The 72,089-nt window shown below is 36.6% G+C and overlaps 4 protein-coding genes across 5 annotated transcripts in view; 3 read left to right on the forward strand and 1 right to left on the reverse strand.

The window, feature by feature from the left end:
* The window catches only part of LOC140170128 (serine dehydratase-like), a 16,016-nt gene extending 14,597 nt beyond the window's left edge, over positions 1 to 1,419 (forward strand). For both annotated transcript variants that reach the window (XM_072193454.1, XM_072193453.1), the window contains exon 8: positions 1 to 1,419. This exon is cut by the window's left edge and continues 554 nt beyond it. The gene's annotated coding sequence lies outside the window, so the exon portion shown is untranslated.
* A 7,163-nt stretch (positions 1,420 to 8,582) lies between these two features.
* LOC140169435 (L-serine dehydratase/L-threonine deaminase-like) lies at positions 8,583 to 19,505 on the forward strand. The gene is made up of 8 exons (XM_072192696.1): positions 8,583 to 8,601; positions 11,259 to 11,360; positions 13,503 to 13,583; positions 13,936 to 14,075; positions 14,945 to 15,035; positions 16,667 to 16,895; positions 17,943 to 18,067; positions 18,850 to 19,505. The coding sequence occupies exons 1-8, from the start codon at positions 8,583 to 8,585 to the stop codon at positions 19,041 to 19,043; spliced, it is 981 nt and encodes a 326-aa protein (XP_072048797.1). The 3' UTR covers positions 19,044 to 19,505.
* Positions 19,506 to 23,157: 3,652 nt separating this feature from the next.
* Positions 23,158 to 35,238, reverse strand: LOC140169436 (regucalcin-like). The gene is made up of 5 exons (XM_072192697.1): positions 35,076 to 35,238; positions 31,126 to 31,308; positions 29,458 to 29,685; positions 25,476 to 25,610; positions 23,158 to 23,351 (listed from the first exon to the last, which is right to left on the reverse strand). The coding sequence occupies exons 1-5, from the start codon at positions 35,236 to 35,238 to the stop codon at positions 23,158 to 23,160; spliced, it is 903 nt and encodes a 300-aa protein (XP_072048798.1).
* Positions 35,239 to 47,628: 12,390 nt separating this feature from the next.
* Positions 47,629 to 57,152, forward strand: LOC140169437 (serine dehydratase-like). Its single transcript, XM_072192698.1, has 7 exons — positions 47,629 to 47,740; positions 49,233 to 49,313; positions 50,794 to 50,933; positions 51,904 to 51,995; positions 53,442 to 53,669; positions 56,538 to 56,662; positions 56,959 to 57,152. The coding sequence occupies exons 1-7, from the start codon at positions 47,629 to 47,631 to the stop codon at positions 57,150 to 57,152; spliced, it is 972 nt and encodes a 323-aa protein (XP_072048799.1).
* The last annotated feature ends 14,937 nt before the right edge of the window (positions 57,153 to 72,089 follow it).

The following is a 72,089-nucleotide window of genomic DNA, read 5'->3' on the forward strand; positions in this document are numbered from 1 at the left end:
CAATTTTTGACACGAAGATATAGGGATGATGATGCTGTGCTTTGCCTCTGTTTATTAGGTTAGTAGTTTTTGTAGATCCTGTGGTTCTTGAGTTATGTTGCATTACGTTGTAAAGAAGTCTGAAACCACATCACCTTCGTAAAAATGTACATAACTCATTAACTACAATAAATCAAGCAAAATTTCAAACTATTTGATACTAGTCTGCAAAGCATGAAGGCGTTTATTTTCAATAATATATTGATTTAGACAATGAAAATCGATCTTTTTGGGTACCCCGACCAACAATACGTAGTCAACCTATAAATACTCGTAACCGATTTACAAAACACCTGCAAGAGCTGTCACGATATGAGTTTCGATTTCTCAAGTTGTATATTTAGAGAATAAAGGTATTGATTTTAGCCGCTGGAGTGCATCTATCGTCTCATATAACACGGACGACATCATTATTTTAAGTAAAACAACGAGGCGAAGCCGAGTTCTTTTACGCCAAAAATAATGATGTCGCGTGTTATATGAGACGATAGATGCACGACAGCGGCTAAAACAATGCCGTTATTCTCATTCTTAAACACTTCAATTCAAATAAATATATTAATCATAAGTATACCATATTTTGGACAAATTAATTCCTTCAATTTACAAGGAATTACCTAGGGCTTAGAATCGACCAGTCCCGTTGTTGCTATGCACCTCCGATTGGTTCGAATATCGCGTACGGAGTATCGCGCTGAGACGCATGCGCTAAAGTGTGTGATATCATATCACACGGGTAAGAACCAATAAGATTGCAAGAACATTCCCAAGTGTTTAAGAATATGTAATTGATATCAGTGTCTATGTGACGCGATCAAGCAAAATCAGTCGGAACTCGGAAATATTGATTTTGAGATATAGCCAAACAAAGGAATTTTCTTTTTTTCCTGTTCTTTTGGGAACTCTTTAATTGCTCATATCCGTGGAACTGGTTGTCCAATTGTAATGGGGTTTTCTGCAAAATGCAGCTTTGTAAATGCCTTTTACTATCCTGTAAAAAAACTGAAAATTTAAAATTTCCGAGTTCCGACTGATTTTGCTTGATCACATCACATATTAGTCTGCTCCCGTAATTCAAGAGTTACAGGTGGAAAACCAAAAGATTCAAGGAAAGCCCAGTTCCATACACGGCTGACCGCCTGAACCAGGCTTAGTGTCCTCCTGTCCATCTAGTAATTTGGTTGAAGCATAGGAGGGGCTGGTGTGATTTGGTAGTTCAAACCCTCAAGTGTAATTCCCTCTCATGTAATTCTGTCATATTATCATATCTTTTTTATTATGTTGTCACATTGATTTTTCTTCTTTTTTGCAATGTAAGTGTGGGAGTGAATCCGTGGATGATGGTGGGGTGTACGGGTATGGGAGGGGGTTTGGGGGTGTGTGGGGGCTGTGTGTGTTTGAGATGTGGCGTTGGGTTATATTAAATTTGACCTTTAATTCTTTGATTGTACTTTAAAAATTATTTCATTGAGTATGTAGCGTGCAATAATTCAATAATCTTTTTATGTATTTTATTATTATTTGTTTATCTTTATAAATTTGATTGTAATTCACCAAGCAATTCAGCAATTTTTGCTACTATTTGAGTGTTTAATAAATATACCTGAAATTAATTATATTCTTTTAAGAATACCACATTTATATTTTGTCTAACATTATTCTATAAAAGGAAAAGAAAAAAGAAATGACAAAGACGCAAAATAACGTAATAATGCTCATTTTATCGTTTCAGTTTTGGTTTCTTTTTTCGTTTTCGATTTCGATTGCAAATCTCATTGTTATTTGTAAGTATTTGATTGGTATGTATGAACAATCTTTTTTTTTTTTCCTTTCTCGTTTCTCGCTGGAAAGGAATTTTTAGTTTCAGCCAGATCGCCATTGAGCAGCGCATTTGTAAGACCGTACATTCAATTGAGGCTCAATAAGTAACCCGTTGCGCAATTATCGTGCGTTTTATATGCATAGTTTGGATATGAATAAATAATATCCTAAATCATAAAATATTGAGAAATTCATTGATGTTCATTATTGTAGCAAAATATATGCAACAAATATGTAACCAAGTTTTGGAATTCTTAATTTATTTGGTATTTCAAATCCATGAAAGTATTATTTTATTAATCAATAATAAACAATATTATTATTGAACTGTGATAATCCCTATTCAATCTTGTGTAAGTCAGAAAACTAATTGGCCTATTACTCAGAATAGCAATTTGGCACAAATATCAAGGTATCATTTACAAAATCATCCATATTTTGAAAAGTATTCCTGCTAGCCTATCTATATAATTTTTGTAGCATTTTAATGCTTATTGTTTAGTACTTATATTGTTATTCAAATCATGAAATGTCAAAAACGCGACTTGTTCCTGGTTTTGTCAGAGCGGGTCACATATAGAAAAATAGCAGCTCAGTAGTTGAACAAGTAAGAATTGTGGTGATTTTGTAAGAGCAAATAATCGTAATGTTAAAAGAAGCTAAAAGAAGCAATTTTCTCCTATTTTTCTTAAAAGGCATTGTCTCTTGCATCCACAAATGAATGACTGATATACTGTAGTAACATTTCACAACCACGTATATTTACAGAAAATAAATTATACAAGAGGATAGCTTGAATATACGAAAAATTGGAAAGAAAAGAGCAAGGTACACAAACTTGACGTGGGGAATCAAGTGAAATACAAACTAGACGGTACGTAGAGTGGGGACAAAACAACAGTAAAGGTGCACTAGAACATGTGATGAAAATCACTATGCACATAAGCAGACACAAAAAACCCAAACAACCAATGTAGGCACAAAAATAGGCAAATTTCGATGGCCGAAATTGCAAACACCTAGGACACCCCTCGTTTGTCTATCGTCTACATCCCCATATCCGCCATGTCTTCAACATGTTCAATCAGCAGCATCCTTTGATGGATTTCATGGTGTTTTGATTCTGAATCCTAATCTCTCCCAACAAAACTGCAGTAAATACGCCAGCTTTGTAAGTAACGGAATAAATCAAAATTATATGAATATGCATTTTATTCCGTTACAGGCAGTCCTATTTCATAATAGACAGCCCGTTATTCATTTAAGGGTAGACGAGGTATTGTTGGTCGAAGCAACCTAAAAATCGATTTTCATTATCTAGATCAATATATTATTGAAAAATAACACGTTGATGTTTTGCAAAAGTGCATTCTACAAATCGCATAATTTGCCAACTTGCTTAAATTATTGTTGGTAATGAGTTATGTACGTTTTACAAAAATGTTGTTGTTTCAGCCCTCTTTACAACGTAACTCAAGAACCGCAGCACCTATAAAAGTATATCTGTGATATTTTAATTCTTCGACACACTCGCTATGAATTGAGCAATGCAGTTTTTGCCAAAGCTCACTACCATTCGTAAGATGCTGTGAACTACCAAATCACAACAATTAATAACCTTAAGGCAGCTGTGTACTCTCAGACATGCATGTAGTAAAAGTGCAATAACTTTGTAATTATTCGCACAAGACATATAAAAGTATACATTTTTATGAAGGTAAGACATCAATAAATCTTAATAAAATACAGATTTGGGGTAAAAACAACAATTATGAAGAAAATCACAAAAAAGAGAGTTTTTGGCAATATTTGTTAGGTACATCATAACAAAAAAACATTCTTTCCAAAATATTTTATTTTGTTTTTAGCTCAATCTTGAGGCTCCATTCCAAAAACAGTTTTTTTATTTTTTTGATATTGGCCTTATTTTTTGAGATATTGACCATATAAGGCATCAAATTGAACTTTTTAAAATTCACAAACTCCTATTTGCACAAAATGATGCCTAAAATCGGAAATAGACCAAAATATAAAAAATGAGAAAACCGTTTCTTGAGTCGATCGTGCTTTTTACGATGATCATATTTGCTTTCCTATAGATGCTGTATTTAGCGAGTTATCGTGTACCTAAATCGTCATTTTACCGAGAAAATGAACATTGAAATAATGGCCGTTGAAGTTTAAAGTGGTCACATTTTGCACTTTCATCGAATCTCACAGGAGAATGCGCAGTTTTCGTTTTTCTACCTTATATTACGTGAACATCGGGTAAATCCACAGCCCCTTGAGAAGTTTGAGCGAAATCCATTCATAACTTGATATTTAAATCGGGGAAAGAACTTAAAAACCCACATTTTATCAGCTAAAACGGAGCCATTTGACCACTAGGTTTTTGTGAAATCAGTGCTTCCGTGGTGTTTCCATAAGATGCGCCGCGCATGCAGATAAGCGTTGCATATGGGTAGCGTATTTGTGCGTTAACAAATTGCGCGATACGCAACGCGGTGCGTTGTTGCGCGCGTGTATCCTGCTGGTCAACAAAGATTTTCTTTCCTTTTCAATTACAAACACGAGTGGAATAGTGAAATAAAATCCTTAAAATATTGCAGTTGGAGTTTACAAATCTGGATTTTCATTCCTTGTATTTATAAAAAACATAACAAAGTACAAACATATAAAAAAAACCTCAATTTTGCGAAAGAAACAATGTCTAGAGTACACAGCCGCGTTAATGTTTACCCACTATCTAGAGTTTCAGCTTGTTCGCTACTGTTTTTGAGCACTATTGCTTCTTTGTAGCCTGCGGGACAACATTGAACGATATCATTTATGAGCGCTCATAGAGTAATTTGATTCTCTATAAAAATATCTTCAAAACGTCAATACGCCTTCAAATTAATTAAAATGAACAGAGGGCGCTATCACTCTTTATGTTTCTGGAACTGCCGTATAATTTCAGTTTAAGATCATTTGACTATATACAGCATTAGGATTAGGTTTGGTTATATGTGTTCTGGGTAGGTCTTTAACTGAACCATTGCCATTCTAGTTAGTTAATGTTAGGTGTTAATGTTGCGTGAGCAAATCTTAGAACGCATGTTTAAAAGTGTTTTAACATGCCTGACGTGTGCTGAACAATTTTGGTTTTTGGGCTGCCCTATTCAAAGTTTCCGGCACTTGTGGTAGGGGAAATTGAGGTCAAGCATGGGTCAAAATATAAATTATCATAATTCTTAGCACTGTATTCTCAATCATCTGAGAAATGTTCAAATTGTGATTAATTAAATCATATGTCAACCAGAAAATCTCACAGATTGTGAAAGGGGGGGGCAAAGAATTTTTAACAGGTTGGGGGGGGCAATTTTCGGCCGATACGGGGGGGGGGTGTTGGCGTGCCGTTTGGAAATTTTACCACCCCCCACCCTTTTAGGACCACCTTAAAGAAGGAATTTCAAATATATATTAATATATATATTAGTTATTGCACAGCCCCGAATCCAGCAAAAACCTGTTATGGTGGAAACATAGGGCTAAAGCTCTTGTCACACGGTCAATCGTAACATCAAACCTTTCGATTTTCGGGTGACCTATTTGTGGCATGCGTCCCTACAGGAAGGGAGAATGAGGAAAAATGAAGAGAAAGAAATATGTGATGCGATCAAGCAAAGTCAATCGGAACTCGGAAATATTGATTTTGAGATATAGGCAAATAAAGGAAATATTTCCTTTTGTTTCTTATTGTTTTGGAAACTCTTTAATTGCTCATATCTTTGGAACTGGTTGTTCAATTTCAATGGGGTTTTCTGCAAAATCCAGCTTTGTAAATGCTTTTTACTATCCTGTAAGAAATTGAAAATTTATTATTGCCGAGTTCCGACTGATTTTTCTTGATCGCATCACATATTGAGAGGTTAACAAAATGATATAAAGATAAGGACATATTATTAATATGAGAGGGTAAGTGAGAGACGACAAAAAGAATGAAAGAAAGTAGAGTGAAAGAAAATAAATGAATGGTAAACAAATGTTATAATAATTCGTCGTTTTTGAAAATTGGCACATATGTTTTTAATGATGTTTTATAAGTCTCATTAGTCAAAATTAGCTAATTAATTAGTAATTAATGTGGCGTATAGTTACAAAGTGAAATTTTGTGTTTTCCATAGTGGCGTATCGACCATACGCCACTTTTTATACACATTTTATAATTATGAAATATCGGCAAAAATGAAAAACATTGTATGTCATAGTGGCGTACACCTATCTACATGTCATAGTGACGTATCGGACCTATACGCCACTATGGAATGCAAGTCGACGAAACGTAACGCCATAGGGATTACACGGCGACCGAGGTTGCGTAAGGTTAACGTTAGGTTAGGGTATTGCGTTTTGCGTTTTGCGTGTTTTCCATAGTGACGTATAGTATTGTGCTTTTTGTTTTCAGTTTGCCAGCAATATTATGCATTTATTTCTTTTGAAAAATATATAAAAAATAAAATCTATTTAGTTTACTACAGAAATTTCACATCATTTACAAAATATAATAAATGTCTGATTTACACAACTCGATTTGAAATTGATATTTCTTCAAACCCGATTTTCTCGAAAAGTTGTTTATTCGCGGCGCCCCACTATACGCCACTATGGAATACAGCCGACGAATTATTATAGAAATTGTACACATAACAGTACTAAGCAGTCATTCGATGACATCAATGCCGTTATGCGTTACGTAATTAAAACGCCAAGTCGGTGGTACATGTATTTCGCACCTTCTAAACACAAGTCACCCAATTTCGACAACTGGACGTTGAATATACACTCTCATGAATATTGATTGGCAACATTTTCCAATATGTCAGCGCTCAAATCGGAAACAATAGAACAATAGACCCTACACAGTGTTCCAGACAACGGCCAAGAAGATCTAACTCTATCAACACAAGCTGTATTGTCATGCTAGTAAAGATTCAAGACCTATCCTATTCAATTGCGATATTTTGCATGCGGCTAATTTGGACATCAACATTCATGTAAGACCCGCATTTATGTTGAACAATCAATTATACCAAAGGTGAAAAATGTAGTTTTAAATTAAAAACAAAAATAGGCGGCACGTTTTAGCAACCAAAAGTGGTAAAAATGCATACAAATAAATTAGTTTTTTTAAACTACCAGAATTGAAATACAAATTGATCTTATTACGTAACATATGAACCTATGCATCCAGATTGTCATCGTGTATATTAAGTAATTGAATAAATTTTTAAATAAAAGAAGTCTTTTTAAAGCATTAAAAGGCAAGTAAGATTAAATATCTCCTGATGAAGGAAAAAGTAAAGTTGTAAAATGTTTCGAAAATAAGCGTCTTATAACGAGCATGAGATACATTTGCAGTGTATTTTATCAGTAGTGACATTAGTATAGTGCTAAATGTTTTGGATGGTGGCCATCTTGGATTTCACAAATGGGATGGAAAATGATCAAAAACATTGGTCTTATCATGTTCCAAAGACATGTCATTTATAAATATTGATAATAGAAATAAAACTTTCTTATAACATGCGTATATATATTTACTATCTCAGGGCAGTATATCGCCGGCCATACAGGTCGCCATATTGAATATTATTCATATTACTAGAGTATAAATAATCTATATTTGAGTGTTTGATACAAAAAAATAGTTATATTGTTTAAAATGTTAGTTTTGGTCATATTTTTAGAGTGATATATGCTTTTTACATGTATCATGTAATTTTAAGGGCTTTTGGCGGCCGTCCTGGATTTGACCACCTATCCCTATCTTCAATTATTGATAACATAATTTCTGTCCATTATGCACCCACAAGTACCAAAATCAAGTAAAAGTTGCTTTTAACACAAAAATCGCACGAGAGCCCCTTCGTCAACGTAGTGCATTGCACTTACACGTGTGAGTGTATATGTGACGTGTCATGTCAAAAGGAGACACTTTTGGGCAGGTTATCAATTTTGAGGTTTTTACATATCTTAAATATATAGATATTTTGCTCCACAACGCCGCTTTCCCCAATGAAATCAGACATTCCTAAGCGAAGATATTCAGTTCGTAAGTTATAGTATTATAAAATTGGAAATTGAGATATCGGCCTTTAAAAATATTATTGACAATGTTGAGAGTAGGAATTGCCATGAAAAGTGTCTCAAACAATACAAGATGCCAGTTATATTCTGGTCTGAAACTATCAGACAATATTTTTAACATTAATAACATCACAAATTCGCAACAAACTCAAATTATGAAAAAAATCACCCAGGCAGATTTTTGGCTATATCTCCATTTACGATCCTGCCCAAAAGTGTCTCCTTTTGACATGACACGTCACATATGTTTCGGAATGGTACAGATCACCAGTTTTACTTTGACCTTGGTCCTGAACTTCAAACATAACAAAATCTTTTGTGCTCTGTTCATATCTGTGAGGTATTCTTTGGACCGGAAAATCCAATCAATTACATTTTGCTATATATTCCGTATGTGTATGATATTGGCAGCCATACGAGGAAAAAGTGGGGGAAAAAGGGAGTTGCCATTAGTCGTAAAGCAGGTAAGATTTTCATAAATTTATCTATCTTTGATCTCCAAAATGAGTGATATTTTAGCCATTGTATGAGGCCAATATGAATTGTTGAATTGTTTAGAAACAGTGATTCATTACACTATACCTATATACATCATGGCAATCAGCTGTATTGGTATCCACCATCGATACACCTTTAAATATTTTCTGATGCGCAAGAGGCGCAAGAAAATTTATGATATCCGTAGGCCAAAAATAGGGTTAATTCAGATCAAAAACAGACTAAATGATACATCGCAAATGTTTGTAAAGTTTATCTATACATTTCGAGGCAGGGAATGCCCACTGCCCCCAGTATGTATGCACAATAAGACCTATTACACTGGCGCTAATGTATGGTGTGATGGGAGGTGGTGGAGGGACAGCTTACACATAATTATTGCCAATCTTGAATATTCATTTCATGCACCCATCATTGCCATCCATAACATCCTTTAGCCCAGTATGTATCCAATAATTGGACACTATTACAAAATACTGGGGCCAAGGGTGTACTCCAATATGCCCAATTTATATCAATACCTAATAGGGTTCAATTGTACAGTTTTTACCCTGTCTCTCTCTCTCTTCCATTTTTGAAATTGCAATAGCCATTTTTTTTTTTTTTGGCAGGGGGGGGCTGGCGATCGGCTTGCGGTTCACAAATTATTTCTAAATGCATCAGACCCAATGAAAATTTAACGTTTTCAAGGAACAGGGCTATGAAGTATTGAAATTTTTACCTGAAAGGGACCATACAGAAGGCCATATTAAGCTGTCCCTATTGAATTTGTTGAATGTCATATAAATATTGCATGGAATTAAAATTTTCAATGCACGGATTTTAAATCTCACTACACGAACATGCCAGGAGGCACGTTAAAATAGCTCCTAGGTTAGCCGCTACTAACACCCCTGTCATCTTGCGCTCATAAGTTAAGTGACAATGGAACTTTATTATTTTTCAATGTAATGTATACTACCATACAGTAAGCCAAATAATTAAGGTACCAGTTATGTTTACACACTGTATATCATAAACAAAGCCAGATATATCATAATTAGAACCAGCAGACAATTGCTGCATCTTTTAGCGCTAATTTAAGACCTCGTTCGTTGAAATTGTTCAAGAAATAAAGACACGGCGATCCAAAAACCCAAGGAAGATGCCAACTTAAAAGTTGCAGTTTGATAAATTGCATGCCCTATTGATTTGTACATACAATTGTTGCGAACAAGAGAACTACCACCGTGCTAACATTGATTAGCACGTTAAAACTAGCGCTGTGCTTTCATTGATTAGAACCCAAAAGTGCAACTTTTGATTTCGTTTCTTCCTTAGGTTTTAGAGCACCGTTTCTTAAATTTTCAACCAATTTCAACAAATAAGGTCTTAAATCAGAGGTAAAAAGTACAGGTATTGGCTGCTTGTTTAAATTTTGACACATTTTTCTTGATTTTGCTTACTGTACTTACCGCTGTTTGAGGGCGGCAGACAGGTTACACGATACAGCAGTATCAGACGCTAATTTTGTCCCAGCCTCTCAGATAAGGACCGGTCGTACACTGTACATTCGAAAAACCCGTCAAATGTTATGTGCACAACATTGTAAAAGTGTTGTCTTATGTATCAAATTTAGAATATGTGTTGTACAGTAATTAAATGCAATAATTGTCATGATTACATGCATAATTAAAACTTATCATCCGTAGTATAAATAGGCCTATACATTCCTCGGTTCCGAAGCCAATGCAAACGTGAACACACCTGCAACAGACATCCAACAAAGACAGCGCAAATAACGTATACATTTACAACTCCATGTTGAGGGGGTTCAATACAAATCACAATTGCATTGTATTTTGTCGAGTGTTGGTGAGATAGGTCTACCGTGATTCAAGGTATCTTTATCAGTTTGTATCCCCATGTTGATATAGTAGGCATGTGCAAAACGGGGTCCTTGTGTGCAGATACTTTCAAACAGGGGTGTGTTTGCAATATACAAAAAATGCGTTTTAATCACACTTAACCTAAATACTACACTTCGGTGCTTGCTTGTTCATCCCAGTTCACTCATTCCTACTATTAATTCCAATACTTATGTCAAACATTTACAATACCCTATATCATGCGCACTTTTTTTGGTACGCCCATTTCCTTTTTAAAGGAATTTTTATTTATAGGAAATCTTATACAACAGTGTTTCAACTTGCTGTATTATAACCTAAGTTTTTAGCCTACATGTAATGTATTCATTATTCTTGATTGACATCTAAGTTTAAAATATCCGTCAAGTGGTTAAGCTTTAATGCCCTTCGCAAGAGAGCGGTACACAATTCAGTGATAGTCAGTAAAAGATGCATTCGATTTACACAGAAAATTTAGCAGGCCATGCCGTGCCCTTCCTTCCTAAAACACTAAGTGCGAATATTTTCAAACCCCTAAATTAGCTAAAAATTTAGGACATGTTACAAAAACTATATTTTCTAGAATTTCAGAGAGTACTTTAAATATTGGCCAGTTATTTTTCACACAGTTAAGTTAACTAGGCAATACTCTATACATATAATGTAGAGGTCACGCGTCAATGGTGAGAGTACTGTGTATTGTGTATAGGAAAATGAACAGTAACTGCAGTATGGAGCCTAATAAATTGCACGTATTACAGTAATTATTGCAGACAGTGAGTGTGGTGAAATGAAACAGATGTCTATATAACTTTTATACATACTCCTCTTTTTTATTTAAATTTATAAATAGAGCCAGAGAGAGGAAAACTGACAATGAGTGAGGACAAACCCTTCACATCTGCACGCCACTACTAGAGAGTGTACCTATGTCTAGGAGGACTGGATTTAAGGTGTTTTTAAAATGTGACAACCTTCAACCTACAGGCAAGTGCATTTGTTTGTTGTTCATTCTTTGACAAAAAACACCTACAAACGTATGGTCATCTTAAAATTTAACGTACTCATATCAAAGTTCTCGGGGTTTCGAGGGTGACCCCAACTGAGACCACAGATGGTAATCCAGTAAAATGATACCCCAGCAAACACAAAACGTTTTCGACATCAAGCAGAGTTTCTCCAATATTTAAAGAGGGTGACCACATGGACACTAGCAATTACAGGCCAATATCAGTCATCCCGGCCTGTATGAAGGTGTTTGAAAAGTTGGTCCATGGCCAGCTTCCCAGCAAACACAAAACGTTTTCGACATCATTCGCAAAAGGTTATAAAAGGTTGTCAGAAAACGTTTAAATGTCGGGTTATATAAAGGGTATATTAAGAGTATAAAACGTTTTCATAACCTTAAAAACATTTTTGATAATCTACTGCTCAGCAAACAGAAAGGTTTTACAGAAAACGTTTAAATGTCGGGTTATATAAAGGGTATAAAAACATTTTAATAACATTCCAAAAACATTCTTGAAAACTTGATACAAAACATTCTAAACAGAATGTTATTTTGGGATTGAAAAAATATTTTGCGAAAAATGTTTGCCCAAAATATTTTCAATAACGTTTTAAAAGCGTTTCCGTGATCTTTATATAATCCGACATTTAAATGTTATTAAAAGGTTTTGAAAAAAAAAAACATTTTAAGAACATTTCTGTGTTTGCGGGGTTCAAATATTTTAACATAATGTTATTTAAGTATTGACACAATATTTGGCAAAAATGTTTGCAAAAATAGTTGAAAACATTAAAAAAATTATTGTTGTAGTGTGTTTTCATACAAAACGTTTTAAAACGTTATCATGACCTTTATATAACCCGACATTTTAATGTTATTAAAACGTTTTACCTAAACCAAAAGCCAAAATATAACTTATTTAAAACGTTTTAAAACGTTTTTATGTTTGCTTGGACCCTATCTGATACCACTTCTGTTTTAAAACAAAGTGAGACGTTCAACAATAGCATGGATACTCTTATGGAGACCAGGAATTAAACTTTTCTTTATTCATTGGATAATTTTCCCGAATTCCATATCACTATTGAGAACAAATATTAATTGGCAATTATTATCTATCCGGGACTCGTTGGCTGAATCTGATACCATGCTATATACAACACTTCGGGAGACTTTGTGATTTTGATATCCTTTAAATTGCGGGTCCCGACCGTGACACAATATTTTTTCCGTAGTTAACATTTGAATAAGAGAAACTAGGAGGAATCAATTTTGAGGAAGTCAAAGAGATTATCAATCGGGCAATCCAGTTAGCTTAATCTGTCTACTTCAAAATTCATATTGTGGTTGCATAGGACTGGTGCACAGTACCAATGTTGCTACTGTACAGGAATCCGCCAGCTGTGGTACTGAACTGGTACTACACAGTCACTCCCCTGGTTCAGCACAGTACCAGCGAAGTACCTCGATGACGGTGTACCTGTGCTGGTGGTCCCAATCTTGCATTGAACCTAGGCGCTAGACTCTAGTGCGTGAGTGCTTGACGGCATGAATTCGAGCCCCGGCAGTATATCATTATTCTGTTCTCGTGGAAAGATTAAGCTACAATCAAAGACATTAATGTTGGCACACACATGGCATACTAAATATAAATCCCTACCGTCGCCACCCATTGGTCTCTCTAGTCTCTTCAGCACTGATTGAGGGGGAATGGGGTAGGGGAAGGTTTGTACTTCTCGTTAAACATAGTTATATCAATTTCACTGTATGAGAGCGGCAATGGAGAGTTCCAGCATAATTGGTGTGCCAACTAATTTTTCTTAATTGTAGGTTTACATTTCCCGATGAGGAACTTACTGCTAATATTGTCCCAAACTACCTGTAAAGAATGTGGTGCTGATTGTGGTTGGAATGGTTTATATATAACTTGATTAGGGTTCTGCGCCTCAATAAAGATGTGTCACTGACTGTTAGTAATCCGTTTATAAGGTATGTTTGTGGCAACAGTGCTAAGCGAATTCCTATAAAGTATGCAGAGACTTGTTGGTTTATACCTGTTCAGTGTTCATAGCGCACTGTAAATCTCTGTGACATTTTTTCCTTTTTCTGCATCTGTTTAGGATCCTTCAAGATCCGTGGCATTGGCAACATCTGTCAAAAAGTAATGAAGAAAGGTGGAAACCATGTCATCACTTCATCAGGTCAGCAAAAATAAGGGTTGCAAACATGTCATCTATAGTTCTATTTATTCCTTGAATGACATTTCATATTTGGGTATACAGAAACGCACTCATGTTAATAACTCACAATATCCCGCAGTAACCACCGTAAAACCTCGTCTACAAGCATCAAGTGTTTTTGATAAAAGCTAAATTAATACGAATCAGCCGTCAATATGCTAATACAATAGATGGGTCTTCAATAGTACTCGTTTGTCCGCAAAAAAGGTTACACGTAGATTTTTTTTAATGTTAACAAATATGTGACGTGTCATGTCAAAAGCAGACACTTTTGGGCATAAATCATCTTCTCTTCATATTATTTGTTTTGAAGTTGGTAATTCTGGTATATCTTTAGCCTACGCTGCCAAGCAACTGGGTATGACAGCAACTATTGTTATACCAGAAGTCACATCAGAATCGGTAGCAGACAATATGAGAGAACTCAATGCTAATGTCATCAGACATGGCAAGGTAAGCTTATTTGAGACATGATCGGTTTCAACCAAACCAAAGGATTCCTCTTCATATTTACCCTTGATACTCTTAACAACCGTTTTAAATATTCCCGGATTGTTTTTGTTGTTGGGTGTCAATGGGCCAAATGTATCTGTCGGTCTGATCACATCCAACCCCGGGCAACTCTTTACCCGCACCTCTAGTATTAATCGTAATCGGCGGGAATTGTTAGACTTTTATCACTACGCCGAAAAGTAGACACACATTAGGAATGATATAGTTGGCATGTCTGGTCTATACTGTTAGAAAAATAATCACAATTTCAAAACTGAACAATATTGGGGTAAATTTGTTTTTTAATAGATCTAATCCTGCACATTATGACACCACATGATTTAGCTACATTTCATTTGGCAAAAAAGAAAACCTGTGAGTAGAATATGTTTTAATGTTAAAATCTCTGTAGGTCTAAATGACTTCGATATTTAAAATTAATGAAATTAGTGATGAATGTGACTTGCTGTTCAAATGTGTTTGAAAAAAACAACCATGTGGTGTCTGCCGTGCTAAAATAGGGGAAGGCCATAACAGCCCAACATTGCTGTTGAGGGTCTGTTAAAGCCCCGTATCCATAGGCTGTTCCCTTGTGGCGTGTGCCCTTGTTTCGTGTTCACTTGCTCCCATGTGACCTGCCACACAGACAACGAACCTTTGTTTTGCTTAGTGGCCGTATCCATATGTTGTCTGTGTGGCAGGTCACATGGGAACAAGTGAACACGGAACAAGGGCACACGCCACAAGGGAACAGCCTATGGATACGGGGCCTGCGGAACCTCTGAAATGGGAGAAGTTACAATCTGTAAAATGTATATCATTCTCAACAGGTATGTGACAATGCCATTGCTTATGCAACACAATTTGCCAAGGAGAATGAAGGTATCATTTATTTTCATCCATTTGACAATCCTGGTATATGATGAGTGATATTTTTTACTGGAAGGGTGAAGCTTGTTTAGAAAGTGTTTGGAAAAATTCATACACTATATCATATAGTTTGATCAGCTCGTAATCGGCGGAAATTTTTAGGCTTTTATCACTACGCAAAAAAGTAGACCCACTTTAAGAGTGCTATAGTTGACATACCAGGTCTTTATTTTGTGTGTTAAAGGATGTAGATAAAGTATAGGACTTGGGGAAAGAAAAAGAGCAAGGTACACCAACTTGATGTGGAGAAATCAGTAAAATACAGATTGACAGTACGCAGGGGGGGGGGGACAAAACAGCAAATATAGGCATAAGAAGTAGGCAAAGTTTTTTGGTTTGTTTCACTGTTCTTGCGCTCGTTTAAATGTGCAATGTTAGCTTATCATTTTGCAGTGTCTTGGTATAGGTTTTAATCTTGTTCTTAATTGGTTTTATATGTGCATAGTTTTTAACCAGTGTATTTTATATATTTGCTTTCCATGTATAAATTAGAATCATGTGTTATTATCATGTTTATTGTAAAGCGCTTTGAGATATTATATTGTTCTGCGATAGATAAGAAATAAATTATTATTATTATTATTATTAAAGTTCGATAGCCAAAAATTACCAGTTCCAAGGCCAATAGAAACCTGCAAAAACAACAAGGATCAATGGAAAAACAAAAAGTGCTAGAACAAGTGATGAAAATTACTGTGCATATAAACAGATACTATAAACCATACAACCAATGTAGGCACAAAAACAGGCAAAGTTCGGTAGCCAAAAATTGTCCATTCCAGAGCCCACAGAAGTTTCAGTGATTAAAATCACTGTGCACATAACAGACAAAAAAAACACCCAAAAAACACCCAAAAAACCCAACAAAAACACGACGTTTCCAGCGGATTATCTGCTCTTCTTCAGGGACAGAGAACAAAAAATAAAAGTAAACAACGAAAACTACATGCTGTGGTTCAAAAACAAATTCAAGTCAAGAACTGCAGGCGAGTTCAAATAGAACTCAGTAGCAAACAAGACAACAAACTCAGAGCAAAATAAACTCTGTCTTAACTCTATGGAAGCAAGTTCACTACGGTTCACTATAGGACTAGATTTAATAATTCGCAATACTTCTGGATGTCACAAGACCATTCTCAAAATAAAATATATATTGATATTAATCCGCGATGTAAAGCCCGCTGATTACGAGCTGATCAAACTATACGTGAATAGCCCCGGACTATTATAATATAGTCAATTTGGCTTCCTCGAGAGAGTGACGTCAGTGCGTATACCAGTGCGGGTAGTATTAAAATCGCGCGTCTTGGCTCAAAATAACAGGTGTGGTTACACGCGATATCAAAGGCGGTACATCTGTACTCGCGTGAAGTAACTCCGAGGAAGGCATATGGATATATAGGGTGGGTATTTGCAGTAAAGATGGCTTTCTATGGGCATTCAAGATGTATTACTTAGGAGAGTGATGCCACGGATTTGAGGTCAAAGGTCATTAAGGGGTCATTTCCGGTATCAAACCTTCCAAAAATTATTAGCTAAGAATAACATAGGACAGTTACGGTATGTTTACACATGGACCTAGTGTCTTTACAATAATTTATTTAATTTTTTCTCTGTTTATAGGGAGGGCTATGCTACGGTAATAAAAGAGGTAAAAGACCAAGTACAGCAGAAACCCGATGTTGTTCTAACCTGTGTTGGAGGCGGGGGACTACTGTGTGGGGTCATTGAAGGTCTACAAAGTGTCGGCTGGACGGATGTACCAGTCATTGCTATGGAAACCAGAGGAGCCGATAGTTATAATCAAGCAGTGCATGCTGGGAAATTGGTCACGCTACCAGACATTACCAGGTCAGTTGCTCTTAAAACATTATTGTAAGATTTCTGACAAATTTTGTCACAGGGGCTTTAGCGACAAGACGCTTGAATACATACAATAGTTGTATCCCTAACCGCGCCAGAGCCGCTGAGAATAAGACTTCTTGGATAAACGGGGTTGCAGTATTTTAATGAGCTTAAATGGAGCTAGTGATTTCGTAGGGTCTCGTACGCTTCCTTGCAAAATTGGCCTGGAGGGTTTATAGTCAAGTCCCGATCACCGTAAACGTGTTTATTGGAGGTTAGAAAATGCGGCACATTCCCGGTTAAACCCTGCGGTTGTGGTTCTTTAACCCACGAAACCGCCTTGGTAGTTAGTGTTTTATTATTATTATAAACATCTCAAAAAAAGTAATCAACCCCCCTTAAAAATTCAATTCAATAAGGGACTATTGTATTACAAATCTGTAAAATGCGTTGGAAGTACAATTTATTTCTGCGTATTTTGACACCTCATTTGATACGATAGCAAAGGAAACAATATCAAACCGGTCAATTTAATGTAGCGAGGTCCAGATTCAAAAGTTGCACTTCCATACCATACAAAAACACTCAGATACCTTAACACAAATTTCCTTCCATTATACTGAAAATCAATACAATTTACTGCAACTTTCAAATCTTGGGTTACATTGATTTAAATGTGCGCCGTGACGTCAATATTTAGACAAATGAGGTCCCTTATTAGCTTGCCCCTTCGAGGACAAAGTCTTGTCCCTTTGAGGACAAAATCTTGATATAATACAGCATACCTTGTAGGGGCATACCTTGTATGTATGTATGTATGAGGTGTCAAATTGTGCGGAAATAAATTCTGCTTCCAATGCATTTTACAGATTTGTATAATACAATCGTCCGTTTTTGAATAATGGTCATTATTTAGGGGGGTAGTTACTTGTTTTTAGATGCTTATATTTCGCAGTTTTAGAATAAAAGAAGCAAATGTTTTGATACGTTGCAATATATCTTGTTATGTAACAGGCGAAAGCTCATTATTATTTTTTTAATGTTATGTTACAGTCTAGCCAAATGTTTAGGAGCCTTAACTGTATGCCAGAAAAGCCTTGACTGGGGCAAGCTGCACCCCATACATTCAGTAGTTGTTGAAGATAAACATGCTATACAGGCCTGTCTCAGCTTTCTTGGTAAGTTAACATCATTGTTTGTGAACCCTGACCCGTCATTGCCAGTATGAACTGTCTCCTTCCCGGCTCCATTTCACTAAAATTGTAACCCTTCGTAACTCAACTAACCATTTGTAAAGTTACGAATACCCATTATTAGACGTAACTTTATTAAAGGTCCCTGTAGTAAATCTCTATAACTTACGAATGGTACCGTTCGTAAGTACACCAGGCACAACAAGAAACTCGTCAGTTATATTCATCCTTGCCGTTCAAAAACTTGATAATTTTGGATTATTCTGAAATATACATTTCTCATTTGACACCCTGTTCGTGAAAAACGAACAAGAATTTACAAGATATGCGCCTCCAAAGCCTCAAACCCCAAAATCAAAAGTTGCATTTTCAACGATATTCAATGGGAACGCATCGTTGTATTGCACACAAGCACCACGGGTCAATCAATAAAACACACAGTGTAACAGGCACAATAGAATCGCTAAAATTGCAACTTTTCATTTTGGGGTTTGAGAGTTTGGAGGCGCATATCTTGGTCAATTCTTGCTCAATGTTCACGAACAGGGTGTCAAATGAGAAAGAAAAGTCCAATTAACAACATGTATATTTCAGAATTATCAAGTTATTGAACAGCAAGGATGAATATAACTGACGAGTTTCTTTTTGTGCCTGGTGTAAGTGAAATTTAATGAAATGGAACTCGTCGTAAGTTTTTTTGATACTTTACGAAGCTTTGTAAAGTTAATTGAAATGGACCCCTGATTGCATTTGTTGTTATTGTACAGATGATCACAGAATGCTGGTCGAGTTGTCATGTGGTGCAGCGCTAGCAGGCATCTATGAGGACATCATTCCTAAGCTGCAGAAGAACGGCAAGCTAAAAGACAACATCGAATCCGCTGTAGTAATTGTATGTGGCGGTGCAGCCATGACACTTCAGGCTCTGTTGGACTGTAAAACTAGTGTTGGCATCGAATAGAATTAATATTTATGGATTACGTGATTTTAACGTCCACATTTAGGGCATGGTTCAACAATATTGAATATAAATATTATTTATTGCATACATGTTAACAATGTACACAAAATGTATGCTACTTAAAAAACTTTGCCTCATTCGTTTTCGATTTCTGTTTATAAGCTCTATCATCTTTCTCTGAACTGTACTGCAGCCGCAGATAACATTAGATAGGCTGTGCTATCTGTAGAATTTAAACGAGAACCAAAAAGTGTTCGCCAAAGTTATGTAAATATGGACTATCGCAGAATATAGCGTACTTGTAAAAAGTTGCAATTTTGCCAATGTTTTTTATGTTCTTGCGATAAAGAATATATATCCTTGATCTTTGTTGTCTGTGGAATAAACTAATGTCAGGGATATTGATATGCTTTTTGCGTATAATAAGCGTATCATTGTTATTTACATTAGATAGATGAATGGGAAATGCCGGGGAAATGAATAAGACAGTTTCTTACCGGCGAGTTGTGTGATGGGACCGCTTTCTATATAACTGTGTATATTTCTTGTTGTTTTTCTATAGGTTTGATGGTTTAGTTCATCGCTATTCACAGCTCCACGATATAGTATAGTGTGTTTTATTTTTAATTTATCCCATTATGTTGGCGTAAAATGGACACAACACCCTTTTTTTACAGTTATTATACTGATGTTATTTCTTCATTTTCGGTAAATCAACATAATAAACTATAAAACCATTAAGGGGGTACTACACCCCTCGATAAATTTGTGTCTATTTTTGCATTTTTCTCAAAAACTAATAACACACTGGTAACAAAAGTTATGCATATTATAGGGGCAAGGAATCCAGTTACTACAATGGAATTTCAGTGACCCAAGACAAGCGGTTCGTTATTTATGATAGAATATGAGGTACCGCTAGGATGTACCTCATTTCCTATCATATATACTGAACTGCTTGTCTTGAGTCACTGGAATATTAGTGTAGTAATTGGATTCCTTGCCCCAATAATATACATAACTTTTGTTACCAGTGTGTTATTATTTTTTGAGAAAGTTTACCACAGGGGTGTAGTACCCCCTTAAAAGATGGAATTCATTTCTATAATCTATGCTGTCATGTTGATATAAGAGGTAGAGCATTTGAGATTGTTCATCAGGTGGTAAAAGTTGCTCCTAAGAGCATCTCAAGTCCCGTTGCCTTCAAATTTCAAGCCGTAACAGTGTCAGATTGTGTTGAATGATACTATAGGTAGCTGTTAAGTGCCTACCACACCCCACCCCTATAAACACAACCCAGACCCCTCACACCCTGGCACACCTAGACTAGGTCTGCTTTTACTTTGCAATGGAGCTTATAACGTCCCATTGAGGTCTCAAGAAATCTTTTTTTTTACGTGTCAAAACATGTAAAAAACATAAACTTGTCATTATCGTGTTATTCAATAGAATAACAAGACTACTACGGGGGAGCACTTCAATTATATAAGATCTACAGCTGTAGGCCTACTAATTCAAAAGTCTATTCGGCAGCATCATCAGTAATGAATATATATAATGAAAGTCAGGATAATGATAGATCGAATGAAAAAAAGTGTGGGGGTGTGTTGGGGGGGGGGGGGGAACAAATCATGTTTTCTAGGTGATAGCGATGCTGAAAGACTGGTCTTTTTTTAAACGGTTTGGCAAGAATCGAGAAAAGCAAATTTGAACCCCCATAAAAAATGCATGTAGCTAGTTTCTCTACTAAGTAGAGAAACTAAGTAGAGAAACTACACAGGCCAGTAAAAATCAGCCCCAAAATCTCCAAATAATTGCAACATGAATTCTATTTTCAGAATATGAGTGTCCATGTGGGAATTAGGTGACAAAATGGCAGCCAAAATCCATGTTGCATTTTTTTACCTTTTCAGCTGATTTTACTGGCCCAACAGATTCATGTAATAATTTTTAGCTTAACCACGTTTTGTACATCAACACTAACAAAAGTGCCCGGGAAAGGTGCTAATATCTGAATTTGGCTGATTTTTACCTTCTCTGGATGAAATCACTAAATAGGCTTTGAACAGCCCTACATACGTATCAGTCACCTCCACCAAATGCCCCCACTGAGCTACTATAATGAAAGACAAAGATAAAGACAATTTATCGCGTCTGACGTCATCTGTCAATCAAACTCGAGCACGGTTTGTTTACAAGTGTCGTGATGATGACTTGCTGAACGCGGATTTATAACCGGGCGTCTTATTGTTAATTTTGCACCTTTCGACATGCAAACCATCTCAAAAGTTAGGTCTTTATAGTAGGAAACTTTTTTTGGTGAAGGCACCATGTCCACAATGCCTAGAAATGCTGCTTTTTGCCTTGTAAAAGTACGTAATTTATCCCCATTTGCTGCTATTCCTTTTCTCCGATCAGCACCAGATAGATTGGTCTTCCTTTTACGCGCTGATTAACCTGTGTAAACCAATCAAGGATCGTAATTGACAGTGACATCAGACGCGATAAATTGTTTTTATCTCTGTCTTTAATTATATCAGGAGGGTGAGAGTTCATAAGGGCAATGTCGGGGACTGAAGGTCACATTCATACGTAAACATGATATACCATGCTTATACCCCAAAGTCACTTGCATTTATTATGGAGGGCAGAATTAACCATCCATTTGTTGCCGAAATGAGTAACATGTAATTGTGGACATAGCTAATTCTGGCTCTAAGCTCTCGATTTATTGTATTTTTAATTAAAAGAGCCACTTTTTAGGTAAGTTACACAGCTGAAGTTGGTGAGATACAACAATATCATACCCTTAACTACAACAAATCAAGCAACATTTCAAAGTATATGATTTGTAAGTTATACTTCTGCAAAACATCAATGTGTTATTCTTCAATAATACATGTATGTTGATTTAGATAATGAAAATCAATGTTTTTGGCTGCCTCGAGCAACAATACTTAGTCAACCCTTAAATACTTGTAACCGATTGTTGACAAAACATTTACAAAACATTTGCAAAAGATATGAGTTTCGATTTCTCAAGTTGTTTATAATTTATATCAGCGTCTATATATGAAGAGCTTATTTCCAAACCGTGTTAAGTCCACAACTACAAGTTTCTCATTTACTTGTGTGATACAAGCACAATTTATACTTTGACAAGTTTGACATTAGCAACAATGAGTTGTACCATCAACAAGTCATTATTTACCACAAAAATGCTGGTTAACAATATGCATTCTCATTTGGGAATCAAAGGCCTCACACATTATTGTTACTGTGCGTCCATCCACTGTTTGCTCCAACTGAAATTATAATACCGTGAATCCAATTTAACGCATCCCGAAAATATTAAATACCACTGGACTACCATCCAAATCCTTTGCAAGTTAAATATGGAGATCGCCACTGGTCATAGAGGAGTCTGGTAAATACCCAGCAAACACAAAACGTTTTCGACATCGTTCGCAAAAGGTTATAAAAGGTTGTCAGAAAACGTTTAAATGTCGGGTTATATAAATGGTATATTAAGAGTATAAAACGTTTTCATAACCTTAAAAACATTTTTGATAATCTACTGCTCAGCAAACAAAAATGTTTTACAGAAAACGTTTAAAAATGTCTGGTTATATAAAGGGTATACAAACGTTTTAATAACATTCCAAAAACATTCTTGAAAACTTCATACAAAACATTCTAAACAGAATGTTATTTTGGGGTTGAAAAAATAGTTTGCGAAAAATGTTTGCCCAAAATATTTTCAATAACGTTTTAAAAACTTTTTCATGACCATTTAAATGTTATTAAAAGGTTTAAAAAAAAACATTTTAAGAACGTTTCTGTGTTTGCTGGGTTCAAATATTTTAACATAATGTTATTTAAGTATTGACAAAATATTTGGCAAAAATGTTTGCAAAAATAGTTTACAATAACATTTTTTGAAAACATTTAAAAATATTGTTGTAGTGTGTTTTCATACAAAACGTTTTAAAACGTTATCATGACCTTTATATAACCCAACATTTTAATGTTATTAAAACGTTTTTACCTAAACCAAAAGCCAAAATATAACTTATTTAAAACGTTTTTAAAACGTTTTTGTGTTTGCTGGGTATCAATCCTGGTATACATTTGCGGGAAGACCTTTGACCCCTAAATCCTTAACAGCAAATATAGAACCAGCTAAAGGCTGGTCAAAGGTCAACTGGAAACTTGAAGTTGTGACATAGAGGATATCATAGTTGGGTCCTCCAAAGCAACACGATGTGACGTTCGTTGCCGGAAATGTTAACATTTGAAGTTTTTTTCCTGGATTAAGAACAATATGATTTCGGTCAAAAGCTATAAATTTTATTAATTGATTATAGTAAAACAAAGTTATTAATGTTTAGCCTACCTCCTTTTGATCAAACGTAGTATATGGGCCAGTACACGTTGTCAAAAGGATGACATAGGTTTTTTTAACATGATCAAAGATATGCACTGATATACTAAGTACGGTACATGCATTACTTCAGGCTAGTCCTTTGTTCATCATCTCGACTTAAAACAACAACATTTTGTTCTGCTCATGTCCTTTTTACAATCCCGGTCATATTGTTGGAACACTTTAACATGGGTACTCAAATATGCCGCCCACTCGAGGGCCATTCCCTCGATCAATAATGGTATTTTTTTGGTCATGCACCCCTAGGGAAGAGTTGGAAGAAATGTGGTTTCAAACAGTCCTACTTTGACACAAGTGTTCCAACTATTTATGACCCGGATTGTAGTTTCCCTACTATTTGAAGTGCTGATAATGAGCACTGTACAACATGTACAGTATGCCGTAAAGTGCTACTATTGAGCACTTAAATAGTGCAGAGTGGTAGTGCCCTCTGTTGTAGTTTATTTCGTAGTAGTGTTGTAGTTTATTTCGTAGTAGTATGGTTGTTTTTACACCATTGGATATTAAAACTAATAAGCTTAAACCGCGGTTCACGGTTGTTCTTTTTAGAAACGCAAACCTATGACGAATTCCGTTGGTTTATCTATCGATGGGTTATAAATAATTCACACTAAACTTGTATGTACCTGTCAATTGCGTTCCCGGCCAGTGGGTACCCAGGGATGGTCCGGGACTTGACATCATGTGACCCGGGATTTGGCTCACAATTTATCCCGGGGTGAGCTGGGTGTTGGCCGGGACTTGTATAAGAAAGGACTCTTGCAGGGATTTCATCAGGACCAGTAGCTTTATCTGGTTGGAGATTCCTTAGAAGCTTCTTGCCATATTTGTCCTGGAAGGCTATCTTTTTCATTGAGCACGTTGCTGAGTGCTGAACTTCAGGAGCATATTCTTCTGCGCTGGCAAGCTGACATTTAGCGGCAAAGGTTTGGCAGAATTTTTCAGCTTTGTCTTTTGATGTAGTGTAGACTTGACGGCCATCCTTAAGCACTGGTATATCAACTCTGGTGGACTTACCAGATAAGGTGTAAACATTGTTCCACCATTTCTTGCTGCTGAGGCTGCCATCTGAAAGTTCTTTCCTCAACTTGCTGTTATAGGCACTTCGTGATTGCTGCTTGTTTGCAGTGGTCATCAAACCATACCTTAATTGTCTCAAGTCTTCTTAATAACGAGCTTTGCTGGTATGGGGGAGCTAGTATAGACCCTCTAGATCACTGCTAAGGGACACTTGGTGTCTTATGCCTGCAAGAATGCAGTCGTTCTAATGGAATCTTTCCACATGACCAATGTGCATTGCCTACAGGCTTATACAGTACTGAGTCATTAAAAGATATATAGATTTTTTTGACCGACCCACCCACCCAAAAATCCCAAAACAGTGCCATTATTCTACAAGTATTATTATACAGGAATGAAATGTCAATAGTATAGTTCTATTCTGTACATACTTTTTTTTTTAAACAAAGACAAAAATTCATGTTGACAGGCCAAATTGTCTGGTGGTGTGGTTGGTGCAGATCGATCATTTTTATCAATCAAGAACACAAAATTAATACGAACAACCAGACCAATATGGGCCCATGATGAAGGTCATGTGAGGTGTCAAAGGGTTTGTGACCAAAATGCTTGTATTTCATATCTTATACATGTCACGAATTTACCTTGAAAAACAAATCACTGTTACCTGTTGGGATCATAGTTTTCGGTATCCCGTGACATTGCTAGAGGGTTTTTTTACTCTCTTCAATAGGTAAGATTCGATACACTATAACACATTTATTTGGCGACCTCAATACAATGGCCGAGTAAGAGTTATTATTCATAACCGATCGATAGCATGCCTTACTTTGTAGATTGCAAACCAAATGAATTCGTTATAATTCGTTGAAAAAAAAACACCGTTAATTTAGTGAAAACTCCCCTGCTTCTAGCTACCTCTATTTACCCCAGCCCTCCCCATATCCTCGTCAGGCCTGTCTCACCTGTTGCCGGGTTATACCTATTAATCCTTGATTTGCCATAGCTTGCGACCCATAACATGCCTTCCTCATCAATTGCCATCCCGTCTGGTAAACTCTCCTCCTCAAATGGCACCTTAATTACCCGTCGACGGCTACCTGTCAGCGATAAAATACTTAAGTTTTAAGGGTAGACTAGGTATTGTTGGTCGAAGCAAAAAAAAAAAAAAATCGATTTGCATTATCAAAATAAATATATTATTGAAAAATAACACTTTTCCTGTTTTGCCAAAGTTAATTATACAAAGCAATTTTGGGGGCCCTGGACCAGGGCCCATCTGGCCCATTGGTAAATCCGGCCATGCTCTCCATTATCAGCCCTTATTTTTGTGCTCGGGGCCCCTGAACCCTCGGGCCCATGGACTTCATAACATAACTCAAGAACCACAGGACCTACCAAAGTATATCTGTGATATTTGAATTATTCTACGCACTCCAATGCAATTTTTGCCAAAGCTCCCTACCATTCGCAAGATGCTGTGAACTACCAACTTGCAACAGTTTAAAATAGTTGCTAACCTTAATGGACATGAATTAATAATATGATATTGCTTGGTTTATTTTCACTGTAGTCAGCTTGCAGACAATTTTAATAATCATTATGAAAATAAAACGTGTAAATGGTGCATGGAAATTGTGACAGAAGTCATCGGATGTTGTGTTTTGATTATAGGTTAATAAATGCGTATCACTTGTTGGGACTAGTGAAATTGTACAGAATAATGCACGCGTACTGAGATGTTGTTGCGTTTAAGGCGCGTGAAAGTCGATTCCGAGTTTATCGTCCCCCGCCCGCGTCACTTTTTGGACACCAAAAATACCCGCGTCAAATTGTCAAAAATGCCAAAATAATTCATTATTTTCAAAGTATCATCAGTGTTTTCACCCGTTTTAGTAATTGAATACATGAATACAAAAGCCACCTAAGTCCATGGGAAGTGATTTTGAGAGAAAAACCTGTGTATCATTTTAATTCCTTCAGTTAGATTTACCTGGTCAATATGGTAAGTTTTACGTGCAAATGAGTGGATTAACCTGTTTTAAGTATGACGATTAGCATTTCAGGGACTTCGTGGGGTTCATTTTAAATTTTGGACTTAGGTGGTTGTTTGAATCATATACAAAGACAACAATGTTAGAATGAGATTACCACTAGTAAGATAATACAAAATAAAGCGCACAGGTATGTATAATGTTGATAAGCATTCTGCCATGTAATATAAACCACACACTTTCTTTTATTAAACCCATTTTTTTTCAAAAGTCACTCTCTAGCAATGAATGTGTTACAAGTGGACTTTTATACATACTGGGTTTTAATCAATGTGTTACAAGACTCAAATCATGGAATTGGGTGATTCTTTCATACATGCTATTTTTCACATGCTCAATAGACACAGAGGATGAATTTGAGTTGTTCTTTCATACATATGGCAGGCCTATGTAAAGCAACACTTTCCCATGCTTAACTCAATTTGGTTCAAGTATGGACTTAGGTGGTTTTTGTATTCATATATTCAATTGGAAACATATACTTTTGTTTGTAAAACATACAAATTCTTAACTTGGAAGCAAAACCAGGCTCTTTTCTAACTTTTCTAGTTCCTACCCATATAAAAAAACATGTTTATAAATCACATGTATGAGTCTTGAAACAGATTCATCAGGATCGTTCATAGTTCAATTAAAGTAGAAAAGGTTCTTTTTCAGATCCAATTATTCTGGTACTTACTCAGAAATATTTCAATTCCTATCAGGAATCTTGATCACTCTGTTGTGGTGTTTCTAGATGTTTGATGAAACGGCAACACTGTTTGGTCTTGATGACGTTTCCAAACTTCCTGGTTGCCGTTTATTGATGAGTTGATCGTAGATCTTGTCTAGACCAAGTTATCTGACATGTTGAATGACACCAGTGTATATGTTAAACTTGACAAAGATCCCACACCAAAATATAAAAAGCAGTTGGTGACTATACTCAGCAGACTTGAGAAAGAGGGTAAGATAAATAGTGCGGACAAAAAATATCTGTATCCCACTGCTGAAATTGTCCCTCGGATTTACGGCAGCCCTAAAATCCACAAGAAGGATACCCCACTTCGTCCCATAATCGACTATACATGCTCGATCGGGTACAATGTATCCCGATCTTTGGCGGACATCATAAGCCCTATAGTAGGCACTTCTTGTCACCATGTGCTTAACTCAAAGCAGTTAGCAGACGATTTAGGGGAAGTAACCATCAAGGAAGACGAATGCCTCATTTCTCATGACGTGGTGTCCCTTCTCACCAACACTCCGATTGAGATCACTTTAGACATTATTCGTCGGAAGTTGGAGCAAGATCCTGATCTCAAAAAAAAGGACACTTCTCAATGTTGATGATCTCATGGAACTAGTCAGCATATACCAACAGAAGAAAGGCATGGCTATGGGCAGTCCTCTGAGTCCGATCGCCGTAGATCTCTTTATGGAATGGTTGGAAGAGGAAGCCATTGCAACAGCACCGCTCAATTGTAAGCCGACGCTCTGGAAGAGGTACGTAGACGACGTACTAGAGATCATCAAGCGTGGGGAAGTGGATAATTTAACAGAACATCTCAACCAAGTGGATCCAACAGGAAGTATCAAGTTCACGTACGAGGAGGAATCGGATGGCAGCATACCATTCCTAGATACTCTCATCATCAAGAAACCCGACGGCACGACCAAGCTCTGCATATACAGGAAACCGACTCACACAGACCAATACTTACAGTTCCAATCCCACCACCCACTTCATCAGAAGTTAGGCGTAGTGCGAACCCTGCTCGACAGGAAGGATAGTATAGTCACCGAGTCAGAAGACCGGCAAAAAGAGGAGTCGCACATCAAACAAGCACTCGCAACGTGCGGATACCCAGCATGGACCATCAACAAGGTGAAAGAAGAAAAAGAGAATCCAAAACCAAAGAGAAAGCTTTCCAATGACAGTAAAGAAAAGAACAAAGGTTTTGTGGTCATTCCCTATGTTGAGGGATTGTCAGAACGTGTTTCCAGGGTTTTCAAGAAACACGGGTTTTCCACTTGTTTCAAACCCCACCGCACACTACGAAACCTACTTGTACACCCTAAGGACAAACGCGACCTATTGCAGACAGCAGAGGCTATTTACGAAATACCGTGCCAAAACTGTCCCAAAACATATATTGGTGAAACTGGTCGCTTGTTCGGTACAAGACTTTCAGAACATAAAACAGAAACTGAGAAAGTGAGTGCAAAAAGCTTTACTAGGGCTCAAAGAAAAGTCTCAACATCTGAAATTCATCAATCAGCAATAGCAGAACATGTAGCAGCAAAAAATCACGTAATTGGGTGGGAGGAGGCACAGATCATTGACCAAGAAGCAGACAAAACAACACGCTGGCTGAAGGAGGCAATCTGGATAAGAAGTAGGGGCATAACACCATGAACAAAGACGAGGGGGCTTACAAACTAGACAAGATCTACGATCAACTCATCAATAAACGGCAACCAGGAAGTTTGGAAACGTCATCAAGACCAAACAGTGTTGCCGTTTCACCAAACATCTAGAAACACCACAACAGAGTGATCAAGATTCCTGATAGGAATTGAAATATTTCTGAGTAAGTACCAGAATAATTGGATCTGAAAAAGAACCTTTTCTACTTTAATTGAACTATGAACGATGACTTTCACGGGCCTAATGCACGAGCTCCGAAGGGGGAGTGCATTCAAGCGTGCATTCAAGCGTGTTACTCGCATTTAACAGGCAACATTAGCAAAATTTATCAACCTTTACATGATCAAGCGGTCACGTTCGAGTATGAATTATTCATAAACGATCGATAACTGACCTCATTATTAAGATAGCAGACCAGCGGGATTTGTAATAGTTTTGCGTAGCTGAGAACAACCGTGAACCAACCATTGGCAGAATACTCACTCAGAGCACCTGTTGTGTTGTTATAATCAAACGCGTCGACACCACCAGCTATCGAGTCGATGTAATACATAGTCTTATGGTCAGAAGTCCACGCCAGTCCGTTAGATATGTCAACATTCTCGACATGTTTTGTGACAGTGTGGTCTGAATGAAGACAAAATAATGACCCTTGCTTTGGTTTCACTGGGACTGCCTTGTCTGGTGATTCTCCCGACTCTCCCAATGTACCTGTTATAGAAATAGGGAAGGTAAAATGACAGAGACGTGAATTTACATAAAAGGGGCAGTGATTTGTAGTGCGCTACAGAGGCAGTGCTATTTTAACCGGGCACGATTGGGTAACGAGATTCAAAATCCAATGAGTGATAACTAAAATCAGTGCTTAAAATGATCGATGTTGGAACCGCACTGCTGTAAGTTTCTCGTACCCATTTATATACATTCTGGATAGGTCCAGCGAATTTCACTTCGATGAAATCGTGACATGCATCACAAATCCGTAAGCTAACTAACTGCTAGTTAAAAGTTGCGCGTTATTCCTGCTACATTCACTCTTAATTGTATCACGTTAAAGCAATCTAGACCTAAATTGTTCGTCATGTAAAGTCAAATAAGCAATAGTTTATCTGTCTTGAATGCTTCGTTACTGCCAAAACCCGACGTTTTTGTGATGTCCCCCAGGTTGCGAAATATCCTAGATGGTGACAGATATTCCTTTATTTGACTTGTATTTAGACGACGAAGCATTTTGATACCACTTTAATACACTTGTAGTTTTTAACTCCTGTCTGGCCAAATAAAAACCTACCACCATCCAGTTTTAACCCTTTTGCTTATAACTCAAGAATGGTACGTCGCAGATGGATCAAATTTTTTTGAATCCTTGAGATGAGAATCCTTGCGATAAGAAGAATACTTTTTTGAGTAAGTTTGAGATGTGACCCATGTGTTGACTTTTGATTGATCCCTAGGCGCTTATTATTAGTGCCACTCTTTAAATTGGGAAACATCTGGAATGTGTTTTGGGAGGCCTGCAAGCTCTTAGTCTAGTACCAGTCTCCCTACATATTTCTTAATGGATTACAAACCGACCTCCCCGGGACCACCGCCATCACATACGCCAGAAACAAAAACTATACTCCCCCATTCCACTACCTATGATGCACATTACAATATTTGGTCAATTTTTGTCCCAGTATTTTGAGCCAGAGGCAACTTTGGCCAGTTACCAACCCCAACCTTCGGTACCCCTCTGCTCGCGCTATCGTTCCAATGCATTCCCGAAGTAAGATAGAGGGAGAAGCGGAGCATCTATCGGCGTCGCCAGAAAACTTCGACTATTCCAGAGGCTTTGTAAGGACTTTTTTGGTTGGATTAAAATAAAGTATCGTTTTAAGAGGAAAATTACTAGAATAATATCATTTCTACATTATAACTTTTCATTATACTTCTAATTCTCGCTGCACGGATTTTTTTATCTTACTGACGAGCCAGTAAGCACGGCGAAATTGCCCCCAAGTAGAGATCAAAAATGTATCACCAAATTGAATGATTTTTAAAAATCCCAGAAACTCTAGGGGGAGCAAACCCTCGTGCCCTTCCCCCATGGTGCCCATGCGCAACCTGCTTGGGCATTGAGCAAAATTGCTTGTCTGCGAGTGTTCTTACCGGCCCAAAATCTTCCCATAGGGTCACACTTTCCGTCATTAAATCGGTTGTCCGGTTTATCCGCATCAACTTCGGCAATCTTGATCAAAGAACCGGTTTTCCAATCGAGGAAAGCATAGTGATGGCGTCCTGCGATTATAGTTTTCCCGGAACTTGTTGGTACTACGGCACCCACAAATTCGCCTGTGTCGAAGATATTTCACATACAAATAATAATGTTATATATAATAATGTCAAAGTTGGATAATTTAACTTACTATAAACCCATTATGACATAAAATAAGCACACACTTTAAAAGTTGTTGTCGGACAACCGATTCATACATGGGAAATCACCGATATTTCAATGAGAACATAGTGCGGGGGCATTAGGGACCACCAGATATCGCTAAAATCATAAAATTGCCAAATTTTCTTTAAAAGTACATATAGGGTCTATTTTCCTATAACTATCTATTTTTACACTACGAATAAGCAGATCTAATGTAATGTGTTATACAATTGTGGTCTTAGTGCAATATTTAAATAAGCACATCATAATCTGTAATTTACTATATAAGAGGCCCAACGAATGTGGTGACATCAGTCGGAAGTCCACTTTCAACATGACATTTTTTTACTTCAAATCATTTAATGAGACAAATAAATCTTGATAATGCTTGCCAGTGTGTCCTCTTTCGGATGAAACTATCAAAAGTTGTTGATCTATACCTCATGTGGAAAAAAGTATGTTAAATGATGTACTCTATCTTGTCCGAGATACTTAAAAGTTCAGTGTGTACTTTGAAGATGTCTGCCAAGATGATGTTTGGGTCAAACTTTGATGAGCAACTAACATGAGTGTTACATAAGCACTGATCATTTTAATGAGTAGCTATTATAAACCACGCTTGCAAGGCATATTTAAAATAATGGTCAGGATTCCCTAATATGCAACATTTTATTGGGTGGTACTCTCCGGGATCTCCGTTTTCCTCCTGTATCGCAAAAATCGGTGATTAGTTGTTTGGTTATCAAAACTTCCTTCACCCAATGGAATTTGGGGAGCTGCACAGATAATTGGTGGATGTTACAATCTAAATGCGGATAAGTGTGCGCCGTCGGCAGCAACCTAGTTGATGCGATCTGATTGTGATGATTCACCATTGCAGCGAAATTACAGCGCTTTGAGTCCTCTAAGATCTGGAGAAAGGCGCTTTATAAATCCAATTTTTTTTTTTACTTAATGCCCCATGGTACTTAATGCCCCGCTTTACCCTACACGATAGCTTATGCTACACACTTCAGCACATTCAACAGGACTATAGGTTGTCGTCTATTTTAAGAATCTTAGACGCTGCATCCGTTTCGATTCGATTTTGGATTCGACCGTCGCTCAGTGGGTAAGTGCAATAGAGCTGCTACAGGCTGAGTCAAAAAGAAGTAAACTCATGTTTGAGGGGCTGTAACTCAAGATCTGCACAGAATCTGCTAAAAATAAAAATACCACTGGAAAGAGAAAATTCTACACGTCTAAATAAAAAAAAGAATTGTTGCAATTGCTCACAGCAAACTAAAGTTATACCCATTTGAATGCAACCACCATTTTTGTAGCTGCACACGGCTGATTGATTTTCATCCATTTTTGTAGCTGCACACGGCTGATTGATTTTCATCCATTTCAATTTCGACGAATCAGCAAAGTGATAACAGGATTTATTTTTGAAAAGTCAACTTTTGCCTTTAATTAATATTCAACAAAATCCATGACGGTACTATAGTTTGTAGGGATACCAATTCAAGTCTTTACGAACGATCCGGCAGAAGCTTGATTGGGAATGTTGGGTAAAGGATTGAGCTGATCTTTGATCTTGCTGTAACGCATGTCTAACTCTAGCGATGTTTACTTGTGATCTAGCCGTTCGTGGTCTGCGTGAAGCTTCCGGCTGTCTGTTCCTTAGTTTCCCATGCACATTGAGCTTGTTCACATTCTTATATACCGCTCCCTTACATGAAACCCGGTTAGCTGTAGGAAATTGGAGACGAAAAAGACGCTGAACTTCAGTGGGACTCTTAGTTTCATGATACTTCGTCGGCAGAAACGTGCGCCCCGAACAGTAAATTGTGGTGCCATGTTGTTATTTGGCCCGTTTTATTATAATGTAGTGTAATGAGGTAAAATTCATATTGAAAAAAGCCCTTTAACATGTAGGAATTATTGATCGAAACCACACCTGCCACAGAACTTTATTTGCATTTGAATATCGCGCCTTACCAATCAATATAATAGGTAGGCCCCATACTTGGGAAGTGAGACCGTGTGCAGCTACAAAAATGGGTGGTTGTATTCAAATGAGTATAACTTAAGTTTGCTGTGAGCAATTGCAACAATTCTTGTTTTCATTTGGACGTATAGAATTTGCTCTTTCCAGTGGTATTTTCATTTTTAGCAGATTTTTTACAGAGCTCGAGTTACAGCCCCTCAAACATGAGTTTACTTCTTTTTGACTCAGCCTGTATGTGTTGATGATTACGATATACTGTGTGTTAATTGTCAAATATTCACAGGGCAGCATTGCACTTAAACACTACTCAGCAGTCGATTGCTTTTGCCGTTTAGCCACCATTAGATTTAACTGTAACATTAAAAATTATACAATTGTAATATCGCTTCTCAGAAAACAGATCATGACAACAGTGTTTTATGTAATGGAACCAGTAACATCTTGGCTAACAGAGAAACTTTACTTGCATTCTTTACTAGTTCACGCCTGAAGAAGAGTTGGGCCACTCTTGACATTTCCGCGCACAGCATGCTTGCATTGCGTAAAATCGACTTTCATGACTAGCAATTATATATATTCTTGCTTTTGTTATATGCAGTAGAATCAGCAATATCTTGGTTAGCAGAAAATTTTTACTTGGTGACTTTCCTAGTTCAGGTCCAAACGCTATGCCCGATTTTACTTAATCGCTAATTTAGCCAATTCCGCTCATCAAGTATGCACCGCGTAAAATAAACTCTCCTGCGTATCGTCAAATATTTCAGAACAAAAGCAAATGTTTTTCAAGTTTTCTTTCACGTTTGTTTTATTCAGTAAAAAATAATAGCGGGCCTTATAACATCCCGGATTAATATCAATATGTTTCCTTTCGAGACTTGTGAGAACTCGTCAGAAGTATCACGAATTATTAATTAAAGTCCTATACTTTGCCTATTTTATTTAACACACAAAATTATACACCAGACAGGTCTACTATATCACTCTTATTTTTCGGCGTAGTGGTAAAAGCCTAACATTTCCCGCCGATTACGAGCTGATCAAAGTATAATGCAGATAGGGCCTTTTTACACTAGCCCCCAGATATTATGAACTTTTTAAAGTTAAGAGTTGCGAGAATTACGTACCTACATGAACAGTTTCAACAGAATATGTCGCAGGCGTATACCGATGGACCTTTTTCGGCGAAGTGGTAAAAGCTTAACATTTCCCGTCGATTACGAGCTGATCAAAGTATAATGCAGATAGGGCCTTTTTTACACTAACATCTAGATATTATAAACTTGATAATATTAGGAGTTGCAGAAATACGTACCTACATGAACAGTTTCAACAGAATCTGTCGCAGGCGTATACCGATTGACCTTTTTCGGCGAAGTGGTAAAAGCTAAAACATTTCCCGTCGATTACGAGCTGATCAAAGTATAATGCAGATAGGGCCTTTTTACACTCACCCCTAGATATTATAAACTTGATAATTATAGGAGTTGCGAAAATACGTACCTACATGAACAGTTTCAACAGAATCTGTCGCAGGTGTATACCAATGGACCTTTTTGGCGTAGTGATAAAAGCCTAACATTTTCCGTCGATTACGAGCTGATCAAAGTATAATGCAGATATGGCCTTTTTAGACTTACCCCTAGATATTATTAACTTTTTAATCTTAGGAGTTGCGAGAATACGTACCTACATCAACATTTTCAACAGAATCTGTCGCAGGAGTATACCGATGGACCTTCCCTGAATAAATATCCACGTATAACAACGTCTGTGTGACCGGGTCCCAATGTGGTCCTTCTAACAGGGCACCTGGGCCACGTGACGTACTCTTGATCACTTCAATAGACATTGTAGCACTAGAGCGCGTAGGTCTTGAGTTGCTGTTGGTACTGTTGTCAATGTAGTTTCTGACTGATTGTTTGTTGCTTATTAGGCCTATATAGTTTTCCTGTGTTTAGCAACTCTGTTGCTAAAGCGTTCACGTCACAACCATGTTGTCGTCATCTGCAGCTGATGTTCTGTCTAAATCTGCTGTAGTGATACTGATATGGGGCTGTAGTGGTCAGTAACAAGCTGTAAAGTGTGCTGAGGGTTGTGAATCAACGTCTAGGTGTTGTGCCTGGGCGTAGCGCACTATAAATCACGACGCTTTATTTTGTATTTTAATATTTCAGATTTTTCTTAAAACTGGCATGTTACCTTGTTTGCTGATCTCGAACTGTCGAGCATTTTCTTTTTATAATTTACTATTTGTTTCCACATATTGTCTGCATTTTAAAATAATTACATTGTGTTGAAATTTTAATCATGAAATTGGATTTTAACTCTAGGAAGGGTCGTTGAAATTGGTAGAACATAGAAAAAGTAGAAGTATCTTACTTTTATCCTGTTCGAGATACCTCTAACGAATTCCTTACTATAAAGGTCCCTGCACAAAATAGCTTATGTACTTATTATATATATAATCATTTAGTTCATAAACGGTGTGTTTAATCTTTTGTAATAAAATCTACATGTACCTCTGCCGAATTTTATATAATTTACCAATAACTTATATGCCCCTTTGCGTCACTAAGTTGCAGAATTTGTAGAAATGTTATCCCACTTTATGATTTTACGCTACTGTGCGACATTTTTATGCAACTTTTCCAGAGTTTGTATGCGTTGTTTACGTCGCCAAGCTGCAGCTGGGTAAAAAAAATACAATTCAATAAAGGAAAGGCTACTTTAATAAATTAATCCAATTAAATTTTCTTTTCTGATTTACATGACTATATTAAAATTTAAGAAAATTGTAGCCATTTTATTCAAGGTTGCTGTTATTATGCGTTTTGCATTCTGATTAATACTTTTTAAACGGCACCAGTGAACCAGGTGCGTATTTTAAAGGAGCTGTAGCTATGTTCAAAAAATGACAACAAAAAATCAAACCATAATGTACTATAAAAGTCTTTACATTTAAATAGAGTATGGTTAATATTATTGAATATTTTGCAATATTCTTAAGGGATCCAAAATGAGCGTTTATTGCGTTTCGACAGTATTTTTGTGGGACATGAGAGCACCTCAGACCTATCGATTGCATTCTGAATACGAAGCATGTCTTTCTGATATCAAATAATTTTCATTTTTTTAAATCGCAATTTAATACACATTTTATGGCAAATCATTAAAAATTGATATTTTTGATATTTTTGATATTTAACAGTACTTGAAGTAAAATTTATAAATCTGATGATTTCTACCTAAAGTGTATGTAGGTGGGATGAAAAGCCGACGATCAATTGAAAATTTTGACCTTTCGTATTGAAGATATGGATTTTTCCCCAAAACACCAAAAAAATTAGGTCTTTTGGGGAAATAAATCCATATCTTCAATATGAACGGTCAAAATTTTCAATTGATCGTCGGCTTTTCCTCCCAGCTACATACACTTTAAGACTATATCATTAGATTTATAAAATTTACTTCGAGGACTGTTATATCTCCAAATGTGAAAAATATCAAATTTTAATAATTTGTCATAAAATTTGTATTATATCGTGAATTTCATAAAATGAAAATATTTGATATCAGAAAGACATTCTTCGTATTCAGAATGCAATTCGGTAGGTCTGATGTGCTCTCATGTCCCACAAGAAATGCTGTCGAAACGCTCAAAACGCTCATTCCAGTTCCCTTAATATTATTGAATATTTTGCAATATTTGTAATCGTGTGATCGTATAAAAATATTCTTAGAAACAAGAACTTGTCCTTAAGATGACACGACGACAACATTTGGAGATCTGAGCGCAAGAAGACCGTAAGTCCACTTGGCCCCTTAACATGTATACACTAGAGTTACATATAGTTTCTTAGGGTTTTATAATGTTGTATTAAAATACATGTTCCAGGGTGAAAACATCATGAAAGGTTGTGAAAGATTTGTTTTGGCCCCTGAACATGTATAAAACATTACCAAATTATACGAAACTATACGCAACTTTAGTGTATACATGTTGAAGGGCCAAGTGGAGTAACGGTCTTCTTGCGCTCAGGTCTTCATTTGGAAGAGTTGTAAATTATAATAACTATGTTATCAAATTGTTTGAATCAACAATTTCAAAATGTAAGTTGTTGTATGCCTCAGTAGGTAAATGGGGATATGCATCCTGTACAAGAACAAAGAGTAGTATGTATATGAAGCCTATTGTTGAATCCGATATTGTAAAAATAATTGATAAATTCGACATAAACAAAGGTGGAGGCCATGACAATATTGGCAATCTATCATTAAAAAAGTGTGTAAAGAAATCGCTAAACCTCTTAATATGATATTTAATTTGTCTATATCTACTGGGATTGTTCCTGATAAATTAAAAATAGCAAAAGTCATACCATTATACAAAAAAGATGATGCTGAGGCATTCTCAAACTATCGTCCAGTTTCTCTCCTACCGTGTTTTTCAAAAATTCTTGAAAGGTTGGTTTTAACAGATGTACGGATTACATTGACAATAAGCGAATCCTTAACCCCAAACAATTTGGCTTTCGGTCAAAACATTCCACATTTATGGCTATAGAGCAAATGGTAGACAAAGTTACTGCAGCAGTTGAAAGAAACGAAACGACTATTGGAATATTTTTGGACTTATCAAAAGCCTTTGATACAATCGATCATAACATACTCTTACATAAATTAGAACACTATGGCTTTCGTGGTATTGTGTTAGAATGGTTCAGAAATTATCTAAGTAACAGAAAACAATACGTTTATTATAATTCTTATGAATCAGAATCACACGATATTATATGCGGTGTTCCGCAAGGATCCATACTTGGGCCACTTCTATTTATACTCTATGTCAATGATATAACTAATGCATCTAAATTACTCGAATTCGTCCTTTTTGCAGACGATACCACCATTTTATACTCCCATAAAAACGTAGAACGCCAGACAAACCTTGTTAATGAAGAGTTAAATGAAGTAAGCAATTGAATATATGAATACAAAAGCCACCTAAGTCCATACTTTGGCCAAATTGAGTTAAGCATGGGAAATTGTTGCTATACATAGGCCTGTCATATGCAGGAAAGAACAACTCAAATTCATTCTCTGTGTCTATTGGGCATGTGAAAAATAGCATGTATGAAAGAATCACCCAATTCCATGATTTGAGTCTTGTAACACATTGATTGAAATCCAGTATGTATAAAAGTCCACTTGTAACACATTCATTGCTAGAGAATGACTTTTGAACAAAAAATGGGTTTAATAAAGGAAAGTGTGTGGTTTATATTACATGGCAGAATGCTTATAAACATTATACATACCTGTGTGCTTTATTTTGTATTATCTTACTATAGTATGGTCGTTGGACATTTTGACCCGGAAAAAATTGGTAAAAAGCTGATTTTTGCACCAGACAAGCAGAATACATCATAAAACATCATATCCAAAATCCGAAGAAATCCTCCTTGGGGAATTTGTTTTATCCAAGATGGCCGCCAAAATAGCTACCACAACATATAATTAGCTGTATCTTAGATTCTAAAGCAGATATGATGATGATTTTAGTGTCTTTGAATAGGTTTAAGAGGTCAGAGAATTCAAATGTTTGCAAATCTAACACACTGATGTCTTCAATCACTCTGAAATCCAAGATGGCCGCCAAAATGGCCGCCACAACATATAATTAGCTGTATCTTCGTTTCTAAAGCAGATATGATGATGATTTTAGTGTCTTTGAATAGGTTTAAGAGGTCAGAGAATTCAAATTTGTACAAATCTAACACACTGATGTCTTCAATTACACTGAAATCCAAGATGGCCGCCAAAATGGCCACCACCACATATGATTAGATATATCTCCGCTTCTGAAGCAGATATGATGATGATTTTAGTGTCCTTGAATATATTTCAGAGGTCAAAGAATAAAAATATGTACGTATCTAAAATACTGAAGTCTTCATTCACACTGGAGAATCCAAGATGGCCTCCAAAATGGCCGCCACCACCACGTGTTATGTTTAGGTATATTTTGGCTTATGAAGCAGATATGATAATGATTTTAGTGTCTTTGAATATGTTTTAGGTGATGCAGAAGTCAATTTTGTATTTATCTAAAGTACTAAGTCAAGTCTTCTCTCACACTGTAATCCAAGATGATCCTCAATATGGCTAAAATCAAACATGCTTAACTGTATATCTCAGCTTCTGAAACCAATATAATGATGATTTTAATCTTTGAATAGGCTTTTAAGAAAATGTAGGTTTTAGGGGTTGCAGATTTCAATATTGCAATTACTCAGTGACTCAAGTGCTCAGTAACAATAGAATCCAAAACAGCTGCCACCACATGATTTTCTATATCTCAGTTTCTGAAGCAAAAGTAGCTATCTTCGACTTCAACTGCAAGTATAATCGCCTCAGCGTTTTGGCAATTTTCTCCTCTGTAATCTCCACAAGCTGTGACACATTTAAATCCCTTTTTGCGACAGGAACATCCGTTATTTCCACAAGGACTCATGGAGGATAGTTTACATTTGTATCATACAAACTTAAGCAAGCCTTGTGGTGCTGTATCTACATCCGTAAGGACCGGTGCTAGTACGGTGTCAGAGAGTTTCCAACCCCATTGGTTTGGATCCAAGTTAATGTTTGTGAGCTTTCTCCAAAGTATGACCTGCAAAAGAACACTCAGACTGTGAAAATACGCTGCTCTTTTTAACTAGGTGGAAGCTTTTGTGGATCAAGTGATGCTTTATTTGATGATACCATCGCCATGAATTAAGCGAACCGCAGACCGTTTAAAGAATCTTCTTCTCTGCCACCACATAAGACAACAAATAATCTGATGCCATTTGTACCAATCTGTTCTAATGTCGCCTCAGGATCGCTCATCTAGGATGATATCTGCTGCAATTCTTCTTATCTTCTGCAACAAACTTGTCTTTCCATGTCCAAATGTTGCAGAAGTGGAGTCGCAACCACTCCATGCATGGATAAACAGGACCTGAGATGGAATGTCAATACTTCACCAACGTTGTTAATAAGGTCTTGAACTTTCCAACCCACCAATATCAGCTATATTCTGGTCCCCAGTTGCACTTCTCTTCCTTGTCTTGAACATGGAAGGAGTCTTGAAGGGTACATTCCACTATCAATGTGTCAGCATCTCCGGTACCAGTGTTGTTAATTTACCGGTAAATTAAAAATGGCGGTAAATTACCGGTAAATTACGGTAAATTACCGGTAAAAAATGGTAAAATAAGTAAATTAAGTAAATTATAAAAAAGAGTTAAAATGGACGATAAAAATTCAATTCTTTTCATATTAAGAGCTACATAGATACATGAACACAGTCCTGTTTAGTTGAATATACCTTTCCAGATGAAAATTAGCTTCATGAATAAAGTTGTAAGAAGTGAAACAAAAGGATAGTATTAACATACATTTTTAGCAAGTGTTTCAATTTTTTCTCTCATAACAATACATGGATACAGAGCCTGTCTAGCCACTCGGCACTGGACTATACCATCTGAGAAAACTGCATTCAGTATTGTACAATCACATTGCATGTTTTCATCATTTTCGTGGTAGAATAGTTATACTAGGAATTTCAATTGAATGAACACGAAGCTTGTATTTGATCCAATGGCCATTATCGCATTTCGCGTATTTCAAACAGCAACGCGAACCCACAACCTTGGATACAATACTAAACCAATACCGAGTTAACTTACAGACACACAGTTGCATACGCTGGCATACATCATGTAGTGTACACTGTACGCAAACAAATTGTCACGCTTGTGTCAGGCTGTGTTCATTCAATTGAAATTTGCACTCATGACTGATGGTAATGATCCTAGTCCTTCATACACGTATTTGGATCTATATACCGGTAGTTAAAAGTAAACTTGTCAAATGTTTTACTTCCAGGATGCTAACTTCAACTTACGTAGAATGATTTGGGAACACTTTGGTAAAACAGAGACAGAGCATTTATATTCTGAATGATGTGAAATCAAAATCTTCAGTCAAAATCTCACTCATATTTGTGACAAAAAATATGCAACATTTTACCCTGAGTTGTACAGTTCCTTTTAAATGTTTTGAAAACATAGAAAGCTTGTGAGATTGTCAAGCCATGATCAACCCCTCACAATTTGGAAGCACCATTGAGGGGGCTTGGGAGGGGAGGGGGTGCTGCTTTCAGTGCTTTCATAATTTCATTAGCCAGGTTTAAATTATAAGATTTAATATGTGAAAGTTTTGAGGTGTTATTGTTTCAATTCTTTCTTATGATCATGAGTGCTAATGCAATAAATGTACAAGTATATGCAAGTCACAAGAACATGCTGATCAGCTGAATGCACAGTATATTGTAGCCTACACTATATAGTATAGTAAAAGTATGGGCAGTTATTATAGGTAGCAGGGGTCTACAAAATCATTATTTCAAGTAAGTTGTGCAAATATTGCAAACAAAAATGGCATCTACTATAAAACAAACAAACAAAAACAATATTATTAGAATTTTTAATAAAAAAATCCTTTTTTTTTTTCATAATTTACTTAATTTACTTATTTTACCATATTTTACCACGGTAAATTAAGATGGCGGTAAATTACCGGTAATTTACCATGTAAATTAACCGGTAATTTACCGACTCACAACACTGTCCGGTACTATTGTGCACCATCCATCGACTCAGCAGCGAGATAAACTGGCATTTGTTCTTATCATAATTATTCAGCTCACAGAATCTATGAAGGTTCTCATCATGACCAGCAGACCTTCCTCGCGAATGAGAAGAACAACAGTCAGTTTATCTCGCTGCTGAGTCGATACTTGGAAACCAATGGTCAGATCGTGCACAATAGTACTGGAGATCCTGACACTTTGATAGTGGAATGTACCCTTCAATTTGCAAGACAAGGAAGAGAAGTACCTGTAGTAGCAGATGACACAGATATACTTGTCCTTTTGATGTACCACTGAGACCAGACTATGGCTGATATCTTATCTACTTCCATTCAGAGAGGAAAGGGTTGGTGGTTTGGAAAGTTCAAGACCTCCTGTTTATCCATGCATGGAGTGGTTGCGACTCAACTTCTGCAACATTTGGACATGGAAAGACAAGTTTGTTGAAGAAGATAAAAGAATTGCAGCAGATATCATCCTAGATGAGCGATCCTGAGGCGACATTAGAACAGATTGGTGCAGCTGGCATCAGATTATTTCTTATATGGTGGCAGAGAAGCAGATTCTTTAAACGGTCTACGGTTCGCTTAATCCATGGCAATGGTATCATCAAATAAAGCATCATTTGATCCACAGCTATCTACAAAAGCTTTCACCTACTGAAAGAGCAGCGTATTTTCACAGTCTGCGGGTTCTTTTACAGGTCATACTTTGGAGAAAGCTAACAAACAATGACTTGAATCCAATTTAAGCAATGGGGCTGGAAACACACTGACATCGTTCTAGCACGGGTCCTTACGAATTTAGATGCAGCACCACATAGCTTGCTTAAGCTTGTACGATACAATTGTAAACTTTCCTCCAGGAATTCTTGTGTAAATAACGGATGATCCTGTCGCAAAAATGGACTTAAATGTGTCACAGCTTGTGAAGATTACACAGGAGAACATTGCCAAAACGCTGAGGCGATTATACCTGTAGATGAGAACGAAGACAGCTACTTTTGCTTCAGAAGCTGAGATATATATTCACATGTGGTGGCAGCTATTTGGGATTCTATTGCGACTTGCACTTCAGTGTTATAAGCCCTGGTTTTAAGTCCCTTAAAACCTACATTCTCTTAAAAACCTATTCAAAGATTAAAATCACCATTATATTGGCTTCAGAAGCTGAGATATTTAGCTAATCATGTTTGATTTTAGCAATATTGAGGGCCATGTTGGATTGCAGTGTCAGTAAAGACATACTTATGAAGATAAATACAAAATCGACTCCTAAAACCTATTCAAAGACAATAAAAGCTACCAAAATCATTATCATATCTGCTTCATAAGCCAAAATATACCTAAACTTAACACGTGGTGGTGGCGGCCATTTTGGCGGCCATCTTTGATTCCAGTGTGAATGAAGACTTTTGAAATTTGAATTCTTTGACCTATGAAATATATTCAAGGACACTCAAATCATCATCATATATGCTTCAGAAGCGGAGATATATCTAATCATATATGGTGGTGGCCATTTTGGCGGCCATCTTGGATTTCAGTGTAATTGAAGACATTAGTGTGTTAGATTTGTACAAATTTGAATTCTCTGACCTCTTAAACCTATTCAAAGACACTAAAATCATCATCATATCTGCTTTAGAAGCTAAGATACAGCTAATTATATGTTGTGGCGGCCATTTTGGCGGCCATCTTGGATTTCAGTGTGATTGAAGACATCAGTGTGTTAGATTTGTACAAATTTGAATTCTCTGACCTCTTAAACCTTTTCAAAGACACTAAAATCATCATCATATCTGCTTTAGAAGCTAAGATACAGCTAATTATATGTTGTGGCGGCCATTTTGGCGGCCATCTTGGATAAAACGAATTCCCCAAAGAGGATTTTTTCGGATTTTGGATATGATGTTCTATAATATATTCTGCTTGTCTGGTGCAAAAATCAGCTTTTTACCAATTTTTTCCTGGTAGCCACTGTTTTTCCTCTTCAACGACCATACTACTAGTGGTAATCTCATTCTAACATTGTTGTCTTTGTATATGATTCAAAAAACCACCTAAGTCCAAAATTTAAAATGAACCCCACGAAGTCCCTGAAATGCTAATCGTCATACCTAATACAGGTTAATCCACTCATTTGCACGTAAAACTTACCATATTGACCAGGTAAATCTAACTGAAGGAATTAAAATGATACACGGGTTTTTCTCTCAAAATAACTTCGCATGGACTTAGGTGGCTTTTGTATTCATGTATTCAATTGGTTTAAAGCTAATAAATTGTCAATTAATGCTACCAAAACAAATTACATGATACTTGGCACACCCAAAATGACATCGATGAATCAAGACCTGCAAATCACACTAGATCACACGACTTTAGAAAGAGTGCATCAAACTAAATTCCTTGGTGTACTAATAGATGAATGTCTCACTTGGAAATGTCACATAGATTGCGTATCTAGAACAATTTCAAGAAATGTTGGTGTAATGAATAAATTGAAACATTTTGTTCCAAGTCGTATTTTATTTACACTTTATTGTACGTTAATATTGCCTTATTTAAATTATGGAGTACTTTTATGGGGAAATACATGTAAAACTTACTTAAATAAAATTGTAAAAATTCAAAAATTGGCTATTAGAACGGTGGCAAACGTTCACTATAGAGACCACACAGCGCCATTGTTTGCTAATTATAACATATTAAAAGTTGAAGATATGTATACACTGGAATTAGGTACATTCATGTACAGGCACTCTATAAATGAGCTGCCCTGTTCATTTGATAATTATTTTACCAAACGTTCTGACATACATAACTACAAGACACGATATGTAAATGACCTAAATCTAACCAAAAATAAGAAAGTCTTTTCTGATCATGCCATACGTACAAGAGGTCCCATTCTTTGGAATTATTTAGATAAACATCTGAAAGATTCAAAATCTGTTAAACATTTCCGCAATCAATTCAAAACAAAACTGATCTCTATATATAATTAATCTTTTCCGTGAGCACCCCCCCCTTCCCTTGTCTTTTGGTTATGTTATGTGATGTTGATTTATTTTGTTAATTTCATTTGATTTCAGGAAAGGCTAACGTTCAGACCTTTTGGTCTTCCAGCCTTTTCCTCCATATGTACCGTGTTTATATATTATTTTTTATGTAATGTCTTTGATTTTTATGGAAATAAAATATGAATGAATGAATGAATGAATGAAACACAATTGGGAACGATTGCCCGCTACAAGAGGAAACTGAATATACTTTTAAATATAAAATAAAAAAGAATGAGCAGTTTACCAACCCAAAATGTTACCATTAAACATGCCAACAAATTTCCAGTGAATCACGATGGTGTGAGTTTTGAACAAGCCTGAGTTGTTTTGAACTTGACTCTCTGTGCAAAGTTCAATAGCCCTTTTCTACTAGAATGAGGGTACTGTTAAAATGCCCTACAGCCTAGATTAATTAGCACTATAAGTACTATTCATCTGCCAAATATGACAATTTTAACATGATTTGCACGATTGCAGTGCATGTAAGCTAAAATCAATTGCACTATTAAATATTTTACATGCATGAAAAGCCAAAGGATCAAAGTTTATTCATCTGAAACGAAATTTGGTGTACTATTTGAATTGTTAGAATTGGAGCTAAACCAAATGTGGACATATTCAACATTAAAATTGCTAAAAAAGGGGCGAAAACAAGAAAATGCAGATTTTTGGCTGTTATCATGGCAACAAGCATAAATTGAATTTGTCATTGTCACTCTGAGTGAGAGTGCTCAAGTACCTTTCATCAAAAAAAGTTAGACCAAAATCTATTCTTGTCCGATTTCCAAGATAACATCATGTGTTGTAAAATAGCAATTGGCTATTAATATAACGGGACCGTTTATAATGATTTAGATATTGTTAACTTAATTAATCAGTGTGTTTTGTTGTGCATTCTGTGAATTTGGGAAAAAGGTTTTTTGGCCTTGAGTCATATTAAACGACTCGTAACAGTAATAATTGCAATCGTTCATTTAAAATTTCTATCATCATACGTAATATTATATTTTATGATGTGATTAGGAAACGTTAAATAGTTTTTATTGTCACCCAACTGATTAAAATTTTATGATAAACAAATCAAGCAATTAGAATTTAATAATGCTTGCAACGTGCATTAATTAGCACAGCTGTTTTTAAGAAAAGCAATTCAACTTCGGCTAATATCATGCATTATTCTAAATTAAATTAAGGCCACACAACAGAAAGAAATTTGTTCTGTTATATTGGTGGAAACTTATAAGCACGCATACCCCCACGTTACCAAAAACTCTCTATTGCATGTTGGCTAACGCTAACTTGTATCACTACACGTTGTTAAATATTCACAAGATACTAGCATGAAAGTTCATCTGTGTTGGTTGACTTCATAATTGTAAATTTAAACTTATGATCTCAACACAAAATTAAGACGTACCTCAAATTTTCGGTCACAACTTTGACCTTCATCTGGAGACTGGCAACCCAAGTTTGATACGCTAGATACTTTGAAAGGGGTGTGAAGGAGTCAATTTACATCAGAGTCAACCAACCATCTCTCAACCGCGCGGGGCCGATACAAGTTACCCAGAGTGTACGACCGGGTTTTGGGGTCAAGTGTCCAAAAGGTCACTGATCCCAAACTTGGGTTGCCAGTCTCCAGATGAAGGTCAAAGTTGTGACCGAAAATTTGAGGTACGTCTTAATTTTGTGTTGAGATCATAAGTTTAAATTTACAATTATTCACAAGATATATGTTTTGGACATAATGATGTCATAACGCTTTTTTTTCACTTATTTTTAGCATGTGTTATGGAAAATGCATACATATGATAATGAAAGCACAGCCCCGTATGCAGTGGCTGCACCCCCCAATTTGCAAAAGTATACAGAAAGTCCCAAAATATAACAAATTGCGAGCATAGCGAGAGAAAAAACAATAATAATATCAGAATAATGTTGCACAATTTCAGAAATTTTACTTTGTTGCCACCAAGAGTCAAGAAGCTCTAAACCTGCTTTATTTTAATTTTAACAAAATAAACAAAATCAGAGGAAAATACAAAGTAATAAAGTAAAAAAATGAAAACAAAGTTTGGGCAATATGTTGATGTTTAGCCACTCTTAAAATCCCTGTCATCTTGCGCTTATAATTAAGTTAAGTGGCTTTTAAGAGAGTTTAAACTTTCAAGAAAGATCAATAAATAATATCAGAAAAACTGACATTGTTTTGTTGTATGATCACAAAATGGGGTTCATTTTCTACATGTAACGATTTTATGGGACACCTTGTACAACAGTGTTTCAACTTGCTGTATTATAAAATTGTACATAATTATAGGAATTATTGCAAACAGTAAGTGTGGTGGAGAGTCACAAATTTCTGTTAGTTGGTGGTGGTGTTGGCTTCGCTGCTGCGGCTGTTGTTGTTGTTGTTGTTGTTGTTGTTGTTGTTGTTCTTTTTTAATTTGTAAAGAGAGAGAGAGAGAAAACAGATAATGAGTGACGACAAGTGCCTTCATATCTGCACGCCACTACTAGAGAGTGTACCTATGTCGAAGAAGACTGGATTTAAGGTGTTTATAAAATGTGATAACCTTCAACCTACAGGCAAGTGCATTTGTTTGCTTTTCTATCTTTCAAAAAATCATCTTTGAATTAAAATAAAAAGGAAATGGAGCTCAGAAAAACTGGCATTATAATAAAGGAGAGAAAAAATCAGAACCGTTCGGATTCGAACCAGCGCGCACTGACGATTACATGTCGTTCAGCCCACCACCACACGCCATAACAGCTCATGGCGGATCTGCCGGTGAATTGAACATGGCACACTCTGGCATACTACTCTCTTAAGGCCAGAGTAATTTATCAATACTAATATGTATTCTTTCACTCTAATATTTACTTGTATTTTGCTTGATTTATTTCACTCTATTCAACTCTAAAAAGTCACATGGTTCAAGACAGCTTACTGTCTGTCCAATTAACTTAGAGACCCGGTTTTTATTACTTATTTAAATATATGTTTTCGAAAAAAGTCATGAAAGAAAAGTTGTTAGTGACTTTCAGACCTAAGAAGTTTTTCTTGTTCCAAATATATTTGTTAACATCATAACCACAAATCTATTGAAATTTGAGCAACCTCACGGCGAATTTGAAAATGATCCGTGAAACGTTGGGTGCCATTTACTAAATTATGTATTTGGACGGTTCGATTATTATACTTCGAAGGTAGAAGTCCTATAGATGTGACAGTCAAATAAGGAAACCCATTTTCGATCATTAGAGGCCCTTCATGCTTTTATTGATTGGCTGTCCTTCACCGTAATCATGGCGCAGTGCAGTCCATTCAATCAAATGTTGTCATCAACCTTTTCGATCGCAGTGCATTTGTTATGTGTGTGAGACGAACTGTCACGGTTGATTGCAATCATGCTTTTGTTGAATGCATTTGAGTACTCCGCCATATTTACGGTGTCATACGTCATATTCACAACCTCTATAGACGAATCCAATTTCACGCATTCCTGCTCCTCAATGGCAGCCATTAGCCGCGACGGGTACCCAACTATCCCACCTAAAATGTGGGATGATGCGGCCTTGAAGAGTATTATAAACTGCATTCTATCACCCGTGTTACACGTAGACACAAACGAATGCAATGATCACAGTTTACAACACAAAATAATCTAACATCGAATTTTAAGCGGGTTTAATCCACCCAATTGGGTACTCACAACACCTGTTTGGTGCATGCGGGTAACCAAATATGGCCGACCAAATCCTGACCATGACTTGGCTCATTGGATTCGTCTATACGGTACACAGGTAGATAATTTAGAGGTCGTTGTCTCTCTAAAAAAGGACAAGCAGAATAGCATTCCCCTGGAGGAACCTACTGCTAATATTGTCCCAATCTACCAGTAAAAACGCCTACTACTGGTTAGGGTTCTGTGTCTCAATAGAGGTGTGTCTCTGAATGATAGTAATCATGGTATGTCTTTAGCAACAGTGCAAATGCAGACACTTGTTGGTTTATATCTGTTTATAGCGCAGTATAAATCTCTGTGATTTTTTTCCTTTTTTCTGCATCTTTTTTTAGGATCTTTCAAAATCCGTGGCATTGGCAATGTGTGTCAAAAAGCAATGAAGAAAGGTGGACATCATGTCATCACTTCATCAGGTCAGTAAGTAAGGGTTGCAAACATGCTCATCTACAGTTCTATGTGGCGATTTGGTAGTTCGCAACATCTTGCAAGTTGTATTTATTTATTTATTTATTTATAACATTCAGCCGAAGCCAGGCTAAGTCCAATAATGCTCAGAGGTTACTAAGGGATGCCATCCGGATATAACGGGACAGGGATATGGGAAGAGGTCCGATTTTAGATGCAGGAGGAAAACCGGTGCACCCGGAGAAAAACCTGCGAGGACGAGCATGGATCGGCAACCAAACTCACATGTTACACAAAGTCTACCCTCACTTTTTACCAAGTCGCTACTTCGGCCAACAATACCTCGTCTACCCTTAAAAGAATAACATTTGACTAAGTTGGGTATACGTGACAGTGATATTGTCACAATTATGGAAATATTTTATTCCTAATTTTTGACAGTGCTTGGACTTGCACGTCAGCAAGATCCAATCAGTTATTTCTCTTATTATCTTCACAAACCGCACGGAAATCATTTCGCACCTGCTTTGTGTCAAATTCCAAAACTATGAAAGCGCCCTATGCATGTCGCAAACAATTAACATGTTTGGTATGGTTTTAGGGGGATGTCATTTTCTTCGGAGGGGGTGAGTCATGAATAAGTCGTTGACCGGAGCAAATTTTTCACGACCCCCCCCCCCCTATCGTGGGCTAAATTTGTTTACACTCCCCCCTATCTCAGGTCGAAAATTTGTATGACCTCCCCCCCCCCCTTCTGCCTACACAGACTGCCTACAAATTATTCATCGCCGGAACTAAGGCGCGAAGCGTGCAAAAACTTACATGCGAAGAAAGTGTGCGGAGCGCGTTAACATTTTGATTGTAAGTGTAAAAGAAGGTGCGCGGAGCGTGTAAAAATTTGAATCATATAACTAAAGATTGTGCATACATTTTGATCGCAAGATAAAAGGTTGCGCGGGTCACCAGCCCTTAAAATTCCTATAACCCCTCCCCTTAATTGTTGGTCTAAAATTCTATATATGACCCCCCCAGTATATTCATGACCCACCCCTTCCAAAGAACATGACAGTCCCTTAGGCGACGAAAAAAAGAAACCCTGTTCTACGGGCGGACGTAGGGTCGGTGGGTCGCCCTTTTTTCTCTTTCTTTTTTTTTTTTTTAGAAATGACCCCAACAATCACCAACATCTGTAAATAATTTGCAATTTGAGAAAATACAAAAAAATTTTGTTCCTGAAATTTCCGAAATTTGGGTCGGCATTCATTTGTACAAGAAAATATTTTTCCCAATTTCTTCGAAATCTGGGTCGGTCGGGCCCGTAGAACAGGGTTTTCTTTTTTCGTCGCCTTAAAGGGTATAAAATCAGGTTTTCAATTTGTTGTACATTTTATGCTCATTTTGTGAGAGATGGTCACATTGATTATCAACCCTCGAATCATAAAAAATAAATAACTAAATAATCTTCTCTTCTTATTATTTGTTTTGAAGTTGGTAATTCTGGTATATCTCTAGCCTACGCTGCCAAGCAACTGGGTATCACAGCCACCATCGTTATACCAGAGGTCACATCAGAATCGGTTGCAGACAATATGAGAGAACTTAAGGCTAATGTCATTAGGCATGGCAAGGTAGGCTTAGTTGAGACATGATCGGATTAAACCAATCCAAAGGATTCTTCTACAAGACAATGCTTCATATTTACCCTTGATATAACTGTTTTTAGCATCCGTTTTAATTACTTCCGGATTGTTTTTGTTGCTGGGTGTCTGTGAGTCAAATGTATATGTAGAGCTTGTTTCCAAACCATGTTAAGTCCACAATACATGTTTCTCATTTACTTGTGTGATACAATTACAAGTTTGACGTTAGCAACAAGCCATTATTTACCACAATAATGCTGCTTAACAATATTCAGATTATTGTTCTCATTTGGGAACCAAAGGCTTCACCCTGTATTGTTACCGCGCATCCATCCACTGTTTGCTTTGTAATGGCGCATCCAACTAAAATTACTATAATACCTGGTATCACAACCCATTGCAATATCGCACGTAAATCAGGAAGATGTGTTTGTTAAAACATGGTTTGGAACAAAAGTCAAACTTTAATATTTGGTCATTTTTTTTAAAGAAGGGCCAAAAACGTATGTTTTAGGGTGATTTGTGTATGCTGTGACAATCAAGCCCAAAGACATGTATCAACATTAATATGAAAAATAAAAATAAATTCTGAATGTTTTAGACCTGTACCGAATCTCTAATTTTTGTGACTGCAATTTTTAAAAAATCATGCAAATACATATTTCTCTCACGTTTTCCCTCAAATTGCAAAACTATTAAATTTTGACTTTTATTGCCTGTTAACATTTTTAAATGTTGAAGTTTCTGTAGTTCTAAGTGATATTTACAATTAATGAAATCAGTGATGAATGGGTTCAAATTGAAAAATAACGGGTGACAAAATCATGTGTTTGAAAAAAAAACCCAACATGTGAGGTCTGCCATGCTGAAATGGGGGGAAGCCTTAACAACTCAACATTGGCGTAACCTCTGAAATGGGAGAAGTTACAATCTGTAAAATGTCTACCATTCTGTACAGGTATGGGACCATGCCAATGTTTATGCAACACAAATTGCCAAGGAGAAGGAAGGTTCCATTTATGTTCATCCATTTGACAATCCCGGTATATGGTGAGTGATAATTTTTACTGGAAGGTGAAGCTTGTTTAGAGGGTGTTTGGGAAAAGTCATATGTACTATCAGCGGAAATTGATAGGCTTTTATCACTACGCTAAAAAGCAAACCCACGGAAAGAGTGCTATAGTTGACCTGCCTGGTCTATATTTTGTGTGTTAAAGAAAGTAGACAAGGTATAGGACTTGAATTAATAATTCGTAATGCTTCTGGCGAGATGTCACAAGACAATTATCAAAATAAAATATATTAATATTAATCCGCAATGTTATAAGGCCCACCGATTACGAGCTGATCAAACTATACATGAATAGCCCCCAGACTAGTCAATTTGGCTTCCTCGAGAGAAACGTCGGTGCGTATACCAGTGTACCATTAAAATCGTGCGCCTTGGCTCAAAGTACAGGCGTGGTTACACTCGATATCAAAGGCGGTACATCTGTACTCATGTGATGTAACACCGAGGAAGACAGGCCTATGGATTAGGGTGGAGTGAAAAAACAAAAAAAATTGATAATTTTTTTGGATAGTTATAAAAACTTGTTTACATATGAAATAAGTAACCTGGCAAAAAATTGGAAAATTTGAAGTATATCTTGAGGTTCCACAAAGCACCTGAAAAATGTGGGAAAATGACCAAAATTACCCAAATATACGCATCCTGGCATGAAAGCGCATGTTGAGATGTTAATACATGTATATTCATAAGTACACCCCCTAGAACTATGGAAGTGTGTATGGCTACCTATACTGCTCAATCCATTGCTGTAATCACAGGCAGTGTAGCATGTACCAAAGGATAATTTTTCAAAAATGGATAAAACCCCTGCCTGGACCATTATTCCATATATTTGGGTGGTTCGTGGCACGAAAGCGCATGTTGAGATGCTCTTGTATTCAGAAGTACATCCCCTAGAACTTTGAAATTTGGTATATATGGCCACCTTGCACTGCTAATTCTAAAGTAGTAATCACAAACAGTTTACCATGTACCACTTATAATGGAGTATTGTTCGAAAATGGATAAAAGCGAAGTAACACAGCCTGGACCATTGTTGGGAAGGGGGATATGGGTTGTACCGCAAATAGTAATATATACTTTTTGACATTAGAAAATAGTAATGCTAAATGTTTATAACATTAAGTAGTCTGTAGTAGTAACATGTATGACTAAAAGAAGCATGCCTTGAAAACTACAGACGGTGTTGGGATTTAGTGTCAAATTTCGGCATTTTTGATCTTGATTCCATCCAAGCGTGCTCTAATGAATCCGTCGCGAATTTCGGGACCGTATTGACAATGTATTACGTGTTCATATGTGTGTATCGGGTGAGAAATTATTAGCTAAGAAACACATAGGACAATAACGGTATGTTTACACATGATGCTGGGCCTAGTGTCTTTACAATGTGTCGATTGATTTCATTTTTGTTTTGTTTATAGGGAGGGTTATGCTACGGTAATTAAAGAAGTTAAAGACCAAGTACAGCAGAAACCTGATGTTGTTCTAACCTGTGTTGGAGGTGGGGGACTACTGTGTGGGGTCATTGAAGGTTTACAAAGTGTTGGCTGGACGGATGTACCAGTCATTGCAATGGAAACCAGAGGAGCCGATAGTTATAATCAAGCAGTGAATGCTGGGAAATTGGTCACGCTACCAGACATTACCAGGTCAGTTGCTCTTAAAACATTATTGTAAGATTTCTGACAAATTTTGTCACAGGGGCTTTAGCTGTACCATAAACGACAAGACGCTTCAATACCTATACTTTGATCAGCTCGTAATAGGCGGGAAATGCTAGGCCTTTACCACTACGCTGAAGGTAGACCCACGTACGTTAAGAGTGCTATTAGTTGACGTGTCTTATCTTTCTATTGTGTGTTAAAGAAAAACGACACAATACAGGACTTGAATTAATAATTCGTGATACTCCTAGCGATGTTTTATAAAAAAAAAACAATCTCAAAATAAAATATTTTGATATTAATCCGCGATGTTATAAGGCTCGCCGATTACGAGCTGATCAAAGTATAGCTCTATCCCTAACCCCCCCCCCAGACCCGCTGAGAATGAGTCTTCTTGGATTAACGGGGTTGCAGTATTTATGATTTTGTTCCCGTTCACTGTAAACGTGTTTATTGGATGTTAGAAAATACGACACTTCCCTGGTTAAACCTTTGGGGTTGTGGTTCTTTAACCCAAGAAACCGCCTTGGTAGTTAGTGTATTATTTAAGAAATAAAGGGGAATGCATTATCCTTTACACGCAAATAATGTGTCCGAGGCAGTAAAAACGTAAATAATGGGTGAGGCGCAGCCGAACCCATTATTTAAACGTTTTTACTGCCGAGGACACATTATTTGCGTGTAAAGGATAATGATGCACCCTTTATTTCTATTCTATTACCACAAAATAGTGCGATTTAAAGAGAAAATATCACATTTTTTGTCCAGATATTTCAAGTTGTTTGCCTCAATGTGGAGCGCCCACGCGTAGGCAAAGCGTAAGTGATAAAGTTCGTTGCCCTGGCCACTTTATTGCTAATTAATGGTCTTTCACGTGACACGTTTCAACAAATCACAGTGCGAGATTTTGAATAATGGGTCGTGGGGGTAATAGAATATTATATATTTCGCAGTTTTAGAATAACAGAAGCAAATGTTTTGATAAGTTGCAGTGTGTCTTGCTTTTTAATCAGTAGACTTCGGTTGTATATATAAATGCGCATTTATAAATGCGCACGTGACCAGATGGCCAGCGCCATATTTGCATTACATCACTGTCAATCACTGAAATGGCGACCATTGAAGGAGTGGCTACAGTTGTGACCTTGTTTCGTGGCTAGCACTGGCAAGGAACATTGGCTGGAGGTTCGATGCTATAAATTTGCAAGGATAAATCATGGATATCGAAGGATCATGATTATTGCACAGCACCCCCCAATGTACAAACATAACTAATGTTTATTTATTTTTATTTATTTATTTATTTATTTATTTATTTATTTATTTATTTATTTATTTATTTATTTATTTATTTATTTATTTATTTATTTATGTACTTAGGCGACGAAAAACGAACAATTTTGAACAAATTGGGAAACACATTTTTCCTGTACAAATGAATGCCGATCCCATATTTCGGAAATTTCAGGATAATTTTTTTTGGTATTTTCTCAAATTGAAATTTATTTACAGATTTTTGTGATTTTTTGGGTTATTTAAAAAAATGAAAAAAATACCAACCGACCGACCGACCCTACTTGAAAGGTCCGTCCGCCCGTAGAACAGGGTTTCTTTTTTTCTCGCCTTACTTATAATTTTATAAATATTATTTGCCCCCCCCCCCCTTTCCCCCAAAACCAACCCTCCCCCCTTTTACACTCATAAATTAATTGTTTTTTGCTAACTTTCCCCTTCCGTGTAAAGTAAAACTTTATAAGCCGGTTAAATCAAACTGAACACAATTGACGTATACAATTACAATATAATACCACGACAATAATGTGTATGACGAGATCTAACTTACTAGCTGAATAAACCTCAAACCATGCATCACATACGTGATTGTACGTCAAATTGTCATATAACGTATGAGCGTGTTGTATAGTATACGAGTCTTCCTCAACATCTTCCAGCCGGGATGATTAGATCATGTACAGTCATCTACGTGTTTATACTCTAAATTGTACGTCAAAAGTTGTATGGTCAAAGGGTGTACAGATCACCGATTTAGCATTGGGGACACAAAAAGGTGCTTAAAAACACATTTTGAATTAGTTTTTTGTCAATTTTTGATGTGAGCATCTGTGATGTGAGCGAGCGAATGAGTAAGTTAGGGTTAAGGAGGTCGGGCGGGGACATCTAGCCTATTAGTTCGAGAGGGTCATTATTCCGAAAAGGGCTAAAGTTATAGTTTCGTCAATTGACGTTAAAATTAGAGTTAAAATTAGGGTCAAGGTTATTGTTCAGTGGCGGCACTACGGGGGGGGGGGTATTTATCGTGACTCCCAAGTAAATAAATCCATGACCCATTCCTTCCGAAAAAATGACAGCCCCCTAAGTTCCCTATCATCACGTGCAAAAATGATCAAATATCATCATCGACAGCTACTCAGTTCTGACCTTAATGCCAGTAAGAATCACATTTCGTCATCAATATGGCCAATTGCCACGCCCATTTAGCACGGAAATAATGAAATATAAGTTTTTAAATCAGCTATATCTAGCTTTTCCGTTATTAATTTTTTTTCCGTGATGGAAAATCCAAATAAAGAGTTTATGTTTCGGGTCAAATTATTTTCCCTTTGCAATCAATGCCACTATTTTGCAAAAACAATTTTCCTTGTAACATGTCATTTTCGCCTATACTTTTGCGTGTGGAATTTGTGCACATCCGGGTAACTTACATCGTTGAACACGGTATGGCGACTTGTAGATGTCACGTGCGCATTTATATATGCGCATTTATATATATACCCGAAGTCCACTGTTAATAGGCTAAAGCTCATTATTATTATTTTTAATATTATGTTACAGTTTAGCCAAATGTTTGGGAGCCTTAACTTTATGCCAGAAAAGCCTTGACTGGGGCAAGCTGCACCCCATACATTCAGTAGTTGTTGCAGATAAACAGGCTATACAGGCCTGTCGCAGCTTTCTTGGTAAGTTAACATCATTGTTGGTTTGTGACCCCTGACCCGTCATTGCTCGTATATGAACTGTCTCCTTCTTGGGGTCCATTTCGCTAAATTTGAACCCTTCGTAACTTAAGTAACGATTCGTAAAGTTACGCATACCCAATACTATACGTAGCTTTACGAAAGGTCCCTGTAGTAAATCCCTATTACGTAAGTGAAATTTAGTGAAATGGAACTCGTCGTAAGTTATGAACGACTTTACGAAGCTTTGTAAAGTTAAGTGAAATGGACCCCTGATTGCATTTGTTGTTATTGTACAGATGATCACAGAATGCTGGTCGAGTTGGCATGTGGTGCAGCGCTAGCAGCCATCTATGAGGATGTCATTCCTAAACTGCAGAAGGACGGTAAACTAAAAGACAACATAGAATCCGCTGTGGTAATTGTATGTGGTGGTGCAGCTATGACACTTCAGGCTCTGTTGGACTATAAAAATATTGTTGGAATTAAATAATTAGTTGATTAATTAATTATTTTTAATTAATATTAAATTCAAGGTATTCATGGTTTAAACAGGGGATATCAAAAAGAAGTATTAAATGTGGATTTCGTGATTTTAACGTCCACATTTTATATTGCATACATGGTAACAATGTACACAACATGTATGCTACTTAAGGGATGGGTTTATATGTGTGTAAATGGAGGAGAAATGGGAGGATTTTGGCATGTTTGCTGTGATTGTTTGCCTAGCAATATTTATCACAAGTACACAATTGATGGTGCATATCAAGGACCAAACTCTATAGTTTTATATTTGAGCACGATCACTTCTGTAAGGTCATGGGAAATTATGTAAATCGGCTTTTATATTTGATGTTGCATATCGGCTCAAGCACTTTTTTTTTGTACCCAGTATTTCACGAAGTCCCTGTACTCTGATGACCCTATGACTTTTTGCTGGTATGTTGAGCACTTTAAACAATTAATTATAGTACTTATCTCCTACTTTAGGAACATGCTTATGCCTTAATGTATGTCGACCATGTCAACAACCCAGTGTAGTTTTACATGGTTGGAAAAGTCTATTTCCTTTCGCTATTTTGCCAATCATAATTCATAAATTGTCCAACTTTTTGACAAAAAGAGTTTTGCAACTATTCCGCCAGCAAGGAAACACAAATTTATGTGTATCCAGTGCGTCCTTTACGTTTAAATAGTTCAGTTTATTGTCAAGTTGTGCCTCTATACGCCATATTTACGGAATTGATGATACGAGCTGAGACGGAATTTTTGAACCCAAATTTCTTGAAATGTACATTACCTTCTCGCCACGAAATTGGATTCATAAGAAGGTCAAATACAAGCCTTCCATTATGGCTGGTATCATCATCTCGATTGGTGTCTTGTGTTAGTATTATTCCATATTTTGCTGGTAGAAGTTCAATGAAACCCTCCATAATTCACGACTTCTGTCACTTGTGTTATAAACTCGATGTGTTTACTATATTGTCGCTCGGGTCCGCGACTAATCGCAGGGACCGGTCTATCATTAGCTATTCTATACACTTTTCAATAGCCTTATTGTGATGTGGGAGTTTTAAAAGCCGAGCCATGAACAAAATATAATGCGAGCACCCGGGGCATCAACTTTAGAGGTGACGGTATGTGCCTGTCAATATATGCCCTCTTTTGAAGCCGACTATACCCGATGACCAGGCACCTTCAGTTTTCAAAATATTATACCCAATGACCCCTTTTTATTTCGATTGTACAGAATGCCCCTTGTTTTTTATAAAAAAAACCCCAACGTTTTGTACTGATATGCGCCTACTTCGCGACGCTTGTAGGCACATATACCCATCAATTCTAAAGTTGAGTGCCCCGGGGCGAGCGCATACTGCGGGCCAATGAACAATGAGATAGTGGCTTTTCTGATATTGCTTTGAGGAACTGTTGAAGTATAAATCAGCCAACGAGTAGGTGTGTCCAAATTGCACATCTTGAATTGAGACCAAGACATGCTGTTATTTCAATTGTTATACCGTTCCGGTTGGTTTATTACCTACCATTGCCTACGAGATGCAGTTCTAAGGTGACAGAGGGACAGGTCTGCAATTCGATTCCACAACCATTCATACCTTTCATCTGTTTTATTGTATTATCGTGCGAATTGCTCCGTGGTACCTTACGGGTACCTGAATTTTATTTGAATGAAGATGACTCTGTCATGCTCGACGTCATATTGCATAATTTCTATACAGTATATGCAATAAACCAACCAGAACAGTATAACAATTGAAATAATAGGCAGTTCTAAGATAGGTTAAGAAGAATATAACGTCACAATTCTGTATTATTATTCAAGGTTGTAACGTGTGTCTATGCTGTCATGTAGGCCTACCTGGCAACAGACACGCCCCGGTACAAACAGATGAAATTTGTAGAAAAGCGTGATTATGACAAAAACATTAAAAATGATACTTTGAGGTATTGTTTTTTAATTTTTGTATGGCAGATCATACATACACATGTGCTGAGGTCAAAAAGGTAAAAATTTTGTTTTTGACCCCTGACTCACCTGTCATTCCAAACAACCCCTTAACACACTTTGCCTCATTCGTTTTCGTTTTAAGGTTCTGTTTAAGGTTAGTACTTTTGTAGATCCTGTGGTTCTTGAGTTGTGTGGTATTATGTTGTAAAGAGGGCTGAAACCACGTACATAACTAATTAACTACAATAAACCAAACGAAATTTCAAAGTTTATGTTTTGTAAGTTATACTTCTGCAAAAAAAAATCAAGGTTATTTTTCAATAAAATATTGATTTAGACAATGAAAATCGATCTTTTTGGGTACCTCGTCTAAATATACTTAGTTAATCCTTAAAGCAGTATTCAGACTTTTTATTGTACGTAAAATATTGTATGCAACATATCTACGTTGTTTAACCTATTGCCATTCTATTTCCAGTAATGTTTAAGTTCTAACGAATGTTTGATGACGTAAAATCGATAATATATTTCTACTAGATATTATATGTAACATATTATCGATTTTTCGTCATCAAACATTCGTTAGAACTTAAACATTACTGGAAATAGAATGGCAATAGATTAAATAACGTAGATATGTTGCATACAGTATTGTACGTGTAATACTCGGAGTCTGTGGAGCGCTTAATACTCGTAACTGATTGTTGACAAAACATTTCCAAAACACCTGCAAAAGCTGTCACGATATGAATTCGATTTCTCAAGTTGTATATTATATAATTTATATCAGTGTCTATGATATAAAGCAATCCGCTGGAAGTCATGGAATGATATTCTTTTAAGAATACCCCATGTATAAGTATTTGTCTAGGAGTATTCTATAAAAGATAAAGAAATAAAATGACAAAAGACTCAAAATAATATAATAAAGGTCGTTTTATCGTTTCATTTTTTCCATTTTTAATTTCAAATTTCATTGTTATTTTGAAGTATTAGCTTTGTATGTGTGAACAATCTTTTTTTGTGTGTCTTGTTGCTCACTGCAAATTTGAAGGAGTTTTCAGTTTGCATTCAATTAAGATTTAATAAGTAAGCTGTTGTGCAATGCTCGTGCGTTTTATATGCATAATTTGGCTATGAATAAATATATCCTATACATTCTTTGCTCTGTTGTGTATTATTTTATTTATTATGTATCATCACACCCGCTGTGGTCTTCATGAACTGGCGGGCTACAAAAGCCTTGTTGTATGTATGTATCCTAACTCATAAAATATTGAGCAATTCATTCATGTTCAGCAATGTATAGCAATAAAGCGACAATAGAAAATAGTAGCTCAATAATAATTTAACAAGTAAGAATTGTGGTGATTTTCTAACAGCAAATAATGGTAATGTTAAAAGAAGCTCAAAGAAGCCGAGTATTTCTCCTTTTTTTTCAAAAAGTCCGTGACGGTGGGAAAGAATGAAAATCACAGTGCATATAAGCAGACATGACAAACAACAATGTAGGCAGAAAAACAGACAAAGTTCGATGGCCAAAAATTGGCAACACTAAGGACTCCTCTCGTTTGTCCCTCGTCTACATCCCCAAATCCGTCTTGTCTTCAACATGTTCAATCTGCTTCATCTTTTTTCTTCTGAAGCGCCTGAGGAGAGGAACAGATGAGGTTTCTAATTATATCTTTGAGTGTCAATTTTTTCCCATATAGTCCACTTATCTTCTTTTCAATTTATTCCTCTTAATTGCGACCCTCTTGACATTTACATCCTGTTACTTACGACAATTCCCTATTGTCCTCTGGTGTTGCTTATTTGCATTTTGTTTCTCAGCACTCTCTGTAGTGAACTTGCTTTCATAGAGTAATGAGATTATTTTACTCTGAGCTTGTTGTCTTTTTTTGCTACCGAGTTCTATTTAATCTTGCCTTCAGTTTTTGACTTATATATGTTATGATGAAACTACAGCATGTAGTGTTTGTAGTTTGAATTAATATTTTGTTGTCTGTCCCTGAAGAATAGCAGTTTATCTGCTCGAAACGTCGGTTGTTTTTTGTCTGTTTGGTTTTGTTTGTCTACTATGTGGACAGTGATATTCATCACTTCCAGTGTACTTTTGTACTGTTTTCCTGACACTTATGTGGGCTCTAGAATTGGCCATTTTTGGCCATCGAACTTTGCCTGTTTTTGTCCCTACATTGGTTTGGTTTGTCATGTCTGCTTATGTGCACAGTGATTTTCATCACTTGTTCTAGTACACGTTAACTTCCAATGCCTACATCTGCTGTTTTTGTCACCCCCTCCCCCCTCTCCACGTAACGTCTGGTACCGTCAAGTTTGTGTACCTTGCTTTTTTTTCTTTCCAGTTGTTCGCATATTATTGATCCTTTACGTGTTGGGGGTTTGTAAATCTAAATTATCATAGTTTTCCTCATAATACAAGGAAACACAAAAGAAATAGATTTACAAATCCTAATATAACAAAGTCGAACATAGGAATATCTTTTGTCTGGATGTTTGTTTTCAATTCTTACAATTTTCTTCATAAAACAATAAAACCAAGAAATATATTTACAAATCCTATAAGATACAAAGTCGAACATAAGAATATCTTTTGTCTGCATGTTTGTTTTCAATTCTAATATAATATTCCTCATAACACAATAAAACCAAGAAATAATTTACAAATCCTAGAAATACAAAGTCAAACATAAGACTAATTTTTGCCTTTTGTGTTCAATTCTCATAGTTTTCCTCATAATACAATATAAAAAGAAACGAAATAGATTTACAAATCCTAATAAAACAAAGTCGAACATAAGAATAACATTTTTCTAGATGCTTGTTATCAATTCTCATAATGTTCCTCATAATACAAGGAAAAACAATTAAAACGATCACAATTTATGACAGTTCTTTTTTAAAACGTATATATAAGAAAATACTCCCCTGGTCATTTGAATCCAAAAAGAAGAGTTTGTCGACCTTTGTAACGGAGCTAGTACCCTTCAAGCATGCCAAAAACACTTTCAAACCTTTGTCCTAAGATTTGGTCACGGAACATAACCATTGTTGGTATTCGACTATTCCCGAAGTTTTCGTAGAGTATAATTTTCATGTGATCAGAGGTGGCGCTGTGCTCTAATATCATGATATCAATTAAGACTCTTTTTACAAATGGCGTCGAACTGCATATCGCTTTCATCGATTGTCTGAAAAATGTGATATGTTTTTGTAAAGCGTTTCCCCTTGGAATTAAGTTACTTATCGTTGATATTAGTTTAATCCCCGATTTTAATTTATACACTCTTTTAGCCGACAATTTTCAATGCAATTTTACACACTAAATGTCGCTGGCGTAAATACCGACATTTTTAACATTATCGGTTTTTTAACCATATATCAGACTGTGAACATATTTTAAACTAGAACTTTTCTTGTTGTAATAGGAAGGAAAGGCTTCACTTATCCTAAACTTCCCATCTAGTCTTGATTCAATGTCCGTTGCAGGTAGGTATTATTCCATTTTAGCGATCTGAGTTTTTACTTATATTTGACCACGATGTTTGTACGCAGAATGATGGAAATATTCCTGAACTGAATACTGGCGCCCGTTCGTTCTATAGACTGGAAGCCTAGAGGGTTTATTGAGCTATTCAGACAAAGGTTTGATGGCCTGGTTATGTTAGTATAGGGCCAAGATGCAATATTATATATTGCTGCTGGGTCACAGCCTGTACATACATGTCAACCTATTGCTATTGTAGTTAATCCTGTTACATCATCAATTCTACGGCGAATAGTCTGATCATTACGAACCGTAAAAGGCGATTTTTAATTTATTTTCCAAAATTAAATAACCACTTTAACTGGAATTTCATAGCCTTCACAGCTGACGTTGTGAAAAGCTGGAAAGACTGCAATAATGGCATAAACAATAAAATATTTGTTTAGTCTTTATTTCTATCAGCTCAGTCAGCTATATACAATAATGGCATAAACAATAAAATGTTTGTTTAGTCTTTATTTCTATCAGCTCAGTCAGCTATATACAATAATGGCATAAACAATAAAATATTTGTTTAGTCTTTATTTCTATCAGCTCAGTCAGCTATATACAATAATGGCATAAACAATAAAATATTTGTTTAGTCTTCATTTCTATCAGCTGTACCCTTAATTCATTATATAGTGCGCGAGGGAAACTCCGAATAAAATAAAAGCAAAATTATACTTCCACTCCCTCTCCAACACTTTTACGTTCTCCCAGTCAATCTGCTGCCCTTTGCTCCTGCCAAGATGTTCCGTGATCGCTGACCGAGACCGGGGACCGAGAACTGACAGGAGCAGAGGACACCCTATTGGCTGGGAGAACGTAAAAGTGTTAGAGAGGGAGTTTAAGGATCTAAAATGAGCGTTTATTGCGTTTCGACAGTATTTTTTTGTGGGACATGAGAGCACCTCAGACCTATCGAATTGCATTCTGAATACGAAGCATGTCTTTCTGATATCAAATAATTTTCATTTTTGAAAATCACAATATAATACAAATTTTATGACAAATTATAAAAATTTGATATTTTTAAATTTTGATATATAACAGTACTCGAAGTAAATTATATAAATCTAATGACATATTCTTAAAGTGTATGTAGCAGGGAGGAAAAGCTGACGGTCAATTGAAAATTTTGACCTTTCATATTGAAGATATGGATTTTTTTCCCAAAAAGACCTAATTTTTTTTGGTCTTTTGGGTAAAAAATCCATATCTTCAATACGAAAGGTCAAAATTTTCAATTGATCGTCGGCTTTTCATCCCACCTACATACACTTTAAGTATAAATCATCAGATTTATAAAGTTTACTTCAAGTACTGTTATATCAAAAATATCAATTTTAATGATTTGCCATAAAATGTGTATTAAATTGCGAATTTCAAAAATCAAAATTATTTGATATCAGAATGACATTCTTCGTATTCAGAATGCAATTCGATATGTCTAATGTGCTCTAATGTCCCACAATAAATACTGTCCAAACGTTCATACCCCAGCCCTTAAGGACTTCCCTCGCATTGTCTTGGAAGCTATCCATATCAGAACTAAAAGACCCAGACTGAACCGTGACAAAGGGTTAGACATCGACCCTGTTTGGGACAACCTCATGACTCCCGGAACCAAGAGGCGCCACAACACATTCCAGTTTGACGTCATCTACATCGGTAACAACAAATTTTCAGACCAATAACATCCTCTGACCCGGTGAAAGCGATGCGGTGAGTGAAATTTGAGTAGCGTAGAAGTATAATTTTGCTTTCTTTTTACGTTGACCGCTACGTATAAATATACTAATGCATCATTTTATCCAAATATAATGTTGTCCAAAAATCTATGTAAGCCTATTAACCCAGGAATGAAATTAGTTTTAAATATCACCTTAGATATTTTTGACAACATTTTGATTAACACTTTAATTCTTCGACCCAAACCAAATTAAATCGGTGTCCAACATTCTAATCCCCTACATTATCCACAAGAATGAAGAAAGATTTAAATGTTATATTTGATATTTTTATAACGATTCAATTAACAATGAGGCGGAACCAAACGCTGATAGCACTCATTCGTCATTCCGGCTTCAAGCGACTGAAAAACGAATCACACAAAAGGTACATTAATAGGACACTATGGATAATATGTGAAAATATTATAATTAGAGAATAAAGGTATTGTATTTAGCCGCTGAGTGCATCTATCTTTTCATTTAACACGGGCGATATCATTATTCTATATTACCCCCCAATAATGATGTCGCGTGTTATGCAAGACAATAGATGCACGACAGCGACTACAAAGAATACTTGTATTCTCATTTTTAACTTTGAACATTTCAATTCAAATAATTATATCATAATCATAAGTAAATTTTAACCAAACTAAATCCTGCATTTTACAAAATATTACACAGGGCTTAAAAATCGATCAGTCCCATTGTTGCTATGATGCTCCGATTGGTTCAAGCACGCGCATCGATTCTCACGGGCTAAAGTGTGTTATATTGTGTCATATTACGGGTAAAGCTGAATTTATACTCGGTCGCCGAGCGATGCGATGTACCGCCTATGGAAAGCGATATGCGATCGCCGAATTTTGTGACCCATCGCTCCGTCGCTTTCGCATTTATACTTATCACGGCAATATCGATTGCAGGCAACAGATACATTTTTTGAATGCCACAAAATACATTTTTAGAACATCCTGTCAATAAATATTTGTTTGAATTATTAATTCATCACTGAAAGTTGATAATCGAGAATGGTCAATTTATTAGCAAAATAATATATCCAGTTGGCTGCAAATGATTGGTGCATTCACGTGTCAAGCGAAGTCGATTTCTTCAAATCGATTGATCGGCTTGACGCTGTGAAAACGGAAGTAAACACTGAGCATGCGTGAGAATCGCTTTCTGCAAAAGCGATCGAGTATAAATTCAGTTTAAGAACCAATAAGATTGCATCAACGTTCTCAAGTGTTCTAGAAAGATTTTTGTTTTCAAAAATATCATTTAAATCAACATACCACCAAGTTCAAACTGGTCTCATTTTAAAGGTAATGCCAAGTTAGGGGTGTTAAGGAAAAAAATATTCATATCGAGCAATTCTTTTGTATTTCATTTTTTTTTATTACCCCGTATATCGTTAACGGAACATGCCACGAAATTCCAACTGGTCTCATTTTAAAGGTATTACAATAAGGGACCGTTCATTATTTCTACCGGAGGGGGGGCCGGGAGCAGACAGAAAGTCACTGCCGAAAACTATCTGACCCCCCCTTCTCCGATAATAAAACCATATGACCCCCCCCTCCGAGCTACATGAAAATCATATGACCCCCCCCCCCACCAACCAAAATAGAAAGTATTGCTGTGGAGGAGTGGGGTCTTTGTAATTTTGGTTACATGCCACACAGACCTTTGAATGCCGACTTTCTCGCATCTGTACCATTTTTCACTACCATGTAGCAGTGATGTCAGTGTGCATTTCATTTATAGGCACAGCTTCAAGTAGCCAGTGGACACTTAAAGCGCTGACGTATGCACACGCGCAATGACGCGCAATAGATGCGCGCAGGGATCAGCTGCCTCAACGCATCACGTCACTGCCACATATCAGGCTGAAAAATTATGCCTTTACTGTTTTTGCCACCGGGCTATCAGTATACCAATTTTTCACAAAGAGCACCTAAATGTACCCTAATTGCAGTATTAAATTGGGCACTTTTCTCCAAATATTGGGGAATATCCACCCATCAATATACCAAAATCGCTGAAAAGGACCCCAAAATCGTGGAACATCCTCATATACCTTCAACTAGGTAGAACCCCACAGGGTATTTGAACTTGTTTTATCTATTTTTCTAAAATATTATTTATTTCACATGCATGTACACAGTTTTTGGTTCAAACTGCCACCCTGTGCTCCAGCTAGTACATGTACATGCACTTCAATACCACAGGTGATATTATCCATACGACTATAGTTTTTTTGCACCAAGAACAATCTTTCAAGTGGCAGGTTTGGAAACTTGGGGTCAAAATTATTATAATTCATTAGTTTTATGTAATTAGGCTAAAATGGCTGTAAAACTAATTTATTTAATTTTTTAAGTTGTAATTTAATTCAATCATACAGAATATAAAAAATCAAATAAGTTTAATGAACTATCAAGCTGAGTTATTAATTTTCAATCTCTTAAATTGTAAGTATGCATCAACTTCTCATACATGTTGATGCTGGGTGCAGTACATAGCCCCTTTGAATTGGTGTAAAATGAATGAGTTGCATAATCTTCATCAGTATATTAAAAGGAATAAAAAGTAGTTTGTGACATATCTTACCATAAATCAGTGATGTACAGTGGCGTAGATTTCTTTTTTGACATGGGGGGGGGGGGGGGAATGGGGTTGGAAATTTTTTTTTGAAGTATAGTGAATCCAGCATCTTTTGGCGACAAAATAAGTCTATGGTCCTTTTGCGCGTGAAGCGCGTGAAAACTTTTGATATTTTGAAGCTAAATTGATGAAATATGGTGCAAAAGTGGAATAAATGCGCGCAAAGCGCGCGGAAATTTGCACTTTTGGGGCTAAAATGTGCAAATATGTGGTCAGACACCTATATTCAAGCGTCAACATTGGGGGATGATTGTATGGAGCATCCCCCCCTGGCAAAATATTGGGGGGGGGGGGGATCTACGCCTATGGTGATGTATCGATCGGACTCAAGGCCCCTTTTTTTTGTCTGACTCGGACACAAACAGAATCGGTTCGGCTCAAACTTGGACACAGAGGTCCAATTAGATCCATGTAAAATGTGAAATGATTATCTAAAAATGTCAAAATAGATCTCAAATTTGATTCAAAATTTGTTGTCATAATAACCAACATATCCACAAAATTATTTAGATTTATCTGTCACTTCCCAGAATCATTACTGTTATCGTTAATGAAATAATTGATAATTATACATATTTTAATTAACATTTTGACCATATAAAAATATTTAAAATTTCTCTCTAATTCATTTAACTCTTGAAAGAGAGAAAACATGCACACAGACATGTACACCCCATCCATAGGGCTAGGGTGGCTGTGGTTTGTGTGTCTGCACATTTGTCCGGAACATTTGTCCATCACACAACCATAATATAATTTCTTAAAGGGTGAATTTCTAAATTAGTATTATTATAATTATGATGATGATGATGATGATGATGATGATGATGATGATGATGATGATGATGATGATGATGATGTTATTTTTCTATAATGTATTTGAATACATTGCCCAAGTTTACTGTGCATGGTGGTTGGCGAGTCTTTGTAGTTTAACTAGGGTATGGAAATGAGTCAAATGACACCTGGGTGGGGTGGGGTTTGATAGTGGATGTGTATTGGGGGTCGTGTAGTTGTCTCTTTTCATTGTAAAAGAACAAAGAAGAGTCTGACCACAGCATTACTGTCAGCTTGATTATTCTTAATTCTCTATTACGAAAATGGCAGTGTACATGTATATTTATGAAATATGGTTCAAAATTCTCCTATTTCAGCAAATTGGTATTGTACATTTGGCAAATTAGAAGCAAAATCTAGAATTTTTCTCCATTTTTTGGAATGTTTTACCCAATGACCCATTATGTTATAATAAATTACTTACTTTTGCAAATTTATGTCAATTCACACCGTGGCAGGGGAAAAACAGGTGAGGCCCAACTTAAGTCCGGACTAGGACCAAAGTGTCGGCCGCCATGCAAAGCGTACATCTAATGGTCAGTGGTCCAGGAGCAATGTTCCAGATGGGGGTCCAGGGGGCGAAGCCCCCGGAAGCTCCAGGGTTTTTGAGATGCAAAACCATCTGACCCCCCCTTTCAATAACTAAAAACCATCTGACCCCCCTTTTGCTTGACAAAACCATCTGACCCCCCATGTATTCTCCCGGCCCCCCCCCTCCGGTGGAAATAATGAACGCTCCCTAATGGTAATAAGGAAAAATTGACAAAATGTGAAAGTTTGCCCACATAGGATATTTAACTTTAAAAACCCAATAAATAACAAAAGAAAATGGTTTTGGCAGTCAATTTTTGAGGAGCCGCTAAGCAAAACCGTAAGTATTTAGAATTTTTCGTTTGAAATCTGTTGAGTTGACATAAATCCCCACCTAATATCCAAAAATGAGCAAAATCTGTGACTAGAGGGTGGGAAATTTCTATAAAACCAGGAGATTTGGCCCAAATGCAAATTATTATTATTTTCATTATTGATGGTAGGCGATACAGCGTGCAGAACTGTCTTCACCAATGACAAAAAGATGCGATTCATTTCCTACATTGTAACCTTTATTGGACACCTCGTGCTATGATAATTTTCGACTGCACGTGCTTGCATTACAATGAAATAAAACTCCCTAATAGCTTTCATGGCTACTTTGCTAATAAACTTTTAATTGCTGGATTTTTTTGTCATAAAGTTTTAATCAAATGGTTGAACATAAGGAAAATAACACCATAATTTTATAATGTATGAGAATATAAATTTAAATTTTACGATGAAATTATTACCACGATTACAATGAATAGAAAAATTACTTATATCTTTCTATAGTGCCCTTTTTCGCCTTGTATAGCGCTTGAAATGTTCTTGGATTAATGCCGAGCATTGACATTTTTATAAATGGGGCAAAATAGGCCTAACAGTTAGTGGATTTAGGTTATCCCAATGATGATTATAAAACATATGAGCAATTATACAAAACATTAGCCTATACCTCTTGTATGGCTGATATATTCCGCAAATTTAAGTTTAGTGTGTTTGGAAAATGACCCAAACAAATGTTATGTATATCGTATATTCGTAACTCGGGGAAATAATATGAATTCATACCAGCAAACACACAACGTCTTTGACATTGTTCGCAAAAGGTCAGAAAGGTCAGAAAAGGTTGTCTGAAAACGTTTAAATGTCGGGTTTAAATATGTAAGGGTATAAAAGGGTATAAACAGGGGTCGAAATAAGAAAAAAAAAATCGAAGGGTCCTCCGCACCCTTGCCTTTGAAATTTCAAGGGTCCTAATCAATTTTCAAGGGTCCGACCCCGGACCCTAACCTTTATAATTTCAAGGATCTGACCCTGTACCCTTGTTTTTGAAATTTCAAGGGTCCTCAAATAATTTTCAAAAATGAAGTATTATATGTTGGTGTATATAGACTAAACAAACTGCAAATATTCTAAAAGAATGTTATGTAAGTGTTAGCAAAATATTTGCAAAAATTTGTTTGCAAAAAATAATTTATAGTATTAAACATTTGAAAACATTTTAAATTTTTCGTTTGTGTATTTTCATACAAAACGCTTATAAACGATGTGTCATGAACAAATCGCTTGGTATTTGGAAAGACGTCACTCAGAATCAAGAAACAAGGGACATTAAAAAAATTAAAAATCAAACAAAGGTAAATACATAGGGCATACCTTAACATTGGTGGTCACATGTGGCTGCACAATTTTTTGAGACCCAATCCTCCATTGTATTATCAGTACAGATAGCTGGAATAGATGCCAGCATCCCCGCACAGTCATCGTAATTGTCCTTACATGCTGTTTAAAAAGAGTGTTGTTGTATAAATATACACGTACAATGGTCAGTACTAAAAATGTGCCATAAATCTGACCTCCGATCCATGGATAACGACTGGTAATGTAGGCTATACCATTATTAATAAACCAAAAACACGATTTTTGCGGTCAATAAAACGAGTGTAAGTCTGCGTACATAGTGCTCCAGACACGTTATTACTTTGTTGATGGAATGGATTAGGGTAGTGGGATATTGACTATAACTTAATTTTACCAGGTCCATATGATGCACTCGGGTATTCGGGTATTATTTGTGGAGTGCAGTGATGAAGAGCAATGTGGTTTTAGCTCGGAATTTTTGAGATAACTGCAAGGAGATGGCGGGGATCACATTACTTTAGGTTTTATTAGCCCATGTATTGCCCGTGGTTTCCTTTACAACACGTGACGAATTTTGGTGGTTTGCGAGTGGAGAAATGCCGGCTGATTACTCGCAAACCACCCATATTCGTGTACTTTTTGCGTAAAAAACACGTGAATAGATTGCCCTCTCAAGAATGTCTACTCTTTGTCAGTACGGAGTGCCTTGTTGCTAAGATCACCGCGTTAACGCTTGACTGAAGAGGTGCGTCACGCGCTGCGACTTCCGTGTAAGCGGGCGTAATGTGTAACGCGTGACATTCAGAACGGCAGTACCCACAAGATGGCGGATCCCGCGGAAAAGGCTGACGGCCTCTATTGTTTCATTACTCAGAGACGGAATCGAGAGAATTGCACACAAACAGGAAGAGGAATTTAACTTACCTTTTTGTGAATCAGTCGCTTCGCAGATTCGTTCAGATCCCGTACGTCTATAATTATGTAAAAGCAAAACGTACATGTTGCGAAATAATTATCAAAATACAACCATGACAAGAATTGACAACGGGGATCATCACCAAATGGTCATGTTTATAACTCTTTGCTTCGCCTTACAAAGTGACATACATTCGGGGGTGGTGGTGTGGTATTTTGTACGTACACAATATTAACGTGGAGACTCCGTTGAAAATGCACAAAAGAGAGTAAAGGATAATGAGCTTACGAAGGAAGTGACGAAGTGAGAAATGAGCAAAATCCAGCTTGGAACAGAGACTATAGTAATATTGACCCAGGGGGTCATTCCCATTGTGGCCTGTACACCATCCGCAGATAATCAACTTTTGAAAAGCACCCTAAACAAGGATTTAACTCGTGGTTAAAAAGATACCCTAAACATGTAACACGTCCGTGTCTCTTTTCACATCCTAAACAGGGATTTTATTCCTTGCATCATACCCTAAATTTCATTTCCGCGTATTAGCAATTGCAATTTTGCTACCCTATTTTCCAATTTGTCATGTTTTGACATCCTAAACACGATACGCGCGTATCGTGCCTACCCACGAAAAACTATCCTTTTTACGCGTTTTTATTATCGCGGATGGTGGACAAGCCACAATGGGAGTGACCCCCCCCCCCGTCCGTAATATTGAACGCCGTTTTGAACGCCGTTTTAACGCACGGTCCACGCAACACGTATGGAATATCGCAATCTCTCTAATGAACTTTAACACAACAGTCACAATCAAAAGAGCACAAATCAGTGCGACCTTCATTCTGTAATGGTTTGAAAAGGTATTTCTAGTACAATCCCTCATTTCAAATATATAGTTTTGGTTTCTCTATTGTTCAGAAACCAAAAATCAAGGGATTAAAATGTGGAGATGAACTGGTATGCAATCATAACACTATTGTGCTGGGAGGACACAAGAGGGTATATATAATCAAAAGTATAATGGCCTATAACCA

The sequence above is a fragment of the Amphiura filiformis genome, chromosome 14 (assembly GCF_039555335.1).
Source record: "Amphiura filiformis chromosome 14, Afil_fr2py, whole genome shotgun sequence".
In the NCBI taxonomy this organism is placed as follows: domain Eukaryota; kingdom Metazoa; phylum Echinodermata; class Ophiuroidea; order Amphilepidida; family Amphiuridae; genus Amphiura; species Amphiura filiformis.

What these genes read in the sequence shown, in the direction of transcription:
- LOC140169437 (XM_072192698.1), top strand. Translation starts at nt 47,629, where the DNA reads ATGAGTGACGACAAGTGCCTTCATATCTGCACGCCACTACTAGAGAGT. An exon ending in ATGTCATTAGGCATGGCAAG is followed by an intron (nt 50,934 to 51,903) that starts GTAGGCTTAGTT and finishes CATTCTGTACAG; the next exon opens with GTATGGGACCATGCCAATGT. An exon ending in ACGCTACCAGACATTACCAG is followed by an intron (nt 53,670 to 56,537) that starts GTCAGTTGCTCT and finishes ATTATGTTACAG; the next exon opens with TTTAGCCAAATGTTTGGGAG.
- LOC140169435 (XM_072192696.1), top strand. An exon ending in TGACAACCTTCAACCTACAG is followed by an intron (nt 11,361 to 13,502) that starts GCAAGTGCATTT and finishes GCATCTGTTTAG; the next exon opens with GATCCTTCAAGATCCGTGGC. An exon ending in ATTTGACAATCCTGGTATAT is followed by an intron (nt 15,036 to 16,666) that starts GATGAGTGATAT and finishes TCTCTGTTTATA; the next exon opens with GGGAGGGCTATGCTACGGTA.
- LOC140169436 (XM_072192697.1), bottom strand. Translation starts at nt 35,238, where the DNA reads ATGTCTATTGAAGTGATCAAGAGTACGTCACGTGGCCCAGGTGCCCTG. An exon ending in TATGGGAAGATTTTGGGCCG is followed by an intron (nt 29,686 to 31,125) that starts GTAAGAACACTC and finishes TTTCTATAACAG; the next exon opens with GTACATTGGGAGAGTCGGGA. An exon ending in CAACACAACAGGTGCTCTGA is followed by an intron (nt 25,611 to 29,457) that starts GTGAGTATTCTG and finishes TATCGCTGACAG; the next exon opens with GTAGCCGTCGACGGGTAATT.